Genomic DNA, 51253 nt, shown 5'->3' on the forward strand with positions numbered 1-51253 from the left:
AAATATGTAAAATGTTTAGCCTGCGAATACAGCCGCCTCTCATTCGCGTCCCGCTCTTCGTTGCGGGACGCGAATGAGAGGAGGCTGTATTCGCAGGCTATAAAATGTTTGACATTGGCTTAGAAAAACGTTTATAAAAAAATAAACGCTTTGTAAAAATACTAAAAGATGTCTCGATCTAAAAGCTTAGGTCTTCATCGGTGTTGATGGAGTGAAAAATTATAACAATGAATACTATAAAAGTCAAAATATGCTAGGCGTGCGAAAAGGTCGAGAAGACGGCAAATTAATCAAGGAAGCGCAGATGTTAGGAATGTCTACGTAGTCATTCATATTGGGGTCTGATGAGAGCCACACTCCTAAGGATTTGGCAATTTTTGGGGCCGCTATTTAAAGTTCTTTTCAGGCATCGTCCACAAGGCTTCTGTTTTGCTTTTGTTAAGTTTTAAGCCAGATATATTACCGAAAAGTTCTATCATCTTCAAGGCTTCTAAGAATGAGTTTTTAGTTGTTGAAGATAGTCACTTTGACCTTAAAATTAAAGAATACCTAAGTACCGAAAATCAGTCCGGCTTTATTCGGTTGCAGTGGTATCTCAATTACAATTCATATCCTGACGTTTTTTGACATATGGTGAAATAACAAATGTTTGTTTAAGAAAGTAGGAAGTACATAACACAAAACAATAAGAATTATTTCCAACAATTTCGCAAATAAACTCAAGCATTACAAGTTTATGTTACCAAGTTCTATTTCGTATTATTTTTTTCTGGCATGGCAAGTTTATATTTTCTATACGCGGAGCGAGGTGTTTTGAAGAAAACCTTATTTCTTGAAAACCTGTGACTTAGCACTAAGATAAAGAGCCCGAGATCTCCGATTTCTTCCGAATAACATTCTATTTTTACGATCATTTATGTCCTTCTTCGGGATACATCGAAAACAGTTGTTCTTGTGTCCCTTAAGTGAAATTTCACGTTTTCTTCTAAAGTTGCTTCGGAATTGAAGATGGAGGTCCTGGCTCAGCAATCACTAGGTAATGGAAGGTTTTGCCTCTCTGCATCAGATCTCTTTTGAGTTCAGTGATCGTACCACGTTTCGACGGAATAGCTGAGAATCTTGACTGTGCCATATCTGTAGCTGTCAGTTGGGATCTTGAAACCGTTTTCTTAAACTGTGGACTCCTAAAACCAAGGAATAGGTAGTTAGAACTTGTGAAACCGTATAGATAACGCTCGAAACATGAGCTGCTTTTAATCTAGAAAGGAGAGTATTGTATCACCTAATGGTGGCCAACAGAATGCTTGTTTAATGCTTTGAATTATAGCTGACAACAAAATTTCGATTTTTTACATATTGTACCTTTACTTTCCGAAATAACATTATCATTACAACGCACAATCTCCATTGAAGGTTCAATTCGCGTCATTCACAAACAACAAGGAACCATTCCCCCCCCCCCCCCCCCCGCAAACAGCACTTTTTCCCATTACAATTATTTTACACCGAATAAAAAGGCAAGCCGTATTACCATGGATGGCCTCCGTGTCATTCCTGTAGGCGCGCGTTCTTGTGTAATGCCACTTAACGGAACGATCTGAAAAAAATAATCAGCACCAGTAGTAAGAAACAAAGGAGCTCAGATGTCGTACGCGGACTCAAACAAAGCTCAAACACTTCCTAAAACAATGAGCAACTAGAAAATATTTCCTAGCTAAAATCACGGTCAAATTCCGAGCCTATAAGTTTCGACAATGAATCCATCATGCCAACAATTCCGAAAATAGCGAAAAGGAAAAGAAAAACAGACCACAGGCTCTCTGGTTAGTGCCTGTTGCCCATCCACTGTGCTGGCCAGTGGCTTCCCGCTCGGAGCCATCTCTGTCAGCCTTTGATCAAGTCTTCCAAGGAGGCGGATAATGTTCTGTAACCTGGCAATGAAAACAAACAAGTAAGGACGTTATTTTGTTGCTCGCATGCATGTGTGATTTCATGTAAGTACGTTCATGAAAATAATGTCTACGAATCAATGCAGGTACACAGGGGAGCACAGTCAAAATGGAGTATTATGTGATTCAAGAGAAAATATTTGATGATGATGATGATGATGATGATTATATGAGACCGGCCGGTGCGAGATAGGCCGGAACATCCGACCTGTACAAGTTTTAGGGCGAGTACTTGTTACAAATGCACAAGACCAGTATGTTTCAATCGGTAAAGACCCGGATCCGGTTTTGGATCATGATTACATCGAAAAACAAACTCGGCCCGACTGTAACAGCCTGACTCAAACCCTGGGACTCTGTATTATTAAGGTTAGTATAACCTGCCAATAATTATCAGCCCATGGAACGACATGCTGAAGCACGTTGCAGAAGTTGAATTAAGATTATTACATTTTAATTAGGACATAAATCCATGCTTAGGTAACACACTTTCATTCTTTTTATGTTAGGAAATCCTTGATACAGAGTTGCAATACGTTTTTCCTAACAACATGTTAGGCAATATAAAAAGGGAAGCCTCGAGCCAAGTGGCCCTCACTGCCGGAGCTTATCCCGGTTTCTGTAGCATTAAGCGGCTAGGAATATTTCTACTCCCCCCTGGATGGGATGCTAGTCCATCGCAGGGTACCCATTTATACACCTGGGTGGAGAGAGGCACTATGAGAGGAAAGTGTCTTGCTCAAGAACACAACGCAATGACCCCGGCCAGGTCTCGAACCCGGACCGCTCGATCTGGAGTACGGCGCACTAACCATTAGGCCACCGCGCCTCCCTAGGCAATATAAAGCTTTCAAAAAAGTTTTACAGCAAAGTTTAGTATTACTGACTTGTCCTCCTGTTGGTCCACCTTATCCGCCAGCTTTGTAACCTTCTCAGTAATATGTAACAGAGCTGGGTTTACATACGTCTGTTGACTTGCTGAGTGCCTCTTGGGCGAACCAAACTCCACTAGCTGCAGATCAAATCAAAGCACAATCTCTTCGTGAGTGTCTGATCTTCTAGCTGACCATATTAGCCGGGAAAACTGTCTACTGATATTGATTACAAGAGGAAGGTTGTCGATTGTACTTTTAAGTCCCTGTTAGACAGTTCCTATTGCTAGTTATTTCTATGTTTTTCTCCGAACTCACGTGACGGTCTATTTCATTTGTAGATGTGTTAGTAAGAGCAGATGTGTTAGAGCAGAGTATTAGAACTTGATTCGTAAGAAATATCAGTTTTGAAACAGAACTTGTTGTTAACATGAAATAAGTTTCAAGGGCAAAAGCACTTTCCTACAAAACATGCCAAAATGTTAAATAACATCATTCACCCTTGTGCTGCATTCTCGTCCACAGAGCCACTTTTCCCACTTAAGATATTGGGAACCATAAAACTTCAACACAAGGCATTCTCGTCCACAGAGCCACTTTTCCCACTTAGCCGGCTGAGCCTGGGGCACGAGGAACGAGTGGCTCTGGGGACACATGATTTAATTGGCTAGATTTTTAACAAAGATAATTTAAATCTAGTCAATCAAATCAACCGTAGTAAAATCCCTTACCATAGAGGGATTTTAAAACGATTCATTTGATTTGCCAAATTTAAATTTCGTTTGTTAAAGATCTAGCCAATCAAATCATGTGTCCCCAGAGCCACTTGTTCCTCGTGCTCCAGGCTCAGCCGGCTAAGAAGGACAAGTGGCTCTGGGGACAAGAATGCCTTGTGTTGAAGTTTTATGGTTTCCAATATCTTTGAGTCCTTAATTACTGATGTGTTGACTGTACCTTTTGCCTCCATGTTCGTTTTCTGTTCGGATATTCCACGCAGTATGGCACCCAGATCTTTCTTAGAACTTTTCTGGGCGAAGCTCTTTCTAATTCTAGAAGCAACTCAACCTTGAAAATAAACAAATAAATAGGTAAAGCCCGAGTGCTTGTGAAGAAAGATAAAAAGAACCATTATCACTCTCAACGATCGAACGTGCAATTTTTTTGATAACTAAATAAATCAAAATTCGACGTTGTTTCTGTTGAGGCTATAGCTGAGTGAGGACCCTACACTAATAGGGGATAATAGGGGATTATTATTGTCCAACAATTCCAAGAGAGATTTGTGCAGACTCAGGGGCATCTCTTAAAGTTTACCGACCTGCATTGCGTGTTGTTCCATTTTTGCTGACTGCAGAATTCTATTGACGTCGCCAACAGATAAACCAATCTGGAGAGGAATTGATTATAATTAACTACATAGAAGGCTTGATTAATTCCCACACAGCTGTTCTATCGCAAAACTAACGATTTGCACAAAATAAAGTTGCCTGGCCAGTGGATTTACGTAAATTCTTTGGGTGCCAAATGAAGCGATGAACTATATATATTCGAGGTTAACAATCTTATTCCTCAAAATGCCAATCTCTACCCAGCAGTAAAACTATGTACATGCACATTTTTAGGGCAGCCTGCACAAATGCTGGGGAGTAAACAGCAATAGACCTGCATTCCATCCAGGGGGAGTAACAATGCACCGCGCGCATTGTTTGGCCAACCAAAACCACCGCTATGCTAAGCGAATGAATGTTTTGCTAAAGAAACGCACCTCATCCGTTTTACACTTACCAAGAGATTCTTTATGATGATCGGCATGCACACACAGAAGATGATGTAGACTACGTAACTTATCCAGGGGTAGGGTAGGGGCTGATATTTGAACACCGTGTGCGGGTATTTCATCTCACCAAGTATTAACATGAAGGTTGTAAAAAGCGAGTATGGAAGGTAGTCAAACAGGTATTTTGTTGCTTCATTCGATTCATTCTGCAAATGAACATTGGAATGTGGTCAAAGATGAAGATGATGCGCTCTTATTGGTCAGTATAGTTGCAACTAAAACTGTATTATATTATTGTGTTATATTATATAAAAGTATTATTAAAAACAAGCAAAGGTATATTGCAATTCCTGAATTTTGATTGGTTTACAGGCCATGTTATATGAGCTCATATACCATGGTAAGGTAGGTTTACTCGTTATTGAGAACAGCCGGGGAGCTAAAATATTACAATTCTTTAAGCGTTTTTAATGAAACAATTACTCCACTCGCGCTTGTTAGATATGAGGTAGTTATAGCCAACTCATAGTCTATCCAACACGCGTGGAATAATTGTTGATTGATAAATGGAAGCCACCCAACTAGTTTAGCTTTAAAGTTATTTTGGGTGACCAGTTACTACGTTTATGTGCATTTCTAATTAATATAATACATCTTTAGTTTTTGTAAACCTTCGTTATACCTTCGCCAGGGTTAAAACCTAGTTCTCAAATGCCATGACAAAGAAAGCATTTATTTTGGGCCGCAAATTTACCCAACATTCGGAAAATACGGACCTAAAAAAACACCCTATATCTTGGCACTTAAATCTCCTAATTCGAACTAATGCAAAATGTCTCAGTTTAAGCGGAAAAATGGAAAATAAAATCTTATCTTTACAGTACTTACCCGAAATCGCTCGCGAAGTAGAAGAAAAAAGGGAATTCCAAAGGCAATTACAAAAGGAATAAACAGGATAATGATCTAAAGAGGCAAAAAGAAAAGAACTCATATTTACAGATAGCAATGTCGTTATTGTTGTGAGGTGCAGATGCCTTATGATATGTGCGTCGGATTTAGGATTCTAGTCCTCGCCTGATTCTTCGTGTTGTGTTCTTGGGTAAGATTCCCAACTGTCACATTGTTCCTTTCTACCCGAGAGTACAAATTGAGTGGGATCAGAAGTACACAAAAATGCTACGTCTCATTAAGGGGGAGTAGGAATTCCCATTACGCTCAATGCTACGGAAGCCACCAAGGGTTGAATGCAGGTTTCACATTAACCTAAACCTAATGTACAAGTAGTTTACTTAGCCTGCGTGGCCGGCGGTTAAACGGGAGGGAGAAGGGGAGTTCGAGCACGAAGCGCGATCGGGAACCCGGGGGCGATTGGGGGTTAAGAGAACCCCTCCAACCGCCCTCTCTACGTGATCGCGCTTCGCGCTCGAGCTTCGTGCTCAAACTCCCTTTCTCCCTCCGCTTTGAACGTCGCCACGCAGGCTAGAAGTTATTAAAAACAAACATACCTTAACTAATGTCTTGATTATATTTGTCATCATTATAATATAAATACCAAACGTAGAAAATCTGAAGGCAAAATAATAAATAAAAGAGGTAAACAAGTTGTGTAACAAAGGAATCAAAAAAATATTAATGCCAGATACAACAAAGCCTTGATGCAGGTAATTAATAAACTGCATCGCTGTCTTTAATTCTAGAGACCGCTTTCACTATCTGTAAAGACCCAAGAATTTCTGCTGTAATAAATAAATTATTACGCTGATTATTAAAGCTACCATGCGCTTTTTAATTATTTGAGACACACTTCTTACAATGTCATCAGTCAGAAAAATCTTAAATCTAAACTCTCATTTTTCATGTTCTTACCAGAAAATTCCAGGTAGGGTCAATAAAAAAAGCAACATTGATTGTATGCGTGGTGAAACTGTACGTCCTTTCTTTATTTTGAGTACTACTAAAAAAAACCTCTCGCAACAACTTTTTTGAAGCATAATATTTTTACGATGATCAGTTAACGTCGAGCTTTTTCTTTTACATATGTTGACCTTGAAAAGTTAAGTAGAATGATTGTTTTGTTTGTTTTTATTTTAGAAAAGGTGTTTACCTTCTTAGATAAAGCACAAAAATAACCCAAGCGATAAAAATTGCAGTGGCAGCCACTGCTTTGAGACTATAAGCAGATCCATCTTTGTTGCGATATAACGCGTTGTACTGGAACATGTACACAAGACTCGTCATGTACAGGAACCACTCCATCCAGTTATCTATCTTCAGCAGATATTTAAATTTCTGGAAGAAAAAGAACACGATACCAACTGTTATCTACAAGCTTTCTTTAGAGTGCTTTGTGTATTAATATTATAGCGATACTGCAATGTAAGGTCGTCGCTATATGAATTCGAAGTAAAGAGGTTTTCATTTGAGCGTTGAAAAAAAAAACACAGCGTGAATACAAGGTACTGGCGGCGAATCACAAGAATCGCAAGCAACACAATGAATTAAAAAGAACGCGAATAAAGTACATGTCATTGGATCTAATCGCGGAAAAACGCGTATGATAAAGTCGTAATGGGTTCTGGTTTAGCATTTGTTTGGTTGAGAATGTGGCGCGATTTTTTTTTAAAACCAATCAACGACCATTGTATTAAACGAAAATCAAAGCAATTCTGGCTTTTCACACAGGACTAAAAATCGCACTATTACACATGTAACACGATTAAGCTATTTATGGCAACAAATTTCAGGCTTGGGGGAGAGAATAATAGACATATGTGGACCTTTCAGTTCACTAGCAAGTTGCAAGAGACAAGACGATGAACTACACTCTCCCATTCTCGTCCAATTCCCTTGACAACTAACGTTATAGTTTTCTTGTTTTCCGACTCTTTTCTCGTGACGTCATTCGTTGTCTTACCTCGTCCCATATTTGGAATATTTCTTTAAGAAGATGAAACAGGCTCATAACCACAATCGTAAAGCGTGGGATATCCAGAAAAACATTTTTTTGCTCTTTGCTTCCGTCCTCCAGTAACACAGTCATTGTGGTCAGCATCACCAAGAACAAAATGTAAAATCCTAGATTCATGACGTAAGCCTTCCAGCCCACGCTCCGCCTGCAATATAACACAAAGTGGTCAGTTTTCTTAGATTGCTGGCGTAATATCTGTTATGTATAGCCCACTTGCAAAAAGAGTGGTGGCCTGGGGCAAGGGTAGACGCGCGCTGAGTTGTGGGATCGTTTGAGGGGGAGCACGAAATTGCAAACAAAAGAAATTATGCCAGATCACGAAAGGTTTGAAAGATGCCAAAAGGTGTGGGTTGTTGTGTGCTAAGTTCCTGGACACGCGCCTTTTGACCGGTTGGTTGAAATTTTGCTCAGATATTTTCAGACAACTTTTGTGTTAAACTTTCTCCGAGTTTTCCAATTTGATGGTAATAGAAAGTTATCAGTGCAACTGGATTTTCCAAATTTTAAAAATATAGAACTTCAAGTGACATATTTTAGAGTTTGAAGACAGAGGACAATGTGTGATGAAACCGTATCGATCTTAAACACTTTGCTTCAATTTTTGAGAGTCAAAAAAGGTAAGCATCGCTTATTTTCCAATATTACCGGTCAGACACTGTACATTTCAATTCTCTAAGCTTGGCGCGAAATCGTGCAGTCACGCGAGATGGCCAGAAGAGACCTTATGTTGTAACCTAACACCTTCCTTCCCTAACAGAGAATTATATATATATTTTTATTACGCAAATGTGTTGATTAGCTTTTGATTGGAACCGGAATTGAATCCATAACTAATGCTTAACTTTATCTTTTTCAAGTCTCTAACCTAAGGCCCATTTGCTTTCGAGCGCTTTATCGTCTTACCATTTTATGTTCATGATAGCTCCTGTAACAGGATGTGACAGACAGTTATCTCGTTTATACTTTACCATAGTCTGGAAAATAAAACATGAAACAAGTACGCGTGCTGTGATTGGCTTAAACCATACTTCTTACACTAGAAACTAAACTTATATGCGAGGAGATGCGTAAAATGATATAAATCCAGTCTCTTACATTGACATAAATCCTGTCTTTTATATTGACATAAATCCTGTCTTTATTGATATAATCCGCCTTGTCTCTTCAAGATTGCGCCATGAATTTTAGAATGGCGTAGACTAAGAAGACATGCTAGACCTGAGTCCCAGGGAGTGGTATGGGTACTCGAGGTGGGGAGTTATAAATGACTTTATTTTTGATACCAAAAAGTAATCCATTTAATAAGTTTAAACCCTTCCAGAATACAAAACTCTTATAATCTCTAAAACAAGGACACTGTTACCAGTGTGGGCTGACAACAAACTTTAATCCCGTCAAAATACCTCTTGGAATACGATTACTCAAAAAAAATACCGGAACAAATAATAACCCCAAAGTACCAAAATCATCTATTTCATACCCCATATTTGCACCTTCACTCAATTCCGCTTTGACAACGCTATTCCGGCGCGTAACGTCGTGTTTTGCTTTACGATAGGTAAAAATTAAATACTTATCCCTTGTTATCACGGAAAAAGAATCGAACTTACATGCAAACTGTCGAGATATTTCTTCGGATCATGTTTCCTGAGATCCGGCATGCCTTGCAACAACATGAAGTCGTAAGTGACCTGGTGACGAGAAATATATATACAATGAACACAGACGTGCCAAAGGAGTTTACTTGATGTTCGTCACATTCTCCAAACTTATGATGATGCAGTTAGGAGAATTTGTGTGCTGACCTTAGGAAAGGCTTTTCAAAGCAGGATTTTATAGCCAATTTCCGTGTTGCAAGTCCGTTATAAATAACGATGTCCGGAACTACATTTTAACTATTTTCACAGTGTAACTTGAAAGGTCTAATGAAGAATGTCTTTAAGCTAAAGGAATTTTAAATAAAATGAATTTTGCCACAAAGGAGACTTACCGAATAGTCTTCACTTTTCTCTTTATCGCCAGATTCTTCAACACATTTATCAAGAAATTTCTGCAATGATTAAACATTCAGATTAAGACACCACTGTAGTATTTTCACTGACTTTCAACTAACTGACATGGTTTCATAGATTAACTCAGCGGTTAATGTTTACTTATAAGTTAGCACAAACAGCAACTTGCGTTGTTTACACGCTAATTCTCTCACGAATGCCATTGGTTACATGTTTTAGTTATTTGTTTTGTCGCTTAAAGGCGTCATATGCAACGGAGCACGAAGACAAGAGTCGACAGCGGCTGCCTCAAGTGTATGGCTCGAGTCTCTTAATAATAATAACTTATTTAAGTGTCAGGGTAGGTATTTAGCTTACAGAAGCTAATTGGAGACACTACTACGTTACAGTATAAAGACTATTTTTTTAATACCTGATGTATGATGAAAATGACAGGAATCAAGAATCTGTTTTCTCCATTCCGTACCTAATAACTGTAATTAAAGTTAGGTCTGGGAAGAAACCTTTTAAAGGCCAATAATACAACGAGGCAGAATTCCTTTTTTCTATAATAAAGATGAGAAATCTGATCGATCAACTAACAAACTGCCACTTAACAAAATAAAACACAGGGAATTTTTCGCGACCAACGTTTGGTTGTAAAATAAGCTACTGCAAACCTCTGCAGCCAGCGGCATCTTCATGACCAGTCGTTGTAGTTGAGTAAAACCTTCTTCGACTCGATGACACATTTCTCTCCACCTAAAAAAAAATTAATTTGATATTTAGTGGGGTCAAATTTCTCAATTCAATCGTCATTTATAGTTAGTGTTTCTGCTTCATCTAGTTTGGGAGAGTATGAAATTTTCTTGTCAAAAACAAATGGGAGACAACTGGAAACTGAAGGGAGTACTTCCCAATAAGGATGACATTGTGTCTTCTTGCATTTCTAAAAGGTAAATTCGACAACAGCATTTGACAACTCTGTCTATCATATCTCGCATCTTGGACTAATGATTCTAATGGAACAACAGAACAGTTTTAGCTCAGGCGAGGGGGTAGCTTTGCTTTCGCAAATTAACAGTACATGATACTCGTTACCAGTGTCTCACCGTGTATGCTCTGCGATGCACAAGACCACCGGTTCCTTTCCAGCTTCAATTGCGACATCCAATGCATTCTGGTTGTAAGCATTGTACGTCACGTTTTGTGATTCATGGGATAGAAGATGCGTCACTAACACTGCATGACCATTTTTGGCTGCTAGGTGCAAAGCGGTGTCCTGAGGGGGAGGAGAAAGTTATAAACTAAAAGGTTTGAAATTTGAAATCACGATAAGTAGAGCTTTATCACTTTGTTTTGCACTTTCTTTTGTGCCCAAATTTTAAATGGAATAAAGAGAACGACAGAAAACCTTTTCGAGAAAGCACAATTAAAACATTTCATTATATATTTCAAACATTTATTTTTGCAATCGAAAAGAATTTAGCCGATTTATAGAAAAGTACATTGGTGTGCTTAATCATTTTTTCTGTTAAAAAAAAATACTTTCAAATTGATGAAAACCTCAAAATAATAGTTTTCTACAGCAGGAAAACACCAAAGCAGTAATAATAAGCCGAAAACAGACGATCGAGAAAGATTTACACGGATTACGAACGTCAACCTTGAAAACAAAATTGCCAAGATGAGCCGTCCGTGACAGGTACTTAAACAGTAGACAACGCAAGAAGCCAATGAGAACTCAAAGCAAATACAGGTGACCGGCTCCAAGCGCGGGAAAACGTGTGTGACCAAGTTAGTTTTTAAGCTGATTGGTTGAGCAGGTGTCGCGGTTTTTTTAAACGTAACTACTGAATCATAGAACGTAGCAAAGCAGAACCAAAGGAATTCCGAATTATTTTCAACACTCAATTGAAAACCCGTCTATTTAGCCATATATCTTGTTGAATAAAACCTAACTCTTGTTATTTGTAGGTTACTGGCGCCAAATAGCACGCATTCAACGTTAACCAGCAAATAAAAAATATGTTTTCTGTTTTCGACAGCATCTTTTAAAAGTCACACAGGTGAAAGTTGTTTGAGTTCAAATGATAAGTAATCGCTTCAAGATGATGAAAACACCAAAGAGGCAACAACATGCTAAAAAGGAACAAAAATCATGAAAAATGGGGGAAATTGAGACAAATAGAAAAGACGGACTTGACAAATTTAAGCTAAACGTAGGTTCAAGGTTCGTCTTTCTTTTCAATATCAATATATTGAAGTCATGGTGCGGGACGAGGTTACCCTCTCTATCCGAGCCGGAGGCTCATGTAAAAAACGCATGACAATGATTAAAACATCAAGCGTCATATAAATGACCGTCAACTGTCCTCCGTAATTCAACTTTCTGTTCGTTACCTGGTCAGCGTTATCCTCCACGTTAATGCAGTTAGGACTTGATGTGCAGATCAACTGAACACTCTTTAGTGATCCTTTAGCTGCGGCAAAATGCAGTGGAGTTCGACCATCTGTGTCCCTGTGGGATAGCAATTAACAATTATAAAACACGATTCCGGCTCTTTTTTGTGGGACTCTTTGTGAGCATTAGAAAGAGAATTCAGGCCTCATGTAATGTCCCACGTATGGAATATTTCAAGCTTTATTTTTGAACTAAAAAAATTAGTTGAGATTGTTACGTTGGGATTTTGTCGCTTGGTGGTTTTATAGTGGAACAAAGTTATCTCCTGGGTATCGGATGTAAAGCACATCCGATAAGCTCTTGATTTGATTCCCCAAACAAAACTTTGTTTCACTGTAAAACCATCTTTACATCACTTCTAGGCAAAGCGTTTTTATTTGTCCAAACTTTACATTTGGTCATTACAAATGAGAAACAATTCTGTAGTGCTGGCCAGTACAGCGGTGAAATCGACAAAATATTACTTTTGTCAAGGACCCAAACAATTATTGAACACTAGAATTAATGAGTATTGAAACTACTGTACACACATGAGAGTTACCGGTTGTGGCACAACTTGCAAAAAAAACCGCTCGGGCTCGCCTGGCTCGCTGGCTCGCCAGTCTCGCCTCGCTATTTTTTGCAAGTTGTGTCCACAACCGGTAACTCTCATGTGTGTGGGGGTCGCAATGCCAAAACTCTCATGTGTGTGGGGCCCGCAAGGCCAGCCCTTTTGTGTGAAAGGAGGAAAATGTGAGTGGCTTTCACATTCCTAACTTCCTGAAGCAGATTCGCCGGACCCGACAGTGTACCAATCGTTGTATGGCGCCATTGTATTAAATTACAACCAACCTTTAATTGCTGTGCCAGAAATAATTCCTATTGAACAAATGCTCTTATTGAGTAAACGAAGATGGGAAGAGGGAGAACTGGAGAAATTAACTTGAATGTAAAGAAAAACTTGAAAAGATCTCGTGGAAAAGCGTTTACAACATACAAAAAAACTAAAGAAAATGAAAAACAAATAACAATCTTTTTAACAGACGAGCTGATTGAAAAATTAAAAAAATTAGACAGCAGTGTTGTCGCAAACGTTTTAACAAGCTAAACAAAACTTGCACGCTCCGGTGAGTGCATAAATTATTGAGTAACACAGGAAGTCATTGTTTACCCTGTGTCAATTACGTGGGAAACCCCTTGACGTAATCTAATTGTTTTTTTTTTCATCTTGAATATGTTTAGCCGGAAAACAACTCAAACTCGTTGTATGTGTGTTTTGAGAGCTATGATTTATTCAACAACAATATTTAATTTGACTAACATGTAAATATACCGTGAAATATTGAGCTAAGAACTTTCTAGAACATAAAAGAACAATATAAGATCACGGTAAGTTTATTCACCAGGCGTCATTACTATTTTTAGTTAATAGGTTATTTCCCGATGTAATGACGTCTTTTGTGACCAATCACAGTTAAAATTATAACTTTATATTATTCACATAAGCTTTTTTGTATTACACAAGCAAGTATGGCCGATGTATAAAGACGTTTATCAAACCTTCATTGAAAAAGAAGCAAAGACACAGCTTACGGACATGAATCATTTGGAAACGACAAACGAGGATCCGATTATAATATTTAACATCAGCTATTCGTGCCTTCGCTTAACGAAACCGAATCAATTACGGACAACAATCAGATGCTTGGTCGTGTGAAGTTTTATTGCAAGGTTAAGTATATCGGAAGCTTGAAGACGTTTATCAAACCTTTTTCGATCAAAATTAAGAAGATTTAACTCAGTTTATCGAAATGATTCATTTGTAGATGTCTAACGATAGCCTGATACAACTAAAGCGTTTTGCCAAACTTGACAAAAATCGGCCAAGTTACAAGCCTAATTGGAATGCAAATGGGTTACGCGTAACCCGAATTGACCAAAACTTGTCAAGTCATCAAAGGATAGACGCCGCGCTGCCATAAGATGTCCGCCGTTGTCAAGAAACAATTTACCTTGGATACCGTGGCCATAGATGTCCGCCGTTGTCAAGAAACAATTTACCTTGGATACCGTGGCCATGAATGTCCGCCGTTGTCAAGGAACAATTTACCTTGGATACCGTGGCCATGAATGTCCGCCGTTGTCAACGAACAATTTACCTTGGATACCGCGGCCATAGATGTCCGCCGTTGTCAACGAACATTTAACTTAGCAACTGAATAAAATTATTTTACTTAACACACTTGTAATGTTTATTGATTGCTTATTATATCATTAAAAAGCTGTTGATTTGCATAAGTCTGACGCTGTGGGACATTCACCCACACACACAAAAAAAATTTGCATGCATTGTTCAGACAAGCCCTTGACTGTGGGGATTAAATCAAGTGTTTATTTTTTTTCTGATTTCGACTCGGCTGAAAGTCACTTTAAGCACGCTTTAACCTTTTATTTTGCCTCGTTCAGGCAAACAACAACCTCTCTTGTGATGTCTCGAACATTTTTTTGCAACTCGAACGACAATGCTTCCATCACAAAGTAAACGACAAGATGAGCGCAGACAATCATTCTTTTATAAAATGAAAAAATGTTTTATTGGACCGAAATTTTATTTCGAAATGTCGGTGGCACTTTCGAGAAGTTTTTTTTCCAATCTTTTGCGTTCTTCTCTCTTGATTTCTTCCCGAATTTTTCCGATGTCTGGCTGGAGTGAATTTGTTTGTTTTTTTGCAAAGTTTGAGCGTAAAGTATCTTTAAGTTGGCGATATTTTTGCATTTCTCGTGTGATCAGTTGAAACTCTTTGTCAGAAACAAGATTATCATTCAGAGCTTGTGAGACAGAGCTGTTTATCGAGTCATGTTTTGCAACAGCCAGAGCGAGGATTCTTGAGTGCTTATTAACTTTACGTTCAAGCTTTTTGTTGATAACTGACAGGCCAGTGGAAGCTGCGCCAGATATACCTGCTACTGCTGCAACAGGAACGCCGATAACAATTCCAACACCAGTAAGTGAAGTCGCAACAGCTCCAGAAGACAGAGCTGCCGTCACGGCGCCAAGACAGACCACGGAATAGTGAATAACTTTCCGGACTTTTTTATATTTTTTTAACACAAGCCTGTAATGCTCAGCTTCAGCGGATATTTCTTTTTCAATTTTACTTATTTCAGTCAGCCGAAAATTCTCGGCATTTGTTGGGAGGCTTGGATAAAGTTGTGTTTCTTCGCGATCACCATAAGCAGGGGCACTCGGGAGAACATTAGCAGATGACATGGTCGTATACATAAAAGTTATTTTTGTATTTAATTTAATTCAATTCCAGCTCATATGTAAGATTTGAGCCGTTAAAATCGAATGGATTCCCATTCTCATCTCTAATCGAAAGAGTCAGAGATGTCACTTGTGCATCAGCCATAACGTCACGCAAGACATTGGGCTGTTCACTTTTGTAATTTATGTTTTCGTAAGCCTTTCCACGGATGTCGAAACAAGCTAAAACAGAAGATGGTTTACCATTAAAGAGATTCTGTTCTCTGTCAACTAAATCGCAATGAATGAAATAAGTTGTGGGAGAATTTAATCTTTTTATATAAGTTATAGTTCCCAAATGCCCCACATTATCGTTCCCAAGTAGTAAATTAGACATACTTTTATTGAGAATTATTTTTTTATTCTTTTTATTTTTAATTACAAGCGGTGTACTTACATCTGTGGTCGTTTCAATATCATGTTCAGCCAATTTCTTTTTAAATAAGCTCACCAACATTTCGAGTGTGTAATAATCAGCTGCAAAGGGAACAGTTGCCGTATTTTCTTTTGTATCTTTTTCATCTTTTACAAGGATTGTTCCATCTTCTTTTAGATTGAACCAAGTAGGTATATGAGATGACAGGAGCCGGATGTGGCTCGGTTTTGGAATAGGATAATCGAAATTCACAGTATGAGGATTTTCTGTTGTGGTGACAGTGAGCACAACCATCTTTATAATTATCTTTTGAAAAATAAATCTTTAATATAAAATGGCGCCGCCTATTCCGAGAGCTGATGACATTTCTCAATCAATTTTTCTTGATTCCAAAGAAAGAGATTTTATGAAGTGGATGAAAACCCCAGAAGCAACTAAAATTTCTGAAGCGGCAAAAGACAATGCATGGAAACCTTTTCTTGCAAAATATCCAAACGCTGACCGAACAAAATTTGTTGCACAGGTTGAGTTCGCGTACAACCACACAGCAACGGCAGACATTTATTACAAGGCAGGGCAAGGTCATTTGATAAATGTTTTTGGCTCTGACAGCAAATATTGGAGCCCAGAGATGAAAAAAGCACTGGGGGTGAATCAAATTTCAGGCGGTTTTCCACAACAGCTGTCACCAAGCGGCGCAAAAGGCTCATCTTTGCCAATTCCAGCTGTTGGATTTCACGAAGCCGCACCGAGTTTGAAAAAAATATTTAACAGCCAAATAAACATCTACGTCACACCAGACCAATATTTCACAACGAAATTAAGAGAGATTTTTCAAAAAACAAAACTGAAGCATACATCAGGAAAAGAGTCAAAAAGGTGGCTTGCTAGCCAAAATATGGCCTATTGGCCACAGCAACTTAACTTTGCGGTATGGTGCGCGACAACAGGCTGCGGTATAAGTCGAGATATTTTCGATGAAGAGCACTCAGCTCTTAGCTTGCCACCGATTGTGCGAAATTTTTACCTTTTTCACGTTTATTTCACGATAAGGCGAATATTGTTTCAGATGGGGGGAATTCAGAGCGTAAGCGCCTTGCCAGGCGACCCCACTTTTAGCCAGTTCGACAACAAGTACGACGTGGCTTCGTACAAAAGAATATGCGCTGAGTTCGGTGTCGACCCGTCAAGCGATTTCCGTTTCACAACAGGCGCAAACCACGGACTTGGTAACGTTTATATCTGGATTACTAACATTGGACCAAACAAAACTGGAGCAAAATACCCCGATTACGATAAATTTTCGGATGAAGGTGGAACTGCAAGCAAAGGTAACTTGATTCAATACATCGAGCCAGACGACGCTGCATATGCACAGGCAGACTGGTTTTGTCCTAACGGCACTGAAGGGCTTACTCAGGCAGGTTTGTCGAGAGTAAACCAGTCGATAGAGGCTTTTGTCTACTGTATTCTCGGTTCGCAGGTGAACGTTCGAAGTAGCATACTTGGAACAGGCGGCCGTGCAAAGGAAGCGCAAAGTGAGTTCCTCGTGTTGGTTGAAGACGCTATAAGGCAACCTGATCTGGCAAAGTCGGTCCAAAGATACCAACTCGCCATCGACCAGGCTAAGGTTCGGCTTAACCTTGCAGTCTGCCCAGGTGCCTGGCTGATGCCCGCTCGTATGGTGATAAACACAGAAAGCGTTGTTGGTTACAATAACCAGCTTAAGCAGGCTGTTGTTGGGATGAAATTAGGAGTGAATGATGAGGTTAATAAAGCTACAAAAAAAGCAGCTCTTAAACTGATGGCCGGAGGAAAATCAAAAATCAACCCACCAAACAGCCACCCTTCAAATCCTATACACAAGAGCGCCACAGCAAAAAAAAATCAGGCACCCGCCGCAAGCGCTGCTGAAACACCAGCTAGCAACGCGCAAAGCGCCAAAGCTACGAAGGCCGTAGCCAATGATTCACACGAAATAAACAAAGCAACTGTCGCTGTTGGCGCGGTTGGAGCAGCAGCTTTGCTCTACACCCTTATGCGTTAACGTCTCTTTTTGATGTATTTTTCAACAAGAAAAGCAACCACAGCAAGGATAAGCAGCCAGGTGTGCTCTGCAAGAAATCCAATTACTTGACCAGCGGTTTTGAAAAGAAATTTCGCAATCGAGCCAATGAGACCAGGCAGAGCTGATGCTACCTTTGAGCCAATATCACTTAGGCCTTTCCCCAACGCTTTGCCGGTGGCCTTCAAAGAGTTTGTAATGGCTCCAATAACAGAACCAATCGTGACACCAGCAGCAAGAAGTATTGCTGTTAATGTCACGCCATGTTTTTTGAAGATCTCTTTGATCCTCTCACGAAGTGGAAGCGCTCTTTCTCTTTCTGCAATCTGCGTTTGCAAACGCCCCAGCTCTTCGGTTCTTTCTGCGACTCTGTCTTCCGCTGCTTGTTTTTCAGATGGCGAGGCATTATCATCTTCAATAATTTTTTTGTCTTCCTCGTTTTGGCGCTTGAGCTCATCTTCTTTCTGATGAAGTTCATCAAAAGTTTTTGTTTCGTTAAGCCTTTCTTCCCAAGTGTTTTTTTCAGTTTCTTTGGCAGCGATGCTTGCCCTGAGTTGGTCGACCTGTTTTTGTTCTTTTGCCTTCTGCTTAGCTTGTTTTTCAAGAGCAGCAACTTCTTTTTTTTTGTTTTCAAAATCCTTTTTAAGATTTTTTTTCAGTTGCTTAAGTCTGCGCAATTCTGATTCATTTTCAACATTTGACCCAAGTTGTTCCATCTTGGCATCTATTCGCTCGATTCTTATTCTGAAATCTTCTACTTCTTGGGTGGCTTTTTCTTTCTGCATGTCAATTGTTTCTGCCTGTTGTATTTGACTTTCAGCTTCTCTTAATCTTGGTCTCATTTCTCTTATTTCTTCATTGTTTTGAGAAATCAGAGATTCCGCTTCTGGCCCAAGGGGGGCTTTAAACTTGTCTGTGAATTTTTTGAGAAGGCCAGTTCCGTCTTTTTTGAAAATTTCGGTCTCGCCACCTTTTGATCCAAAGGATACAATTGTAGTTTCATTGCCACTCTTTTTGCTAAAACCTATTGGGTCTAATTTTGCGAAGTTCACTTTGGGGAATTTTCTTTTGATAAAATCTTTAGCTCTGTCAATCATTGCCGGTTTGTCATCTTGATGAATAAAGCTTCCCAAAAAAGGTGTTTCTTCGTAGGATGTGTCTGGCAGCCCGCTCTGTTCGTGCTGCATCGTTTGCATTTCATGTTGTTCACCCCCATGGTAGGGTGTGGATGCCTCCCCGGGCTGAAATGGTCGGGTTGTGTCGACCTCTTCTTCCTCTTCATCATCGTTATCACTGTTGTGGTCAAGATCTTGGTCCAAATCAGGGTCCTCGAATCCAAAATCACCACCACCTGTTGCCATCGCTTAATTTATATATATATATTTTCAAATTAAACTTTTCAATTTAACAATAAAACCAATCGAGAGATGGCTGCTGTTCAAGAAAACCTTCAACCGGGGCGCACAGAGAAAATACTCGGCGCACTGAAAGCCGAGCGCGCGGTAAAACGAATCACTTTTGACCGCACAGAAGCCAATCCAGAGGAAACGTTGTATGTTTCAGTGCCAAAGCTGAACGAAAACGAGGTCATTGTGCCTGGCTCGCTGGCGCTGCGCTTCAACATCGACTTGAGCGGAGGCCATGCCAACAACTTTCTGGTTGACAACGTCAGCCGAGCTCTGGTCGACAAGTTTGTTGTAAAGTACGAAGGCACCGTCGTGCAGGACACGGTTGGCTATGACATCTACAAAATATTTGAGGACTTTTTCCTTTCGCAGGAGGAGCGCGACGACAGGGTGCCAGAGGGCATTCAGAGCGAGGACCTCAACAAAATTCGCTCAAATGCTGGCGATAAGAAAACTTCAGGTGTGGACGCAGAAAAAAAGCTGAATGAGATATATGGAAATAAATACCGCATCCGCCTGGATCACCAGATTTTAACTGACCATGGGGCATTTTATCCTCAGGCACTATACAACGATCTTGTGTTCGAACTGAAGCTCGCGGCAGCCGAACATGTGGTCAGAGGCTCAGATACAACAAAACTAAAATACAAGTTGACAAACATCCAGCTGGAGTACGAGATGATAAGAAGCGAGGAAATTGCAGATGAAGCGTTCAGCGCTTATTCGGGCGGCAAAGAGTTCGCTTACGACCACATCCAGCGTGATAAAGTGACGACTTTTACAAAAGGCTCCGACACACGTCTGAATCTAAGGGTCAACCCGCAGAGGAGGTCCATGAAAGGTATCTTGCTCCTATTTATTGAGCAATATAACAAAGGTGCAAGGAGCTCGGAAAAGTACATTAACCCGGACCTTACAAAAGTAAGCATCACTGTCAACGGCTCGCCAAACATGCTGTACAACAACGGCATCGAAGGAATGGACATTTGGGGAGAAGTTAAAAGATTCTACATGAAAGAAAAAAATAAAACGCAGCACATGACTCTGCAAAAGTTTTACACAGAAGACAAGTTTGGCCTTCTTATTGATCTGCGTTCCATGGCTGACCACTCGATGCACGGAAGCGGCACGCGCCTTGTGAACACAAAGGACGGTGTCCAGTTTGAGCTAGAGAGGAAAGCAAGCGGCTCAGGTAATTTGAACTGCCACATTTACGTAATCAGCGACGCCCAAATGAATATACTTGGCAGGCAGTTAGAATCTGTGCTTTTATAATTTTTTCTTTGAAAAAGTGTACCTTAGGTACATATACGAACGAAGATGGATCCTGCCAATATACCCTTCAACGCCCTCATTGTGGGACCAACGAACTCAGGAAAAACAAGATACGTGGTCAATCAGCTTTGTGGCCCTTTCCGAGGCAAGTTTGACTACATCGTGCTCATCTGCCCGACTTTCGAGCACAACAAGACTTATTATCGCTTTGCTGAGGAAGATATTCGATTTTTTGTTTTCATTTGCGAGCAGCACGAGGTGGAATCTTGGTTAAGGCTTTCAAGATTTCTTTTTGAGGGTACGAACACGCTTATCATCCTCGACGACTGTGCTGCTTCGAAAGATGTAAAAGGAAGAACAGGGGAGTTGGTGAATCTTGCTTTCTCTGCTCGCCACGCAGGCTTGAGCATATGGGTGTTAACTCAAAAATTGACAAGCATAACATCCTCATTCCGCGAAAATGTTGCGGCAATCGTTTTCTTTTACACCCCCTCTGCCAAGACCACGAAGGCAATCTTTGAGGATTACGCTGGCGAACTTGCCCATGAGGATTACAAAGAAATCATTTTAAAGCTAAAAAAAAATAAGTTTTCGCATCTTGTCATTTCTCATCGCCACCCTTACGGCACAAAATTTTCTTATTGAACATATTTTTTAGAGTAATAAATGGCTGACCCGTTCGCAACTTCTCCTCCCGAGAGCGTCAAGGGCGCTGCAAGTGAACAAGAATTAGCTTCCGTAATGGAACTGCTAGGAGCTGAACCAGAAAGTACAGAAAGCGCTATGGCACTCATTCAAGGCCCTGACATTCCTGCTTTGCGTGAACAGCTTGCAATCCTTGTTTCAACAGGAAAAGCCAAAGAAGCAATCGGTGTGCAACTGACACACGAGCAGGTGAAGCGCTTGACAGATAAAGAAGTTGAAAAGTACTTAAAGAGATATGAGGCATACGTTGGATCCAAAACAACCGACAGCTTGATCGACAGCTTTATTTTTCTTGTAACTAAAGTCGTTGGTATGGCCGTAAATATCAAGGACGTCAATGATTATCAAAAGGAACTAAAAAACGACTACATCATCAGTAAAGAGCTGTCAACTTTGGCTGGCGGTCTGGCTTTGAAATGCGGCCGATTTCTTGCCGTTGCAAATGCTGCGCTCATCACAACAAAGCACGTTGATTTAAACGAAGCTACAAAGTCGCACACTTCGCTGTGCGAAACCAAAGGCGCTTCCAAAGATGCGGACACAAACACTACTGAAGATTTTTCTGAGCAATGCTAAAAAAATGCTAAGTAATTACTGAACAATGCTTAGCAATTGCTTAGCAAAAAATGTTGCTGAGCAATTTTCTATTTAAATATTATTATTTTTTTTTTTTATAAATGGCCGAGCTCGAACAAACTCCGATCGCTCAAGAAGAACAGAAACAAGTTACTTCAACAACTCCAGCAACAAAGCCTGCCAAAAATCCAAAGCGAGTTGCTGCTGGCAAGCTTGCAGCTGAAAAAACAAAACAGGCTCGTGAAGCACAGAAAAAAGCTGCTATCGAGGCTGCTGCAATAATTGCAAAAGAAAAGGAAAAGAAATCTGCTGCTGCAAAGCGAAATGTAACACCACCGGACGTAACGGAACCAGCTCCGCCCGAGGCTCAGCCGCAATCAAGCGGTCTCACCACAAATCAATGGATATCTTTGCTTGGTATCAGCGTTGCAATCGTTACAACTTATGTGAAACGCGAAGACATAAAAGCCTTTATAAACGAAAAAAGAAGTCCAACATTTAAAGCTCCGCCAACTCTTATAACTGATGACACACCAGTTACAGCAGAAAGTATTGGAAGGGTTGCAACGCGTTCTTCAGACACGCCTTCGACAATCCAAAATGCCATTAGACCTCGCAAACAAAGAGGAATCCGTCCGATGGATTAAAAAATTTCTTTTGAACATTTATTTTTCATTTATTATACCGACAATGTCCCTTGGTTTTATTCTTGACAACCTTGTTAAAGGTGCAGCTATGGCTGGTATTGCATTACTTTGGTTTGAATTTTCCAAAACTTGCGTTAAAACCGCTATTCGGGTGCAAAAGGATGAGGATACAATTTTTAAAAGAGGTATAAAAAAAACAAAAGAAGTTGAATCTGGTGAAGAAGTTGCAAACTTTGCTTCGCAAAACGGTGAAGAATAAACAAAAAAATTTTTCAATTGAATATTTTTTATTATTTTATACTGAACCGCCATGTCCGACAACAAGCTCGTGAAAACGCTCATGGATGCCGCCACCATTACAGGTCTCGCCGCCGGAATCGGCTGGGCTGCCAAAAAAGTTGTAAAAGAAAACTTCACATCCGACCCAAGCAGCAGTTTTATGAACTATGTAAAGTTCACAGCCGTCATGGCTGGCAGCGTTGCACTTAAACAGTATCTCGAGGACCAGAAAATTCTCCCCACCAATTAAAAAAAAAAAAAATATCATAATATAAGAACAAAAACACACAATGGCAAGCGTAGCGATTATGGCTGGCGGAGCTATCTTGAACGCTGCTGCTTTCATTGGCGGCAACTATCTTGCTCGAGCTTTGGGTGGCGGAGATGACGCCGCTTTGAAAGAAAAAGAAAGACACGACAAAGCTCTCGAGGCTTACCAGGCAGCTTACGCGAAGTACTCTCGCGACCGCACGAAGCTTCTCGACTGGATCGAAACCAACAATGAGATCAAACAGCAAGCGAAACAAAACTTTACGAACACAGACTACGCTTTCAAACTCTACAACCAGGCACATCCTGACAAACAAATGATTCCTCCGAAAGAACCCAAGTTCTCTGATTTTTATCAGCCAAGCGAGCAGCAGAAACAAGGTGAACTGATGTTTGTTGGCGCAGGCGCTCTTGCTCTTGGGTACGCTGCCTTTCGGTTTCTTTAAACGTTTCTTTTTTTTCTTGTATACGCATGGATGCAAAGATTTTTGCGGAGCAAAACTTTTCGAAGAAAATCTCGAAAGTCTACTATAGCCCCCAGGGCTATTGGAAGGGAATTGCTGCGATAAAAAAATTAGCCGAGGCTGCCAAGGTTTCCGAAGATGCCGCAAAAAAGTGGCTAGTTAAGCAGGCCCTTTGGCAGATCTACCTTCCGGCACCACGATACGTTCCTCGCCCAAAATTCGATGTTTCTTCTCCAAACGCGGTCCACCAGGCGGACCTTCTTTTTCTGCCACACGACAAACTGCCGCGAGGGCGAAAAGTTTACAAATACGCGCTGACTGTTGTTGACGTTGCCAGCCGTTTCAAAGAGGCCGAGCCTTTGACCTCCAAAGATTCAACTGAGGTTGCAAAAGGTTTTCAGACAATTTACAGGCGAAGTGCACTAAAATGGCCACAGATGCTTCAAGTTGACCCTGGTCGCGAATTCATGGGAGCTGTTACTAAAGAAATGGAAAATCACAAAACCTATATTAGACGCGGGCGTGTTAACATTCACAGAGATCAAGCTATTGTTGAACGTTTTAATCAAACACTGGCAGGGCGCCTGTTTGGTTATCAGTACGGTGTCGAGATGAACCTGCCATCTGGCCAGCGGTCGACAGCGTGGGTAAAAAGGCTACCCGAAGTTGTTGCCGCTCTAAACAACGAAGTAACCAGTCTTACTGGTAAGAAACCTGCTGCTGCAATTAAAGAAAAGGCTGTTTCGTCAAAACCGTCCTCAAAATATACAAGACCTGTTGGCAAGAAAGAAAAAAACTCCCCTCTCTCGTTAATGTGCGCTTTCTCTACCAACCTGGCGAGCTGGAAGGCGGCGTAAAAAGGGCTACAGATCCGATTTGGTCATTAAAAGTCTACAGCATTGAAAGGTCTGTTACTAAACCTAATCAGCCAGTTCTTTATTACTTGCACGATGGTCCAAAGCGCGGCTTCGTGCGTGAAGAATTGCTTGTTATTCCTCCAAATACACAGTTACCACCAAGCACTTAGTGCTTGAGCCCCTTGGGCTCAGAAAAGCTATAAACGTTATGTTTATGTAGGCTTTGTTTCGCAAAACTTATACCCGTAAGCATTTGTATGTATCCCATCATCCGCTATCCATCGCTTTGAGTCAAAGGAGGACAGCGATTTTTTGTTCACCACTATCGAACACATCACATGGTCAAAGCTTCTTAGCATGTGCATTTCGTGAAAGCTTTCCTTGGTTTGGAAAAGTGTTTCTTTGAAATTTTCGTGATTTATCTTTTTCTTTGTCACACACTCTTTTACCCCCTTTGCCTTTTTTATATTTATTTCGTCCACTTTTAGCATTTTGCAACATTTTAGCACACTTGCTTTCGGATGTTTCTTTATTATTTTTTTGACCAATTCTTCATCGTTTGCCATTATTGCCTGCATTCTTTTCCCGGCCCCCGCGCACGCGCACTCTTTTATTTCCACCTCAGGGAAGCTTTTCTTTATTTTTTCGATTTCATTTTTGCTTTCGCCTTCTGTCATTATTGAATACATTTTTGGCCTCAAACAAACGCACTCTGAAATTTGTTTTCCTGCGCATTCGTCTTTCATTTTTCCCAAAACTTTTTTGTTTTTTGTTGAAAACAGCGGATGATCTTTCGGGTAGTCGCTTGTGTCGTAATTGTCAATGTTCGCCGCCATGTCCGCGTAAACGTCTTCTGTTTTTATCTCAAGCAAAAGGCTGTCTGTGTCCGTATACAAAAGATTGCAACGCTCTCCGTACTCCTTTTTCAAGTGGTTGTAATAAAAATCATACATGCATAGCTTGCTTAAGTCAAGAATAGACATGCCTGTGTAAATCGGTTTATTAAGCAAAAGCTTTCTTTTTCGCATGTCTATTCCAACCAGATCGTTTGAAAACATTACATGCCTTGAATACAATGGGCTTGCAACTAATTTTCTTATTTTGTTTATTTCATCGCTACGCACTATTCTTATGTCTACACGGTTTCTCAAGTTTTCCATTGTTTTTCCAAAAACTGAGTTATTCATTAACTTGTAAAAGTTCTTTTCAAAGTCGCTTTCCGCTTTTTTTCGGAATTCTGTGTTCATCCGGATGTACGGCTCCATCCACGCCTCTTGTTCAAACTCTAAAACTTTGTGCACTTTTTTGAGCTTCATTCCCTGTTTTAAATAAAACTGCAAGTTTTGGTAATGCACGACGTAATTCGTTTTGTCTTCAAGCGTTAAAACAAGCTTTTCGGTGTCCGGCGGGTGCAAACCAAGATCTTTTATTGTTTTCTTTTGGTAAGGCGAAAACATTTCTTTGTTTATTTTCTTTTTCTCCGGTGCTAATGGATAGCTGTTGTGGGCGTCGTGCAACTCTTTCGGATATTCCAGGTCAACTTCAAGAAGCCAGCCAGATTTTGCAAACTCTTTTTTTGTCATTATTTCTTTTTCTGTTGGCATAACCTTTTTCCATCTAAAACCACTTTTCGGAAGCGGCTTGCTCATTGCCCACCCGTAAAGGTTATTCGCATCGAGATACATTATGTATTTTTTTGGTTGACTCGGATCAAATCCCTTAACATATGGGTTGTTCGCCTTTGCATATCTCTTGCTTATCGACGAAATCCCGCCTCTTATTCCCCTTTCGACGAAGAGGTGCATTTCGTAGTCTGTGAGTAACTCAAGCTCCACACCTGTCTTTTTCAAAAGCGCATCCCAAGCAAGGCCTGGCGTCGTGTAATAATTCGCGGGGTCCAACCCGTACTTCTCAAGACAAATTTTTCGGAAGTTTTCAAAAACGTCGGCTAACAGGGTCACGTCGGTCTTAACGTACAAATCGTGGTAGTCGCCCAGGGTCTGGCAGCCAAAGGTTTTCCACACTTTTTGCGCGTGTTCGTACTCTTCATCCGTTATGTGCTCGTCGGTGAGCTTGCTGTAAAACTTTTCTTTTTCTGGCAAACTTGTTTCTGTAAATCTTTCCCATGAGTCCATGTATTCATAGGGGTAAATTCCCTTTTTGCAAAGAAGTTCAAAACTTTCATCAGACGACTGTGTTGAATTAGATTTTGTTATATTTAATGACTCCTTCGGTATCGCTTTTACAAGTGAATCAAGACTTCCTTTAAGAAAGTTTAAGCTGTCTATAAAACGCAGTTTGCCAAGTGAAAATGTAATGTATTTTTCCATGTTGTTTGCAACACATTTTACTTCTTTCTGTGCCTCTTTTGAAATCTTTGAAATTGACTGCATTAAATGGTGCGCATCATAACCCCTCAGGTTGTGAAATGCAACTGGTATTTGTGCCTTTTTCGGATCTAATCGCATCATAAAGTTACAAATGTTGTGTGCGGCTCCTCGAAACTTGCCTGTTATGTGGCAATGGTCTTTTACCACATCCTTGTAGTTCGGCTGGATAAGCGGCTTGTGGCACGCTAAGCAGTTTTTTTGGTTTTTCGCGGCTAATTTGTATGTTTCTTTTTCAAGCTTTTTTAGCTCATAGTGGTATTCGGTATCCAGGTTTTTTGCCTCTTTTTCCTTTCTGTAATAACATTTTTTGTGCATCTGTCCAAAGTAATTAAGCTCCTTTTTATTTCCAATCCAAACTGGCAAAGAGTCCAAAAAGTTTTGTTTTATTAGCGTTTCTTCGCAAATGTGGCAATTGGTTGCATTTTTGAAGTTTACCCAGTCTTTTGCCGTCATCACAAGGGGTTTTTGCTTTGACAATTCATATCTTATTTTCTTTTCTTCACTTAAAAGACAGTTCAAGAATACTTCAACGGAGTTTTCTCCTCTGTACACAAATGTTTTTTCGTGTTTACCATCACTTCTTACAACTGTGTAAGCAAATCCGCATGCCTCGTGCTGTTCTGTTTTGTCTGTGTAACTCGGCTTCATGTCTTTTACTTCTTCACCAAGGTCTTTTCTTATCTGGCGCTCCTCGGGCGTTTCGCGTTTACACCCTTCTATCGGCCTTAGCAATGCCTCAAAGTCGGCGTAAATCGTATAAGGCGCTTTCATTTGTTTTTGGTAGTTTTTAAAAGAAAGAGTGTTTTTCCCCTTCTCCGGCATTTCAATCCTTGTTGGCCTGCCTTTAGCGCCATTGCAATATTTTTTGTGCTTTTCGAGCAAGTCTTCTCTTGTAAAACCTGTCAAGCACATCATGCAAAAGTGTTTTTTATGCTGATCTCCAGTTTGGTCATGTAACAAAGCACTTACTCTTTTTATAAAACAGTAGTGCTGTGTTAATCCTGACTCAATCAACATAAGGAATATACGGGGAATGCTATTTTCTTTTTCGCTTAATCTTAAAGGTATCACACATTTGTCTTCTGAATCCCATCCAAACACATTTATTGCAAGGTTGTTGTTTTGCGCCTCAAGCCTGTCAATCTGCTTTAGAGGCGTTGGAAAATCGATTCCATTGTAGTTTATTCCGTCGTCAACTGGGTATCTGCTTGTTCTTTGCGGATTTTTCCCATCTCTTGGCGGAAATAATGCAGCTCTCAAAGCCCATTTCAAACATTCGTTATCCCTGTTTTGCACGTTAATAATTGCTTTCTTGTTTGCCAACTTTGGGGGCAAAGGCAAATAAGTTCCTCCTCTCAATGGCTGATAACGCGCAACGTTGATGTACGCATTTGTTATTCTTTCAATGGCCCACCCAGAGCCGTTCTCTGACCAACCCTCAATTTCTCCCTTTGCTTTGTCAATAAATTTGTCAAACTCTTTTTTTATTTGGTCTTTGTCGTTTTTTAAAAAAAGGTGTGGTTCACTTTCTCTGAAATAGTGTTCCATGTGTTGCGTCTCACCGTCTATTTTTTTTGAAAATTTGACTTCAAGTCCAAAGCTTGCTTTTAAATTTTGTAAGTCATCAATTTCGCTTACCAAAAGCTCATAAAACTTTTTTTTGTTTTTTCTTGCAAAAGTGTAAAGATCTTTGTTGTTTTCGTTAGCTTCCGGTATGTTCATTTTCCATACACGGAGCCATTCGTTAAAATCGGTGTGGGCCAATAAAAAAGTTAAATTTCTTTGGGGGTTTTCTTGAAATTCACGGAGGTTTTCCTCCATCATAGCTTGCAAAACTTCTGACGAATATCTTGCGGCAGCCATTTTTCGGTGTATATACCTTAAAAATATTTGTTCAATTGATATTTGTTCCTAGCACAGGGTTGGCCTTGCGAGCCCCGCACACAAAAGGGCTGGCCTTGCGGGCCCCACACACATGAGAGTTTTGGCATTGCGACCCCCACACACATGAGAGTTACCGGTTGTGGACACAACTTGCAAAAAATAGCGAGGCGAGACTGGCGAGCCAGCGAGCCAGGCGAGCCCGAGCGTTTTTTTGCAAGTTGTGCCACAACCGGTAACTCTCATGTGTGTACTGTGCAAGGTTGATATGAACATTTGATTCAATGACGAGCACTTTAAAGGCTCCCAGTATGGGCTAGGAATATAAAATTATTTCACCTTTCTATAGTAGCTCCTCTGTCCAAAAGAAATTTGACAACCTTGTCTTGTCCGTTAGAGGCAGCAAGATGGAGAGGCGTGTGGTCACTTAAGTTACCTACATTCATTAAACGAGTCTGTCGACCTTCCATTAACTTTTTTACAATAGGTAGCCAGCCGTGACTGAAAAATTAAAACGACAAGTTAAGAAAAAATAACTCTTTTAAAAAAAAATTAAATACCAGTAGCTTGGTGCTAATAATTCAGCTTTGAAAATCTTAAAGTCATTTCCACTAGTTAATTAGTTGCCGGCCGTCTTACTGAAGGATGTACTTAGTTTATTGAATAAGACATCTTATATTTCGTAATTCACTGCTCGTACCTGGCAGCAAGGTGAAGTGGAGTTTCCAGTTTATTATTCTTTAAACTTGAGTCTGTGCCATTTTTCAGGAGTAAGAGCACACTCTGCGCATGTCAAAAAATGAAATTCAAGGACGTTAGAAAAATTCGAGTTCCAAAATCAGTGGAAACAAACAAAAAAAAAGAAAACAATACATGTTTTACATTATAGAATACTCATCGTTAGGCCACTCGAAAGATGAAAAACTTATACTATTTATACTGACCTTGAGGAAACCTCCCTGTGCAGCATAGTGGAGAGCTGTGGCTCCTGTGCTGTCCTGTTGGTTGACAAGCTTCAGTTCCTGTACCTGTGTATCCTGTATAACAGGTCAAACCAGTCAGAGAAGCGTCGTGTAAAAGGTTTCAAGTCCGCATGACAACAATAATCAGTTTGATTTTGTGAACGTGCAGCAGTTTTCCTGACCAAGATTTGTTTGCTCGTCTAAGCTTTACAAATGAAACAAGATCCGTCTTTGACAAGATTTTCTTCGATATTCTAAAACGAGGTGCGGGGAACAAGTTTTCTTATTTTCTTGACACCTTTTCCTTCGAGACTTTAATCCAGGAAGAACGTACCATACTTTGTCTTATATAAGAGCAAACAAAACTTGTCATGGGAGACATTTTTGTGCGTATTTTAGCTTTACCTTTAATAGCCGCTCAATAGTTCTGTCCTGTCCTACGGCCCAGTGCAGCGCGGTTCTCTTTTTCTCGTCCTCGCAAGTGACGTCAGCTCCACTTTCTAGTAGTAGCGAGACGACCGCTGAACAGCCATGAGCTGCAGCTAAAAGCAACGGTGTGCATTTCTCGCGGTCACGTGGGTTTAAATCTACACCCTGTAGAGAAAATATGGTCACTGTGTGTTATTTCATTAGGTAAGAAAAAAGTTTCAGAATGGATTCGTCAGTGATCGTCCCAAAAGATTATTGGATTCGTCGAGACAGTGTTGTTATAATTAACAGCGATTCAGTCATCTAAAACTATTTGAAAACACAATTTTATGGTAAAATTAATGATGATGAGTGTTGGAACGCAATGCGAGTTGGTAAGTTTTCCCTTTATAAAACAAGTTATAGTTACGACTTACGTTCTTCCTATGAATATTTTTCTCATTAGATTAAATTTTGTCTCTCTAAGTTCAGTTTGTGGTCGCATAGTCGCATAGTAACGCAAACGCTTTTTATAATAAAACTTGAAAAACAATAAAAAAATAGAATTTTGTACGTGTCTCGCTAGCACTGCGAGTTGCCCTGTCTTTTCCACAAAACCTACGCGTTTGAACGGAAATTGCTCGGTCGCTCACCGTTTTCGTAGGCACTCGATTTTACAAACGCTGCGTTTTCTTCTCGTTCCGTATATAAATTAGGAAAAGGTAGCGACTGTTAGAAGAATATTTTCAAACTAAGAGACGTAATATTTAAATTTATGTCTTAAATAAGTTATGTTTTTTAATACTTACATGATCTACCAGAAACTGAACAACACTGACATGGTTGTACATCGCGCATCTAAAAAGAAAAAACGACAAACTTCGTGAACCACAGAATTCTTCGTTTCTTAGTTCTGTAACAGCTTCAATCATATATTGATCAAGATTCATAAATGATACAAAAGTCAAATGAAGCGTTTGGAGTATATAAATTATCGCTGACCCCAGGAATCACTTCTGAGCTTTAGCCCTTGAAAAAGATATAAGCGGAAAAGCTCTTTGACCGCGGTACATAAGTTTCTAACTACTAAATGCTAGAATTAACTGATCATCTTCTGTCAGTCCGGCCGCTGTCTTGTGCAGATTTGGCTATGAGGCCAAACGAGAAAAATTACGTAAAAGGGCTCCTCTCATGAAGTTGAAAAGAAATAGTCTGAAATAATTTAATTAGGCTTAAATGATATTAGAACCTTTCAAACCTAGAGAGGATGTGTTCGAGCCCATGAGGCTTGTGATTCACGTGCAGGATGTTGCAGCATCTAAGGATATGGGTCGAATCCCGTTGCAGGATTAAGCCCTCTTTGCAACGTTATTGATTGCTACTTTTAAGTGCACCTCACGCGTCCTTAAAACTCTAAACAGATGGGTATTGAGAAGGAGGCTGATTTTACAATGCTGTGCAATTATTACTTACCTGTGTAAAGGTGTCATGACTTCTTTATCCACTAAAGCGTGTTGGAAGGCGGCTGGATCATGTTCGTATAAACACTGAAGGATTTCTGGTGCACCGAGGCGGCAAGCCAGATGAATTGGAGTACCACCATCTAGCCTCTAGTTTACCAAGGAGATAAAAAAGGATTAAATCTATTAGCCAAAATGACAAATATTTGATCATTGATTAATATCACCATTCAGTAGGCAAGGTTTAAAAAATGAGTACAAACCGACACGTTCGTTTTCACGGCAACATTCTTGACAAAGTACTACCGCATCTCAAATGTTTATCCATAAGACCATTTGCAGTTACTGTCTATCAAAGGCAGTGACTTCACTTACCTTGACAGCTGTTACAGAACAACCATGGTCCAAACACAACTTTACAGCCTGAAAAATATATAAGAAAATTTTTCAGATTTTAGATTTTTATTATGATCTGGATAATGGACTGAAGAGGCGCCCGTAAAGAGGGGAGGGGGGAGTGCAAATCTAGCTCGTTGTATTACCACTGATCAATAACTTCTAGTTCAAAAGACAAATATTTTCGTTTTACGCTACCTTTAAAACACCGCTGTCTATTGCGAGATGCAACAGGGAACTTCCCTCGAAGTCAACACCATAGATCAAGTCTAGCTTCTGTTTTGTGCTTCTCTGGACTTCGTTACCTGTGACAGAGAAACGACACTAATTTCACAACGAAAATTAAAAGAACTGGGAAAAAGAGGAAAGCTTTTGATAAAGCGTGTTTAAGACGGAATCCATCAGGAAATCAAGTAATATTGTTTTTAGTTGAAAAAAATCGAGTACCAGAATAATTAAAATCCGATTGCGTTTTTTCTTTCCTTTTTAAACGCTAAAGATGTTAGCATTTATCCGTGATAACACCAGCAACAATTTCTTAATAGAGCCTGAGAAAATGAATTTCAAAGTTCACAAGAATTCACTGTAGCTATTTTGTTTTCGATGTTTGGTGTTGGTAGAAATGATTCTTTTGATACGATATTTGAAACAGTAACACAGAAGTTTGCAATGAGATGTACTGAAATAGTTCTGGTGGATTCCGTCTTAAATACTTTTTGTATTTTTTCCCGGGTTAAATTATCTTTGGCTATGAATTTTCTTTGTAGTTCAAAAGTATCACTCCAGGGTAATCATACGACCAAGTGAGGTGTTAAAATTTAACTACCGTAGGGTGACTTCTTCCTATTTTCAGCGAGTGGCTACTATCGGGGGGGGGGGGGGGGGGGCGTCACTTTCCCTATGGTAAAACAATACATGCAACACTTGATAGTTAGAAAATGGATTCTATGTAGGCAAACACTGGTGGATTATTCTGGGGACTGGGGAGAAGGTTAATCACGACGTACATTTCTTGAAGAACAATGCCATGATATCCGCTGACCCCTTTTGAGTGGCCACGCTAAGTGGGGTCATATGATCCAGTCCTCTGGCCGTTACCTTGGCACCACAGTCCAACTGAAAAGAATACAAAAGTTGTTAAAACAAACATAATTTCAACTTTTTGCCAGAACGGTATCGGGGGGTTTAGAAAGACGAACCTACGCTAATGGAAACCCCAACGGTCTATCATGCGAACGCGTTTCCGTAGGGCTTTATAGAGAGAAAAAAGTCGGGGAATGGGGCGAACCGAGCGCGATCTGGGTAGGAACATCTTGCAGGGGAGAGAACGGGCTCGTTTTTCCCATTTTTTGGCTCGCTCCGCGTTCCGCCCTATACATCATCATCTATTAGTCACTTCTATTAGCAATAATTATGGTAAGGTGAGGAGACCTCCAAGAAATCACCAGGCTTATAAGGGAGGCTTCCCACTTGGGAGCCTATTCGCGGGATAATCATGGTCTAACCACATACAAACAATACAATTCTAAATCATCACTCCAAAGTGGATACTGTTTCTGGTCCCAAAGGCGTTGCCTAATGGATGGCGCACTGGACTCCGGATCAAGCAGTCCGGGTTTGAGTCCTAACCGGGCTCTTAGGCAAAACACTGTCTCACAGTAGCTCTCTTTCCATCCAGGACTATAACAGTCCGGGCAACTGCTGGTATATGGTATAAACCCATTTAGTTAACGACTTTGTTTCAAGTTCGTAAACGAATGATTACGCGTGTGGTGCGTCATCTTAGCTGGTGTTAATGCCTAAATGTCTACTAAGTTAGTTCACATATATTATTCCGGTTTGCCTTACCAGCTTTAGACAAATTTCCAGGGCGTTTCTATGTTCTAAATGAGCAGCGCTGTGCAGCGGAGTGTACTTGTTTCGTCCTTCAATGTTAACGTTAGTTGTCTTGTGATTCAGTAAAGCCTGCGAAAAGAACGGATGAAAAACATACACCACGATATAAGGCAGAGCACGCTTATGAGATTTCGTACACCTTGTATATCTTCCGACATCAATTCAAAATGACTAAAAACTTTCAAAATCATTTCTCATCGATGAATGTACATGTAAAAAAATAAAATAATTTTCACTACGAAGAACATCTTGCAAATTAAGATTCCGAAGTTCTTCTTGCGAGGTACTAAATTCGGAAGGTCATAGGTTCGACTCCTGTCGGGAGCATGGGAGGCGCGGTGGCCTAACGATTAGCGTGCTGGACTCTGGATCGAGCGACAACAACACGGTCCAGGTTGAGCCCTGGCCGAGGTCATTGTGTTGGGCAAGACTCTTTACTCTCATAGTGTCTCTCTTCACCCAGGTGAATGAATGGGTACCGGCGAATTTACTGCTAGGGGTAGCCCTGCGATGGACTATCATCCCATCCAGGGAAAATAAATACTCCTAGTCGCTACATGCTACGGAAAGCAGGATAAGCCCCGCCCCGGCCTGACGTGCTGCTAGGCTCGTGTGCAGGCTTTACCTTACCTGTCGGGAGCACTCGGAATTTCTTTTCCGAGAATGCCTGTGTCATTTACTTTGCAATACGTTCTTTAGAGTTAAAATTGTTTTAGAATTATTAAAAATGTCACTGAAGCTCTTCAAAATTTTACCTCCACCATTTCCACGTTTCCAGTGCGGACCGCAGCGTGTAGCGGTGCTTCCTCTCTGTGGTCTTTAAGGTTTGGATTTGCATGATTGTGAAGGAGATATTTCACAGTATCGACTTGTCCTGCTGATACGGCACAGTGGAGAGCGGTTTTGCCATAGCTGTCTCTTTTGTCGATGTCTGAAAAAAGACAGAAATACAATAATTCAATTAGTCTACAGAGGTGGCCACAAATTGGTCTACGAAAAGGAAAACATTGTATTTGTAACACAAGTAGCCCAAGCTTGTTAAGTGAGTATCTACATCTACACATATACTTTATTAAATCGGTAACTTAGATTAAACACTATTTATTAACTATTTTCGATTAAACACTATCGACGGACGTTCTACTCACGGACGTTCTATTCATTGATTGTTCGTGGGAAGAAAGAAAACTTAAAAATATCTTTTCTTTGCCCTAGGAACTTAAAACTTAAGAGCGTGGTTCCACGGGTTCTTCTTTCCTTATGTGGTATCAGATAGGCTGCTACTGAAAATTCCTTTAGATTTAAAAAAAAATTATACATAAAAGATAGTCTGTCGGTTTTCCTTCTAGTGGCTAGAGTTTCCCAGTTGAGTTCCTGAAGCATATCTGTCACGCTTGCACAGTTGCTCGCGCAGAATCGCGCTGCCTTTCTCTAATCTCTTTCCAGCTTTTGATTATCCTTCTCGTAGTGGGGATCCAATGCGGCACTTGCATATTCGAGGGTTGGTAGGACTGAAGTCTTATACGCCGTTTCTCTTACCGATCTGGGACAGTTATGCAAGTTTCGCCCCACAACGCCAAGTACTTTAGATGCTTTGCTTGAGACTGTCGATACGAGTTGATCCCATTTCAGTTTACTTGTTAACGTAATATCTGTTGTATGTTACACGTAACGGTCGAAATACAGTCACCTCTCTCTTAACGGACACCTCTATTAGACGGACACCTCTTTTAATAAGACGGACACCTGGTGTTGGTCCTGTCCCTGCCAATTTTTAGTCATTTTACTGTAACTAAACTCCCTTTAAGTCGGACACCTCTTTAAAACGGACAGTTGGAGCCGGTCCCGATGGTGTCCGTTTTAGAGAGAGTTGGTTGTACAAGCATCTAAATGGGAAGAAATGGTTATATTCTAAGATCTGAAAATATTTACGAGTTTGATGCAAAATACTCAGTTACCTTGCATTGGTTGTCTTTCAACTAAGTTAAAAAGAAAACTCGTTAATATTATCAGGTTTTAGAATACAACCGTTTCTCCCTATACAAATTCTTATATTTCGACTGTTGCGTAATAACACAATACAGATACTCATCGCTTGGGCTACCTGTGGTCGGTTGATATGACAGAATGCAGGGCAAATGATATCAGTAAAAGAGCAAACATAATCTTTGTACAGTGATTCGCACTGTACTCTGACCTTCATTCTGTTGAAGAAGTACTCTGATCTCCTGTGTGTTTCCTTTTCTGGATAATGTGTGGAGTGTTTCCCTCTCGCTGTCGCCATAATCCCCTGACTAAAAAGAAAACTTCATTTTTAGATACCGATAAAGGTATATCAAACCCCACCGTGAGATACAATGGCTTAAGGCATTGGACTCTCGATCGATCGAGAGGTCCGAGTTCGAGCCCTTACCGGGATCACTGTGTTGTGCCGTTCCTAGGGTCTTGTTAGGAAAGACACGTAACTGGCGCGTATAAAAAAGCACCGGCTAACTTAGCCTGTTCCAGGCTCTCGGTTTGTGGGGGAAGAGCGAAAACGCGAGGCGAGCGAGCGGGGAAAGAACGAGCGTCTTTTCCGCGCTCGCCCGCTTTTTCCCTCTTTCCCCACAAACCGAGAGCCTTGGACAGGCTACGGCTAACTGATAGGAGAATCTGAATGGAGATGACGGCCGGGGGGGGGGGGGGGGGGGGACGGCCGTAGCCTGCGATGTAATAGTGTCCCATCTAGTGGGAGTAGTTATCCTGGTATCTCCCCAAAAAACTTTTTGGCATTTTAAAGATCGGCTCTTCCTAATTGGCATACAGTTTCTCACAAAAGTGTCGTAAATACTGAGGTGACAGGAGGTGGTCAATTAGGAGAGTAACCTCTTGATGCACAATCTAATTCTCAAAACAACCGTTAAAACAAATGTGTAGTCAACAGAAAAGAGCTTGGACATTTACAGCGCAAGGACGACCAATCTGTTCAGTTGTAACAGGGCAACTTATTAAGTGAAAGAAAATCGCTAATTCACAGCTCTTCACTAATTCACACTTTTTTCCAACTGGCAAAAAAGCAGTTAAAGCGAATGGAGATCGGGGTATGGCTCTTCAAACTGATAAATGCGTTCAAAATCACCTATTAGCTATGCAGCCTCTGAAATATATGACAAGGGACAACCGACATGTATAATTGGCCTATACAATAAAAATGAAAGTAATACTCTCGAGCACATGTCATTCTTTTTCGTTGTCGTCGATCTAAACTCAACCTGTCCCCTAAAGGGCGCGCGGGAAGAGAGAGTTCACGGACTGGACTGGACTACCAGCCCCAGCTTGTGGAGAATAAAATGAGATCATTTTTTTTATCCCCGTTTGTTGTTTCGTTTTCATGTCCGTCTTCCGTTTTACCACAAACTGTACGGATTTGAGCAGGGTACATAATAAATGCATTCTACTAGTAAGGACGAGTCACTGGTCTTTGTAATATCTTCTTTCTTTCGATTCTTTTTCAAACAAATATCGATCTTTTTAGTCATATCTACATGTAATGTTTGACAAGCATGAATGCTGGCTATGAAACTGAGCTGGAATGAGTAAAGTCAAATCTTTTTATGTAATTTGCCAACAGTGTACAAGTGTGAAAAGGATTAGCCTATTGTTAAGAGCATATTAGAAACAAAACAAATTAGAAAATTGACACTTAGCTAGCTAAAGCAATGTAAAGTTAAATTTGAACAACAGTTTCAATTGAATTTAAGACTGAATCCGTCACGGAAGCTCGGGAAATCCTTCATCGCAATATATAGAGACTGGCGAAGACATATGACTCCATCTAGTTATTTAATAAACGATTCGTTACCGGTAAAAATGGAACTCCGTTCCCAGAAGTATGATAGTCTAATAAAGAGCCCACTGTCTTGAGACTGAACAATCCGTCAAACAAAACGACGATCTCGGAAGAGAATATGTTTAATAACAGACAAAACACAAAACAACGGCCCTGCTTAAGCAACATGATAAAAAAAAGGTGGTTGCTTCAGTTCGTGATTTGCCAGAAAGTCTGATATGTAAAGATATCGCACGTTACTGATGTAACTTACAATGTAATTTTTGGGGGAAAAGAATAACATTGATTACCTTGCACCTTGCCGGAACACAACTTTGACATTTCATGGCTTGCGAAAAATTCTCTGCAGATCATCATGAACAGAGCCAAGGGATTTGATATTTCAGCATTTCTTTTCTTTGATTTAAACAGCAAGACAGTAAAAACATCTGCCGATACATGTTAATTATTTAAACCTAATATTTTCAGATAAAGAATAATATGTACTCCAAAAAATGTAAACCTTGTAAACGCCGTGGTTTTCAAAACAGGAAAAAAACGAAGTTTATCTGTTCCTTCCTTTTTTATCGAGAAACTGTGGTGGTCAACGGATAAAGAAAATCATAAAATGTAAAGTTCTGGATCTGTTATAAGTCAGAATGGCATGAACATTGATTCAATACAGGAATGAAAACCGCAGACTCGAGGTAACTTTCATTTAAATTGGTTCATATTTGCTCTGATGAAAGCTAATTGGCTGAAAGCAAAGTAACCCCTGTTAAAAGCCAACAGAACGAGCTTGCTGTCAAGATATTTAAATGATTCGAATCAAAACAATTTAAATTTGACATTGAAACAGTAGTGAAACCTTGGCTAGCAGGAAAGTATGATATGAAAGCCAAACATTGGCAGTCTCCCATCTGATCAAAATATAAGAAATGGGGACAGTCTTTTGACTCTTTTGGATAAACCTCTGCCCTGACATGTATTCCTCAAGTTTATTCATAGTTTACCCTTTGTCTTACGCAGTAAATTCAATCACTCAATTCTCTCTTGAAGAAGCACTGATGCTTGAAATTTAGGTTTTTGATATCTCTGACTGGAAAGCAATTTTTGGTGGGAAATGCCGTGTTTTAATAATATCGAGGTCATGTCTGACCTCAATGTACCTGCTTCATGTCGAAGGGACATGAAAATCGCAAACATGTTTACGCACAAGGAAATGTAGCGATGATTAGCAGCGGCATCTCCTCAGTCTCGTGTGTACTGAGCTGATCCTTCTCAGGGGATTCGTGTCGCTGCACCATGTCCCCTCTTACATTTACCGTCAACATGTTGTGACCTTGTTGCTGCGACATGTGATCATGACTAATACACCACACGAGTACCACGAGTAACATACGGGTAACATACGAGTAACACACGGAACATACGGGTACATACGGTTACATACAGGTAACATACGAGTAACATACAGATACATACGAGTAACATACGGGTGCATGCCAGTTCCTTTTTCATTTCATTTCATTTTATTTTTCATTTTTATTTTATGCAACACAAGTAAACAAAACAAAACATACGGGCAATTACGGGTACATACAGGTAACATACGAGTATAATAATCGAATAATAATCGAAAAATCAATTATTGGTCATTAGATGTAACGTGTTTCTCCATCGCTCTCCCCTCCAAAAAGATTGCGTGACGAGCGCAAAGGACAAGGAACAAAAAAATGAAAAATAAAAAAAACAAAATAAAATAAAGTGAAATGAAATAGGAACTGGTATGCACCTGTATGTGTCCTTATGTTACTCGTATGTTACGGGTAAGATCGTATGTAAGTGAATTCAAGAAGTTGAGCTATTGACCTTATAACATTTCAAATTCTTGATACGTCTTCAATACGTTTTGTCCTTTGGGCTCGTCACGCAACCTTGTTGACGGGAAGGGGGTGGGGGAGCATACTGATAAAAATGAAAAATAAAACAAAATAAAACAAAAATAAAACAAAAATGAACTGGTATGCACTCGTATGTATTGGTATGTTACTCGTATGTATCCGTATGTTACTCGTATGTATCCGTATGTTACTTCTATGTTACCTGTATGTACCCGTATGTGCCCGTATGTTTCGTGTGTTACTCGTATGTTACCCGTATGTTGCTCGTAGTACTCGTGTGGTGTATTAGTCATGATCGCGACATGTCCGTGAATCACGTTCCTTCGTGTGTACAATTATTTCGTTTAAAAAATGTTTGATGAGTATCATTGCTATATAAAACATTTTCATACGTTCGACGCGATAATTTGATTGAACACCAACTATGGGCACACTGGCGATTCGTACTGTAAGTCCGCCATTTTAAAACGTCAAGTGACGAAAGCGCGAAATTTGATTGGTTTAGCAGTGAGGCCATGTTACGCTAAAATCCGACTGGCAACACGGCGTTTTAGAAGCGACATAGAAGAATAAAATGTGAGAAACGACAAGACTTTTGTTAAAATATCGACAGCCAAGGAAAGAACTAAATAAGAAAACTACGGCGAATCTCTCGGTTTCTTAAATGTTCGACGACGAACCTGATGTAGTCGCAAATCCCCTGCATCATCAGCATGCAGGGCTTGTTTTTAGGTCCCGCAGATTTGACAGGCAAAAAGCTATCAAGTCGAAAAGTAGATAAATACAATCAGCCAAAAACTGTTTTCTGCTTCCGTGTCGCGACGCCAGCTGTTTTTGGGGCGACCTCTCCTTCTTTTTCCCTGGAACCCCCAGGGAAAAAGAAGGAGAGGTCGCCCCAAAAACAGCTGGCGTCGCGACGCGGAAGCAGAGCTAAAGTTAATGGGTTTCGCTTGGCAAGATGTTGTGCGGAAAGCCCAAGGTCGAGCTCGCTGGCGAGCTGTTGTCATTGGCCTATGCTCCACCTGGAGCGATGGGCCTAAGTAAGTAAGTAAAAACTTTCGTTGCTTTTCCTACCCACTAGTATTTTGCTACAAAGGCTGATAGATCCTTATTCGTTATGGTTGTGGAAGATCAAGACGAAGTGGGAATATTGCTGCTCTAATCTGCCAACCTGATGAGACAAGTTAGCGCAGATGTCATTCCAACCGAGCGAGATGCAATGCTTGATCAAGAAACAGCGGGAAGCAGTCCAAAAATATATTGACCCGTCGAGGTCGAGAAATCAGTGGAGAAATATTTTTAGTGATCAAGAACTTTTTTATCAGTTTAGAACTACTTTTGTAAGTAGAAAAAACTATCATCGGTCAAGAAGTAATATAGTTTTCACTTCCTTAATGAAATGCCCGACTCTAGTCTGAAATTCAGCCGTCCTCTCGTCCCTAACCCCCCAACCCGTTGGGGGGTTAGGGACGAGAGGACGGCTGAATTTCAGACTAGCCCGACTCAAGAATCTCCTGCTCTTGTGTATCCCCTTGGCATAAACAGACGTGACGAAACACGTCATTAACACTTGTTTATTAGTTCCTAGAACCAATCATTGTTAAGTATTTTATTTAAAAAAATATTTGTAATTACGATCCTTTTACGAAAATGACGAAATTACGAAATTCGAACAGCGACCTGCGGACCATTCCAAATTGCGACATGACAAGCTTTGAAATTCGGACGGGAGGCATGCATACTACCTACCCTAACAGGGCCTCATTAAATGGCGGCGTTTTGTGCAATAAAAAATGCCATTATCTCAGAATCTTCAGCCCCTGACCGAGGAGCTGTAGGACTCTGGGCTCGAGATTGAATCATTTCTTGCTCTATAACCTGCTAGTTTTTTTATGTTTTTTTTTTTTTTATAATGCAAGTGGGCATGTTTTGCTACATTGGTCGTTTTCACACTAGAAACGGACAAATCGTCTGAGACGGACAAGTCGTCTTAGTGTGGAAACGCGAAGGACACGATTTCGGACGTACATGTCGTCTGGATTTGTGGGTCGATTTGGCCGTCTGGGAAGACGTTTTTTTAGACGACTCGACTTCATCGTATAGACGGACAAGTCGTCAAAAAACCGTCTTAAATTCACACTAGACGAACAAATCGTCAGACGACTTGTTCCCCTAGAAGATTTGTCCGTCTTCTAGTGTAAAGACGGCCATTGAAAGAATTGTTTTCATTGTAAAATGCCTCAGATTTATATAAAACCCTCCAATTTCAATCCAAATAAGACAGTAGTTATATCACTTCGTATCTTGGTTTGTCGTTTCATTTTATTGTTACTACTTTTCATGAAACTTTATCGTAGATGAAATTTTAGGCACATCAGTACGGTGGCCTGTAAAGGACATGCGATGCAAAAACAAATAAATAACTAGCACTGTCAGTTATAAGTGGCAGTGCTAGATATAAGTAGCAGTGATGCTACTTATATCTAGCACTGCCACTTATAACTGACAGTGCCACTTATAATTAGCACTGTCACTTATAACTAGCACTTTCACTTATAACTAGCACTGCCACTTATAACTAGCACTGTCACTTATAACTAGCACTGCCACCGCTAAAAACCACTGCAGGCTCAAAATCATCCACGTGCCGGCTTTTCGCGAGGCTTTTCGCTCGCTTTTCGCACTATGGCGGAAGGGAAAGGGTCTGAATGCTGAGATATTCTACTTTACCTTGTTAAAACAAAGTATTTTATCGTGGAAGAACAAAGTATTTTCTCGTGTTAGTACAAAGTACTTTGCCGTGTTAGAACAAAGTACTTTGCCGTGTTAGAACAAAATACTTTGCCGTGTTAGAACAAAGTACTTTACCGTATATATGACTTAAGGTAACTGTTAAAGCTATAAAAAGGTGGCTGACAACAGTTTTCAGCACTTTATATTATAATAAACGTCGACTATACGTTGATGGGTCGATACTGCCACTGTTTATCAGCCCTCTCCATATAGTTTACAACTAGATTCTTTGGTCAAATACTTTTTAAATGACTACAACATGACCACTGGTCTTCAAAAACGCTTGCCCTGCTCATAGGAGCATCTTCGATCGGACTAGAAAAAAGCATGCGTACGCCATTGACCTGAGAAGTCTCTTCTTTGCCTGTAAAATTTAAATAAACAATATTTTTGAGGCGTAAATTATTTTTTCAAAAACAAGTCGAAGAGTTTTAAATAGTTATGGCTCCTTCGCTCACCGAAATATCGCAATTCCTCAAACTTCACAAATGTCCCGACTTTCAAGCGGGTTAAAATATCTTATTCCCATCCCCCCTACTCAATGTTGTTTCTTGAGGTTAACGGTTCGACAGGTTTTGTTTTAAAAACACTAAAGCATAAACAACATTGAAATGGGGGGAGGGGGGTTGTAAAACTGAACTCCGTTGGCTCCGCTCCATTGTTTCAACAGTTTTGTCCAAGATTGTCAGTATAAGTGGCAGTGCTATTTATAAGTGACAGTGCTAGTTATAAGTGACAGTGCTAGTTATAAATGGCAGTGCTAGTTATAAGTGACAGTGCTAGTTATAAGTGGCAGTGCTAGTTATAAGTGACAGTGCTAATTATAAGTGGCACTGTCAGTTATAACTAGCAGTGCTAGATATAAGTAGCATCACTGCTACTTATATCTAGCACTGCCACTTATAACTGACAGTGCTAGTTATTTATTTGTTTCTGCATCGCATGTCCCCTACAGGCCACCGTAACATCAGCGAGTGTTTACCCGTAATAAAACTATCATCTTTCTTTAATCTATCTCGCCACCCGTCGAAGACTCGGCCGTTGGTCCCACGCTCGTGGCAAATTAGTTTACTTCTTTCTCGTTTTATTGAACGAGCTTAAAATGTACCATCTTTCTACGGACGCTTTTGACATTGATCCCAGAGTATGCGACAGGACGCGTGATGAACGAGTCTTGAGAGCATCCGTTGTAACGTTAGCCCACGTGACCAGGCGGTCCAATAGTATAGTATTTGTTTAATACATGTGTTTGGTCCGTATAGCGTGATGATCGAGACATCTAGCCCTTGTAACTCGGGTTTAAACAGAGCCTTATTTGCCGTCTGAACCTCATTCCGCCCCGCGACATGTAAAACCTTTTTACCGAGATTTATTTTTTTCGGTTAATTGAATTGGAGAAAATAAAAACATCAGTTTTAAACAGGCAGCTAATGCTGAACTCTTAAGCCCATCAACTTCAATTAAAATAGGGCAAATTTCAGATATAAGTAGCGATTTAGTAAAACACTTTACAATAAAAATTTGCGATAAGACATTCGCTAAAAACATTATAAACTCCGTTTAAAAATTTTAAAAAGACCACGACGTTTCGACGTTGACTTAACGTCATTATCAAGCAAAGAAAATATGTGATTAAATGTATAAATACTAAAGATAGACAATGGAGATTAATTAATAAAAGTTGTGAAGTGAAAAATGTTCAATATCAAACAAAGAGTTTAGCACGTATGGAGTCCGCCTGCGTATTCAAATTTTTCTTTATAAATAGCATCTCGTAAATGAGACAGTCAAATTTTCCTCGGCATTTTTTCAGGACACGAAATTGGTTTTCCTTTAGGAGGTTCACATCGCCATGAGATTCTTTGAAATGCTTTCCAATCGCTGCAGATGCACAAAATAACTCTGTTAATTCTCTATTTATTTAACTACACTGCTTATTGAATGCACTTGATTGGCTTTTGTGAGCAAGGTCCAATACCCCTCACCTTCGTAACCAATCAAAACAATTTTACAAATAGTGAAATATGATTTATGCAGGACAAAACTGGAAGCAACGAATATTTTGAAAATTTTAAATCCTGCCTAGTTCACAACATATCTAGCGCGCAATAAGTTGTCGGCAGATATCCGAGAGAAAAAGTTTTGAGAGCATGCACGCAGACGAGTTTATTCAATCTGAATGAAAGAATGAATGAATAAAAAAAGTAAACAAACAACTTTATTTGTAGAATTTTTAACGCCAATTCTTCAAGCTTGGTTTAAGAAACGCTGCCCTTAGATAATTTTTGTTGTTTTACTCCCTGAAACGCTTTATTTCCAACTTTACAGTCATTTCTTATTTTATAAATCCTGAAATTCAAGAAATCAATGCAGCGAATACGTCATATCGGGTTAAATTAATTGACGATCTTCGATCTTAATTCAACTTGATAAATAAGATACTCTGCTCAGATGAATTATACAGAGTTTTCGCGGACATAATTGTGAATGAAAGACTCCTTGAAATTTATTTTTCCAGTTTGAAAAGCCTATTTCACGTGAAACTTATCTTACAAAAAAAACATATTTTGGATTCCCATTTGCCAAGCAATCTAAAACTGCGAAAAAAAAAAAATCTTTGACTCACATTTGCAAATATATACCTTATTTAATACAATGTTGCTTAGCCTTCTTGGTTTATTCTCACTTAGTGTAAATGTGTGTGTTAAGTTGTCTTCCAATGGCATTCCATAATTTCGTTGAAGGAGATATCAATATAAAATATTAATTTCCCCCTGTTGCAACTTGTGCTATTAATTCCTTTCTAGGTAGCATTAAAGTGTCAACTGTTATAGTTACACCATGGATACATGCCGGAATGACTCATTTAGAATATCTGCCCGTGTTGCACATAACAATAGCTTAATATCTACATGACTAAACTAAAGCTAGGTAAAACGGGCCTTGCTCGAGCGAAATAAAAGATAAGCAATTATGAAATTCGCTTCCCTAAAAGAATACAACTGTGCTTAACTATAGCAAAAGAAGGCCGGCGATATTTGCATAGATTCAAACGATATAATCATTTGCCAAAATCTACCATATTTCACGCATGTTACCTTTGGTGATATGATTTAAATGCACTGTCTTACCTTTTTCTTGTAAATATCGACTTCTTCTTGTTGCGTGAACAAATCCTTCACAAGAACCCGCCGGTTTACAATTTTAATCAGTGATTGCGTTCGAAAAGAAATATCTCCGTTAACCTCAGAGCCGTATAATGCCAGTGAATTTGCGCTGAAACTTCTCTTTCTCAAAGCAGTTTTCTCAGCTTCGCTTGATTTCTGTTGATACGAATTGTTTGTTCGTCTTCCTATGTCTTGTGGAACCGACAGACATAAGCTGTCATATTCAGCCCGCTTTAAATTCGGTTGAAAGCTTAATGGTCTTGCTTTTAAACCATCTTGTTCGGTTTCTCCCAATACATCATTGATTTTTACTCGCACCTCGCATTCATCCAAAGAATCATTGCATTCATCGTTTATGCCATCATCTGAGTCGGGTCTCACTCGAGAAATATACTTCACTTTGCCCCAGTTTGAAGCCATCACGTAAATATAAAAGTAAATTGAAATATGTCTTCCAAGTAAATTCAGTTAAGGCATTATTTGCAACAAGTTCCTCCTTCGATTAAAAACTTTAAATTTGACGAACTATCCATTGTTAAATTCGCGATAGAAATTCTACGACTTTGATGTGAATCTTTTTGAAGCGGAGACATTAACGTCGCTTTTCGCTCTCCTAACCAAACTTTGTCAACGAAAATTTCTCTTGGTCCATAAAAATCACAACTTCCGCCGTTGAAAATTAAAATACAACCAAAGATAGATATTTTCGCTTCCGTTCCTCGCTTGGGCACGTTGTTTTCTCAAAGAACATGGCGATGAACAGGCGGGCGTGTGAATTATTCAGAAAAATATATATATCTATACAAACACGAATGGCGTTTTACTTAAATCCCGCCGAAAATAAACCACAATTTGCCCAAGGTGAGAAAAACGTTGAAAGTTCTTCCAAACGCATGCATTTATTAAATGGATCTTCCCTTGTCAATTACACCAGAGTGTTAGTGGAGAAACATCCCTAGCGAGCTATTGGTCAGAGCAATACAAACAGTTTTGTTCAGCTGTCATTGTAAACAAAGCCTATCTTTCCCAAATTGCTTAGTGAATAATTCTTATGCGAATCACCCTACGACTGCTGCGTACAACAAAAACATTGGGTGAGTTTTTTAACCAAAATAGCGCCAGTTTGACGTAGAAGGTCCAGATTATTGCATAAAGTTATTGACTGCACACGCGTAGCGGTCATGATGCGATCGAGAGCTCAAAAGATCGAAAGCGCCTAAGAGATCGAAATGTTACTACAAAGATAATCAGGTGTATGGTCGTTCAACGGTGCTCGCGGGCTCACAGATAACATTTTGCGAAAGAGTTGACGCAAATCAAATCCCACGTTCGCGCTTGGCGAGAAAAGCGGTTGCCATGGTTGCCAATGCAAGACGGTCAAGTTGAGAATGCGAGACTAAAAGCATATAGTGCCTGTAGCTTGTTTCTGTCAATCGGTTGAGACTGTTAATTTCAATCCGTAGTCGTGGTTGATATTCTCAAAAGAAGTATACGCAGTGTGGTCAATCGCTTTTAGCGCAGATGGCCACATCAGATTTCTAATGCATTCATAAATGAAATTACTAGGCTTTTATCGTTCCAAACATGATAAAAGTAAATTAATCATATTTTTTAATGCCTCCGTTATTGACAACTCTTCGAGTGGGCAGAATTATGCTTCAAACTTGATCTCTCTTCGCCGTTCCAAACGTGATAAAAGGTAAATTAATGATACTTTTTTATGTTTCTGTTATTGACAACTCTTTGAGAGGGCAGAATTATGCTTTCAACTTGACTAAGACAGAAAAGATGCATTAGAAAAACAAATTTGTCAAAACTCTGCAAAACACGAATGAGAGGAAATAGGACGTCGGATGCAAAACACCTGTCAAGTTTATACAGAAAATTGATTCCTATTTTTGGCGATATTTATCGGTGTAGACTACCTAATACGGCATGAAGATAACGTAAATCATTTTCGTGGGGAATGCTGTCTTGGAGAATTGTTGAGCTCACAATCTTTCGTCAGTTGTTGCTAAGCAAGTTAAGAAGACGAGAAGACGTGAAAACTACGTTCTAAATTTAAAATCAGAATTTCTTCACCGATAATATCAACAAGCATTCTTCAAAACCTATATTTGATTATTCCACTGTATGAATAATATATATTAACATTCAATTCAATTAACCATGTTAACTGACAATTTCATGAAGCTTGTCATAAACTGGAATAAATTAAATATGCGACAAGATGTATTACTCGTCCATTTCATACTTACATTGTAATGTGAGAAATATATCTAGACGTGACTACCTTTCTCGTGATTCTACCAGCTTTTAGAAATCCCCCTGAATTGTATTGTCTATTTTTATTTTTAAGTTTTACGAACTTCTAAGTCCTTAAAGGAAAGGTAAAAAACGAATCTTGCGTCCAAGTAAAACACTTTCAGCTTTGGTTATGCATGTATGTCGCAGCAAGGTTTATAGTCCATCGATTTTATGCACCATACAGATTTCTTGATCTCAATTATGTGACCATTTTATTGTGTTCCTGATCTAATGTGATGTCCGCCTCTCAATTTGCAGGACGATACATGGGAACGAAAGCGCAAACCAGGGCCGAAACCAGACCTTGCGACGAGGCAAGATCTTGCAATGGGGTACTGGGGGCATGCCCTCCAGAAAATTTTGAAATCTAGAAGTTCTACTAGAACTCTTTCAAAGACATTTTTCTTGACGTAAAACTTGAGAAAAATCAATCTTGTTCAACTGGGGATTTTTTTCTCAACAAAACATATTTTGTTTTTAATTTGGGTAAAAATCTAGACGAGGCAAGTGCCACATTTCAGTATGAGATACTACATTACATTTCATTTACGCCTCTTTTACTACATTGCTTGCAAAAAAATCGGACGTTAAAATTTCGGACACTTTGCTGAAACATATATAGCTAAAGTAAATTTACGCCTACAAAACAAAATTAGGCTGAAACAACATCTGTGAAAATGACAGTCCTACTGCAACCTCAAAGTTTTACAGATACACCGACGCGAAAATAACACAAGTGCTATCAAGCCGTTACATATCTCAAGAAGTGTCTCAACTAAAGTTCGCTCCGTAAAGGAAACGAAAAGCTTTGGAGCTCGAAGTGGCTTTTAATGATCTGCTACAAGATCTTCAAAGCGGATAATCTGGTTCTAGCCGGTTCCTTAGTGACAGCCTCCACAATTCCTGGCCATCTCAAAACCCTCACATCGGGCTTGTTTGTGTACTTTAAAGTTTAATACTGTGTTCCCAGAGCCCTTCGTTTTCTCGTGCGAAGGCCCAGCCGGCTAAGAGAAACGAAAGGGCTATGGGGACGAGAATGGTGCTTTCGGGGGGGGGGGCCCGCTGTTACTCCCTCGCGCACGGCTCTCTCTCCCTCGCGCGTATTCTCGCCACGTACGTTCTTGAGCCTCAAGCGGAAGCTGGGCCGGTTTGTCAAATGTGTTATGGACATAGCTTCTGTTTCACAGAACATTTGCCTGGCCGTATGCAACTGTCAGCTCATCGAAGCAATGGGTATTATTCTATTTGGTTTCTCAAGCTTGACAGTGCAGAGAAAATCAAAACCTGCTTCACATCCTCTGCTTAAAAACTAAATGACTGACTGATGACAAGCCGGCTATGTCCAAATTAGACCCTACTATATTTCACTTTCAGTCAACATGCATGTTATTCTAAGCTTTTCCAAAAGATTTGAATGACCCTTATAAAGCGACTTCATCTCACTAAAATCGTTCATACTTACTGAAAAAAAATCGCGTTCATTAAACTTTCCAAAAGTGTGGCTTCCCCCGAACAAAAAAAAAATCAACCGACACCTAAGCTTTTTTCAGTGGTTTTTCTTAGAAGAATGTAAATTATCATACACATTCGAATAGCAAGTTTCTGTTTCCATTCATAGGATGAAAAATGATAAATGTGCTAAATAATTGAAACTCACAATAACAACAAGACCGCAATTCAAGCAAAGAGCGTGACCGGTGACCGGAGTATATAACACAATTTTAAACCCAAGTCTGTTTCCAAGAAACACTAAAGACAGTTTACTTTATTCACTTCCGTACCCGATGTTATATTTCGTGGGAATTTAGGACTTTGTAAATATTCCGCTCAAGTCACGACGCGCCGAAAATTCCCAGAAATTTCTGATCGAAAATGAACGCGCGCCGACAGAAGACATCTGCTTTTTCACAATCGATCGCGATAAACAGATGCAAAATAACGCTGAAGAAAAGCTGGAAAGTATAATGTTCTTTTACTCGTGAAAAATACTTAAACCCCTATAAGTTTAGTAGTTTGACGGCTTGTGGAACTGCTTTTTTTAATGTGCTTAAAATTTAGCTTCCTTTTCCTGGAATTATCAAATGCCAAAAACATGATTTGGATTTCGCCATGCCGTAAGATAATATTTATAAATTTGCTCCTGAGGTGGTTATAAATTTTATTCATTGTGAAAATCAAATCAAATATGTTCAGCGTTTAAGATGTTCGTTATAGTGCTCTATATATAAATAGGTTAAAGAATTATCTCACGAATACGGTACAGAACTACTCGATCCAGTCGACAAAACAATTACGTGTTAAGACCAAAAAATTGAATTCCTCAACCCCCTCAATGCATGTCTATGATCCCTGTTAAATAGATTCCGTGGTTACAAATAGGAATCCTACCTTCTTTGTAAAACTGAGCCTCTTTGAACGAAGGTACCGCGAGGCCCTCATTCTTTAGGATCCAGGTATTGACGCTGTCGCCATGCCATCGTTTTGTACAGAGCGGAGTGTAGTCAGACGACGACAGCCTGAACCGCGACGCGATCTCGGATGTAACGAAAGGTTTTATGTGAAACTTGATCTCACAAGTCGTAAAGTCAGGCTCGATAGAAACGACATCCTTCCAGTTGAAGTTCTACCAACGATTTGCGCGACAAAAAGGTTAACGAAATTCATATAATATTATTCTCTGAAGCCGAAAGGCATCGGTGAAAAAAGATGACGTATGGCACCATCTGTCATGTCTGCGTTTGTTCCTTTTTTTTTTTGGCAACAAGTTTAAAAGCAGCGGACACTGGTTTTAAGCGAGAATGTTGATGTTGATGTTGTTGCGAGACTAAACATTACCTACAATTATCTCGTATTGAGTCTTTTTACTTGTAAATGCAAATAATTGACGGCAAATTTATCAACCAAACGACACTTGAAAAATATCAACCGGAAAAAGGCCTTTTGCTTGTTGGCAATCAGGCATTTCTATTGGTTGATTAAGAGGAGGGCGCTTTCTTCCTTGAACAAAGTGGCAACTAAAGAAGACGTTACAGATGTTATTTAAACCCCCTGAGGAGCATAGTTCCTTCTTCATTTTATCTAATTGCAATTGCCATTTGATGTTTTAAAGCCTTTCTTTTTCAATGCTGGATATTAAATTGTGTAAAGCTCTTGCCCACGAGCTAAAAGCGTGAAATTAGCCCGGTGTTTTGGCGGGAAACAGGTGTACGGCGCACAAACTAAACCTGTTTTACCTGAAATAAAAACCTTTTGCCTATGGTCTTGTTCCGGGGGTGTCAGCAGGCGGAAGGGACAGTTGAGATGACTTACATGTAAATGACGTCCTGGGTAACGCCCATACGTAGAGCCGAGGAGAACCAGAAGAGAGGGACATTTAGCTTAGTCTTCTTCCGTATCATATTAATACAGACAAGTTTGCTGTGTAAAATGTCAAGTTTGGTCAAAAATTTTCACCTTGTGGATAGCCTGTGTACAGCCGTCCCGCTCCCCGAGGCTACCTTGTGGACTTAAAAAAAAATTGAAAATTCCTGGGTGTGGAATCATTTTGCTATAACAGCGAATTCCGGGAAAAATTGAACCATTCATTTAAAGCTGCATGTAAATAAGTTTGAAAGCAACGTGGAGGTCTTTCAACCAATTCATTTCTCTTTTTTT

At 39.8% G+C, this 51253-nt stretch overlaps 1 protein-coding gene and 1 long non-coding RNA gene across 4 annotated transcripts; one reads left to right on the plus strand and one right to left on the minus strand.

The window, feature by feature from the left end:
* Window positions 1-207: 207 nt before the first annotated feature.
* Window positions 208-50468, minus strand: LOC144644774 (transient receptor potential cation channel subfamily A member 1-like). Of its 3 annotated transcripts, none has more exons than XM_078504300.1 (30): window positions 45257-46175; window positions 35818-35914; window positions 34376-34551; window positions 33573-33689; window positions 32732-32840; window positions 31923-32029; window positions 31704-31751; window positions 31342-31478; window positions 30678-30726; window positions 29866-30054; window positions 29443-29535; window positions 29199-29281; window positions 28838-28999; window positions 11961-12078; window positions 10670-10839; window positions 10238-10319; window positions 9557-9616; window positions 9177-9257; window positions 8470-8540; window positions 7513-7711; window positions 6703-6887; window positions 6104-6164; window positions 5487-5561; window positions 4607-4804; window positions 4140-4208; window positions 3776-3886; window positions 2837-2961; window positions 1811-1931; window positions 1532-1597; window positions 208-1184 (listed from the first exon to the last, which is right to left on the minus strand). In XM_078504300.1, the coding sequence occupies exons 1-30, from the start codon at window positions 45710-45712 to the stop codon at window positions 1170-1172; spliced, it is 3630 nt and encodes a 1209-aa protein (XP_078360426.1). In that variant the 5' UTR covers window positions 45713-46175; the 3' UTR covers window positions 208-1169. The 3 variants fall into 3 exon arrangements, with proteins under 3 accessions (XP_078360426.1, XP_078360427.1, XP_078360429.1); XM_078504301.1 differs by lacking the exon at window positions 45257-46175 and adding an exon at window positions 49988-50468 and having other exon boundaries at window positions 531-1184; XM_078504303.1 differs by lacking the exon at window positions 45257-46175 and adding an exon at window positions 37740-37863 and having other exon boundaries at window positions 531-1184.
* LOC144642090 (uncharacterized) lies at window positions 13295-14238 on the plus strand. Its single transcript, XR_013568696.1, has 2 exons — window positions 13295-13731; window positions 13827-14238. It is a non-coding gene; the product is annotated as an uncharacterized LOC144642090 (long non-coding RNA).
* Window positions 50469-51253: the final 785 nt, after the last annotated feature.

This window comes from Oculina patagonica, chromosome 2, assembly GCF_052425735.1.
Source record: "Oculina patagonica isolate OP01 chromosome 2, crgOcupat, whole genome shotgun sequence".
Classification (NCBI taxonomy): domain Eukaryota; kingdom Metazoa; phylum Cnidaria; class Anthozoa; order Scleractinia; family Oculinidae; genus Oculina; species Oculina patagonica.

What these genes read in the sequence shown, in the direction of transcription:
- LOC144644774 (XM_078504300.1), bottom strand. Translation starts at nt 45,712, where the DNA reads ATGGCTTCAAACTGGGGCAAAGTGAAGTATATTTCTCGAGTGAGACCC. An exon ending in AGATGCCGCTGGCTGCAGAG is followed by an intron (nt 9,617 to 10,237) that starts GTTTGCAGTAGC and finishes TAATCATTGCAG; the next exon opens with AAATTTCTTGATAAATGTGT. An exon ending in TAATCAAGACATTAGTTAAG is followed by an intron (nt 5,562 to 6,103) that starts GTATGTTTGTTT and finishes TTGCCTCTTTAG; the next exon opens with ATCATTATCCTGTTTATTCC.